At 43.2% G+C, this 63,706-nt stretch overlaps 5 protein-coding genes across 5 annotated transcripts; 3 read left to right on the top strand and 2 right to left on the bottom strand.

The window, feature by feature from the left end:
- Positions 1–3,119: 3,119 nt before the first annotated feature.
- LOC118210917 (odorant receptor 131-2-like) lies at positions 3,120–7,864 on the top strand. Its single transcript, XM_035387427.1, has 2 exons — positions 3,120–4,110; positions 5,284–7,864. The coding sequence occupies exon 2, from the start codon at positions 5,489–5,491 to the stop codon at positions 6,461–6,463; it is 975 nt and encodes a 324-aa protein (XP_035243318.1). The 5' UTR covers positions 3,120–4,110; positions 5,284–5,488; the 3' UTR covers positions 6,464–7,864.
- A 2,850-nt stretch (positions 7,865–10,714) lies between these two features.
- On the top strand, positions 10,715–12,858 carry LOC118211640 (odorant receptor 131-2-like). Its single transcript, XM_035388996.1, has one exon. It carries the CDS (start codon positions 10,760–10,762, stop codon positions 11,660–11,662), a length of 903 nt encoding a protein of 300 aa, XP_035244887.1. The 5' UTR covers positions 10,715–10,759; the 3' UTR covers positions 11,663–12,858.
- Positions 12,859–20,034: 7,176 nt separating this feature from the next.
- On the top strand, positions 20,035–26,952 carry si:dkey-43k4.5 (potassium voltage-gated channel subfamily S member 1). The gene is made up of 3 exons (XM_035388612.1): positions 20,035–20,262; positions 23,380–24,356; positions 26,437–26,952. Exons 2-3 carry the CDS (start codon positions 23,391–23,393, stop codon positions 26,950–26,952), a joined length of 1,482 nt encoding a protein of 493 aa, XP_035244503.1. The 5' UTR covers positions 20,035–20,262; positions 23,380–23,390.
- A 4,553-nt stretch (positions 26,953–31,505) lies between these two features.
- Positions 31,506–58,914, bottom strand: LOC118211420 (serine/threonine-protein kinase 4-like). The gene is made up of 11 exons (XM_035388614.1): positions 58,268–58,914; positions 56,214–56,294; positions 54,420–54,548; positions 53,858–53,972; positions 53,571–53,735; positions 52,950–53,117; positions 51,972–52,109; positions 51,694–51,822; positions 51,034–51,220; positions 43,359–43,507; positions 31,506–33,947 (listed from the first exon to the last, which is right to left on the bottom strand). The coding sequence occupies exons 1-11, from the start codon at positions 58,309–58,311 to the stop codon at positions 33,789–33,791; spliced, it is 1,464 nt and encodes a 487-aa protein (XP_035244505.1). The 5' UTR covers positions 58,312–58,914; the 3' UTR covers positions 31,506–33,788.
- An 862-nt stretch (positions 58,915–59,776) lies between these two features.
- LOC118211159 (heat shock 70 kDa protein) lies at positions 59,777–62,980 on the bottom strand. The gene is made up of 2 exons (XM_035388074.1): positions 62,712–62,980; positions 59,777–62,104 (listed from the first exon to the last, which is right to left on the bottom strand). The coding sequence occupies exon 2, from the start codon at positions 62,076–62,078 to the stop codon at positions 60,147–60,149; it is 1,932 nt and encodes a 643-aa protein (XP_035243965.1). The 5' UTR covers positions 62,079–62,104; positions 62,712–62,980; the 3' UTR covers positions 59,777–60,146.
- Positions 62,981–63,706: the final 726 nt, after the last annotated feature.

The following is a 63,706-nucleotide window of genomic DNA, read 5'->3' on the forward strand; positions in this document are numbered from 1 at the left end:
ACGTTTCACATTCACAACAGTTACACGCAGGCTACCTTTCAGTGCAACTCTGGTAATTCATCTTGCCCTGGCTCTACATTTTGGACAGTGTAGTGGTATGCGCCCTTTTGTAGGCTAATGTCTAATGTTGATAAAAACGGAAATGTCATCGCTTGCAGTGATTTGTTAACGTTGTTTTGTTAAGGGTGTTAGGCTATGTAAGGAATAAACACGACGGGCTGTCCCATTATTGGAAATTATACAATGGCTTGTCTTATTCTTTCGCTTTTTATATTGTTGTTACATCCCCTCCACTTTTCAATGTCCAATTTCACAATTTATGGCAATGTTGAATCACATTTCTAGTTACTGTTGCTAGCTTTATTTACAGTTGCAAACCATCCCGCAAATCGTTATCGTCCTAATAATCGTATCACATACACACAGTGTGCACAGAATGCTCAAAATTAAAACACACTTTCTGCGTTATCACCATGCAATGACTCTTGAACTATTGTGCAGGTAAGTTCAATTATTCAACCTCCTGATGTATTACAAAAGACAGCAGTCACTGGTTTATAGTAATTTTCACTGGTAGGCTACAATATGCCAGGATATGCGTTTACCCACAACACTTGTACAGACATTTTTCCATTGCTGCCGTCTTCGCCATCTAAATTTTAAGAGCAAGTTTTAGTGTGTACGTTTCTATGGGAATGGACAGAGTCCAGGTTCTAACACCACCTAGTTAAAATAATTTCCTTCAAAAAAGAACTTGAATCACGTGACATAGCAGCGATTGTCGTTTAGCTTTCCAGCTCTCCACAAAACACTCTAAAATTAATTTATCTATCCAAAGTATGCACCAAAATAACAACAAACGGTTGTGTGAATTGTCCCACACCAAAGCCTCACGGAAACATGAGACTAAATACTCGCCGGTGAGGAAGAAAATTAAGGAAACAGTGAACATAACTAGACAAGGCGACCTTTACTACGCCATTTCGCAAGCCAGCGGACAGGCCTTACAAGAACATCAACGCAACTTCGACACGGTGATCGCCATAGCCCTGAGAGAAACAATGGACAGTGTTCCCGCAGTTAAATGATTTTAAATTGCAGGTGAAACAGATAAATTACACGGTTTTTGTGTTAGCCAAGGACATGGAACAGCTCGGCAACTCCGCGTATGAAAATGCAAGCTAGGTTCGACTCTCTTCATTCCAGAGTCCGCGCTAACAAACAAGAAATTACAGGGCTCACCCAGGCGTTAGCGGAGCTGAGATGGACGACAGAAGCAGGCGCTCCAATTTGAGAATAGTAGGCCTCGCCGAGAACGAAGAGGGTGAAGACGCAACCGGTTTCCTCAGGAAGAACCTTCCAAAATGCATCCCCTCGTTAGCAAGCCAAGATAATCTGCATAGAGCGGGTCCATCGCAAGCACAGTGCAAGTGACAAAAAACACCGCTGTCCTCGCACTCTCATTTTGAAATTGCTGGATTACGTGGATCGACAAAAAAAATCCTGCGCCCCAAACGTTAACGGGGTGTGATGTTTTCAGCGCTAACTTATAATAAGGTTGTTTCGAATTGGAAATATTCGCACTGCAGGGGGAAATGTACTTTTGTTTACTTACTTTCTCGAGATACATCGGTAGCAGTGCGATAATGTTTATTTTAGCCATACTGGTTTAGCATTATTAGCTGCTAAATAAATTACTAACGTCAAAATAATAACGTTTCTGGATTACGTTAGTAATCATTATTCATTTCATCAGGGTAGAAAACAGTTGCTGCTATTTTTGACGTTTCTAAATCCATTGTTTTAGACCATAACTATATTAGGAACAGCAGGTGCTGTTGGCAACACTATTTAACACATGCAGTTTTACAGACACTATCACATTGCCTGGTTTATTTTGCCTCTTCTTTTGTGGGAAAATTGACATCAGTACAACAGTGCTTACTTGAGTTGTATGGAGGACAAAATAAAATAAATGTGGAATGATATATGTATAAATATATATATATATATATATATATATATATATATATATATATATATAGAAATTGGTCAATAAATAAATACTTAATTTTATCTTTAAATAAATAAATAAATTCACACCTCATGAATGTTGTTTTCACAGCACACACCTTTCACAGATTCACAGATTTCGATCCGCCTGAGGATGCAGCAGCTCCGATGACAGTACTCTATGCTCCGCCTCACTGCCAGCCTGCGACGGAGGAGCATCCACAAACTGGACCAGAGCAGGTGGCTGTGAGAACCCGTTAAACACGGGCGCCAGACACTGATGAAAAAGGGCTGGAGCACCAGCCATGTGGGGAAAAAAAGAAAGTTAGCTGATGGTCACCGAAAAGAAATGGAAACTTACAGCAGCCCAGGCACACAGACACTGACCAAAAACAGTCATTCTGCAGTGAATGAATGGTGTCGTGAATTACACTGGCACATGCCCACGTGAGGTCTCATCCCAAAATGGAACACATTCTGTATGGGCCACTTTGCTACACAAAGAAACAGTCTCCTCCAAATCCACTCTGCCCCTCCCACCAGTTACGTGGAACTGTTGTTGGATCATGTTTTTCATTTTTAGTTTTTTTTCAATGCTATACTTGCACCCTTTTGCCCATAAATTAAGTTGCATGTGTGCGTTTGTCCTTGCTGCAGCGTACGTCACCAGGTAGTTTTGCAGTTATTACTTGGATCGAGTCTCACTTGTCATCAGCTCTGGGAGTTGCAGTATCAGACATTGCGGGAAGACAAAGTTGAAGCAGAATTAGCTTGAATTGCTCAGTCACAGGTCTTTCATTAAGGCATGGCTCGTATGCTTCTACTGGGCATTCTGCAAATGCAATGAGATTCATGTGCACCTTGACGTCTAAGCTGCGCTACATCAGCTTATGGCCTGCTGTCACACAAGGAAAAGCCTCTTTTCTCTCTGCCAGCACTACCATAGCACTACCACCTTATCAATCTTATCATTACTAACCTTAACATGACGAATCTTATCATGACTGAAATTGTCATGACCAATCTTATCATTACTAACCTTATGACTAACCTTATCATGACCAATCTTATCATTACTAACCTTATCATGACCAATCTTATCATTACTAACCTTATGACTACCCTTATCATGACCAATCTTATCATTACTAACCTTATGACTACCCTTATCATGACCAATCTTATCATTACTAACCTTATCATGACCAATCTTATCATGACTGAAATTGTCATGACCAATCTTATAATGACCAACCTTATCATGATTAATTTTACCACGGCATTATGACATTATGCCTTTCCCACATAAGAAGAGTGGGTACCATGCAACACGTAAAGATGGGGTTCTCAATTTCTTTTTAGGAATACATCAGGAGATTGCTTTGCTGTGTTAAACCTCTTGTGAGTGGACAAAAATGTCTCTGTCATTACCAAAGCAAAATTCATGCACTTAAAAAAAAAAATCAAGGGAGAAAAAACAAATTAAAAATGCTTTACGTGTTCCATGACAAGATTTTGGAGGTCTGATGAGTTTCTTTTTACCCTCCATTTTCTTTTTTTTCTGGCAGCTTCATTGTCCAAAGTGTGAGTTTTTGGACTGTATTCTCACATAAACTCAATCTACTTTTCTAAATGTATGCAATCTGTAACATACTTGTTAGTAATCCAAAATATGTTTGCAGCTACTGACCTAACATTTATGAACACGTATGTACTGCTTATGATGAAGTTATGTTTCTTTGAGAAAGGATCCATTTGTTGATGGATGTGTTGATTTTTCAAAAATCTTTGTGTCAGACAAATGCGGGACATTGTCAAGTGACTGTTGGTGTATACCTGCTGTATCTACAATTCACCCCAAAACAATATGGCTAATTGGCTTTAACATGATAACAGATGGCCCATTAATGTCGTAAATGCCCAATACACTTATTTGGAAGGCCTTTAGTTGGCATATTACTCTGGGTCTCCAGGTGCTCATTATTCCATGATCTCTGACAGGAGACACAACATCTAAATAAATTACACACGGAGCCCAGTTCTATAAAAAGCAGGTGTTTGCTCAAGCTAGATGCTCACTGCAAACATTCTCACAAGGTACGTAACTCCTCTGTCTTCATTTGAACATCAATGCACTCACAGTCACTGATTTCTTAAGACTTGGAATGAGTAGTTAACTTTCAGATTTAGTGTATGTTTTTGATTGGACCAGACAGCTGAAAGATATTTTAAGTATTTTGATAAGTTGTTGATTTCCTGTCGGCTTTACAATGGCAGGTATAGGGTTAAGGGTTTTGTGGTCTAAAGCAAGAAAATATACTTAAAGTAATTCCAAAGCAGTTTGTACAGACATTTTATGTTTTCATACATATATACATATATATATAAACTTTATTATATAATTTATTGTGCCAACAATTATGTTTATTATAACTATTCTTGATTGCATCAGACTCAGTTATATTAATCATACTTTTTCAAGAATAAGTTGCACTAGGCATGTGCCAATATTAAAATATAGTATCTTGATAATTATTGAAATAAGATGAAATTTTTGAAACATACTTCAATGATGCAATAAAATACCAATTTTCACCTGTTTCTCAAATGTTTTCTTGTTGACAATGTTAACATTTTTGTAATGCAAATAACTAGTTTTAAGAAAATAACAATTCAGAGGTAAATATAGGCTTTTTTTCAACAAAGTAGCATGTAGGTTATTGAAGTAAATGTAAACATATAAACATTTTGGCCTTGTTTTAAACAACAAAATAGTAACTATACAGATTATTCAGTGGTCAATCTTTTACTTTATCGTAATAGGCTATTGTCCCATCCCTAATATGTGCAACCTGTGCAGGCATAACAAGTACAAGTGCTGCTTTGGAGTGACATGGCGTGTATTTCCTTGCATTAGACCACAAACCCCTGAATTCCCTATACCTGAGAAGTTATAATTGTAAAACTGGCAGAATGTCAGAATCATGTCAGATCTCTAAACATGTAAAGGAAAAAAGCAATTTGAATTGAATTTTATACTACAGATATCATTTGAATATGTAAATATACTTGAATTACAATTCACTTATCACTTTAGAGTATTGCTGCTATGTTATTTATCATGTTTTATTTCAGATTAACTGAATAATGTCATACTGAAACTCAAAGCCATGCCAAGGCCTTTTGAGGGACTGGTACTTGTTCTGTTTTTTATCTGTATGTCAACCTATGACTGCCTTCATTAAATATTATTTATCTTTCTCTCTTCAGGTTTTCCTCTATACATTGAGTCAGCTGGCATTCATTTTTGTCCAAATGAAACAAACACAAAGAATACATTAGATTTTGAAGAATGTTCTTTCCTTTTTATTGCTCATTTTCTTTATATTGTGTAATTTTATTTCACCCTTATTATTTTATAATATAGACACTTAGCTGGTGTTTTACTTTTAGTCGTAAGGTTATTTGTGAAGATATGAACTCAACACTGGACCCTTTGGCTGTGCATTTGTCCTCCCAAACAGCAGTCAGCTTCCCTAAAGACAGCTTCATTAATGCGCTGACCAAGAACATTGTGGCCATGCTGGTCTGGCTGGCACTGAGCATGCTCAACGGCAGCATGGTGAGAACCTTCACAAGGCACAGCTTCTTCTACGACGACCCGCGCTACATCATGTTCATCTTCATGGTGGTGAACGACGCTGTCCAGCTGACCCTGGTGACGGCGCTGTACGTGGTGAGCTACATCTTCTTCAAGATCCCCGCCTCGCTCTGCTGCCCCCTGGTGATGACGGCCGTGCTGACCACCCGCGCCACGCCGCTGATCTTGGCGGGCATGGCCGTGGAGCGCTACCTGGCCATCTGCTTCCCGCTGCACTACCAGCAGCTCTGCACCATCCCGCGCACCCTGCTGCTGGTGGCCGTCGTGCTCTTCCTCAGTGCCGCTGCGCCACTCACCGACCTCTTCATCACCCTCGCCAAGGAGCCCGTCGCCATCTTTCGCGGCGTCATCTTCTGCGACCAATACCAGCTCTTCAGGGACCGCGCCATCTACTACAAGAACTGCGGCTTCGACGCGGTCTACTTCTCCTTCGTCTTCCTCACGCTGCTCTTCACCTACTGCAAGATCATGCTGGCAGCGCGGGCAGCCTCCACGGACCTGGCGTCGGTGAGGAAGGCACGGAACACCATCCTGCTGCACGGCATCCAGCTGCTGCTCTGCCTGCTGGCCTTCGTGGTGCCGTCCATGCAGGCCCCACTCATCGCCCTCTTCCCCCAGTTCGGCGTGGAGATCCGCTACGTCAACTTCCTCCTGGTCTACATCATCCCGCGCTTCCTCAGCCCCATGATCTACGGCTTCCGGGACGAGAAGTTCCGCAAGCACTGGGCCAGGCAGATCGCCTGCCGGACCAACGTGGTGAGACCGGCCGTCAAGTTCACCCAAAGGTGAAGCAGGGCGTTCAGCTGAGGACGCTCGTCTGTGCAAAAGCATATTATCACTACTGCTCCAAAGCAGATGAGTTCTAATGAAATTTCGTGAGAAATAAACTATGCAAAAATGTCATGCCTTAATAAGAATGTTTGCCTAAAACGTTTAGAAATTTTAAATAAAGGACTCTTATCTTGATCATAGAAAAAAAAAAACCCAGAAAGCAGTGGTTTAAAAAAATAAGTTACAGTTTTCAATTTAGGAGAAAAGCTCACATAAATGTTTTGCAACCCAGGTCTAAGCTATGATGCTGTACAACTTATATTGTACTACCAAAACACAGTACATAACAAAAATGAAAACAAGTGTTAACTGACTATGTATATAATCAAATGCTTTTTGTGCAACGAGGCATTTTAAAATGTGATGTTTTATGGTTGTTTTCAAAATGTGACTGCAATCTATGTTTTATAACTAATTATAACTGCAACCTTTTGTGACCTTCTGAATTCAAAAGTATAGGTTGTCTTAGCGCATTTTAAAAAAGATCTTTAAAAATCACTAAGGTTGTTAATGATACTGAAACAGATGAAAAAGAGAGTTCATATCACAGCACTACATGCATCACTGCCTTGGCTGCAAGATAATTTTGAATTGATTCTAAGGTCATCTTACTTATCTTACTTAAAGATGCAGCACCAGCATATAACCAAAAAATATAACAGCCAAATGAGTCCTCTGATTGTCCTCTGATAATACTGGTTTCAAACCAGTATTAAATAAATATTGGAACAATATCTTAAATGGGACATATGATTGAAATCACACATTTTAATGTCTTGCATGGGTTGGTGAATCGGGCAAATCTGAACAACGGGATTTTTCTACATAGAAGTGAGAACTGAGTCAATCAGTCACCTTTTACCTGCTAATTTACTATCCCCACCCCTCTGCAGGTAGGGACCGTCCAGGCCCACTCTTACATGTAAACAATGGAGCAACACTGACATCATGCCTGCGTAGGCTGCATGCATGCATTTATATTACAGAATAAGTACACTGCAGGAGAGCCAGGTCTGGGAGAAGGAATTGGGGCAAACTGGGGCCTCGCCCACTGGTTAAGTGGGCACCTGCACATGGGCTGCACTAACCAATCAGGCAGAGGTTTATAAAGTGTGCTTCTTTTCTCAGTACGTGGCTGAGACCTTTCCCTGCCAGAAAGACCACAAGAACACAGGCAAATAAATAAATAAATAAAACTGCTGAGAAACAGTAGTTCGCTTTTGGTTTGTTTACTTTCTTATTATGTTTATTACTTTAACCAGGACCCCACGAGGGTGAACAGTGAAGTTTATTTTTTCGAACTGCCTTCTCGCATGCTGTGTCTGGATGAAAATAAATACTCCGGAGGAATCTGGGTTTACTGCGTCTCTCTGTGTCCATCAGTTCTGTCCCTACCAGGGGTGGGTCACAGTGTGCATTACGTTTGATTTGACTTTCAGTCCAAAGTACTTCTCAGGGTGCACACAACCGCCATTGCACACAAGGATAGAAATACCAGCAAAATTAAAAACAAAAATTATATTTATGTTTGTAATTGTGAATGAATGCTATAAAATTAATATCAAGTTTCTAGAAACATAACATTGCTGAACAATTTGCTTAGTAGTTCTTTGAAGAGAATTTTCTTGCTTTAAACCACAGACTCTGAAATGCCCAAATACCATCCATTATAAAGCCCATGGGTCATCAGGAACTTGACGCAAGTTTATAAAATATCCTTTACCACACACAAAACTATGAGCCAATCAAATACATACAAGAAAGCTGAAAGAATATCAATAAACTCCCTAAAGTGAATTATCCCTTTAAGGTCAACAAACCATAAAATCATAAGCAGGACTGACAAGACTTTTAGAACGTTTTCAGAAGAAATATTGTTCAGTGTGAACTGTCAGGTTTTTAAACAGTTACTAATGATAGCTATAGTATCAGATATTCCAAGTGTTATATTTTGAGTCCAGAGTTAATGATGAGACAGAACGGCTCAATTTGCTTTTATAGACAGTCATTTTGTAAACGTTCATCATTGTTTTGATGAGAACTGTGTAGCCCAGTAAAATTGCAAGAATGTTTTGCATCACATTAAACACAGATCCACTCTTCCTCCAAGGTTGACTACATTTCCCAGAGATACAAACTCCTACTTTTTTTTCCAGCAGCAGCTAAAGTTTTGAGCCTCTGCTACATGGCTACATCCAAATGTCAAAGATCTTGATTTTTTTTCTTCCCATTTTCATAACTGAATCATTTTTAAAAGTGGAACCCTAAGCCACGATTGACAGGAAATAATCACTAACCTATGTAAGCAGCAGTGTGAGAACAGTGATAGTTACGAATGATGTGTACTTTTGCAACATTTAAATGTATAATGTGTACAGAATCATTTTACCACAATCATTCATCTTAAGAGTTTTGCTGCTGTGGATGTTTTAGCTTCTGATCAGCAGAATCATACCCCTGCCAATCGTGCAGCCTAATTAAGTTTGAAGTGAATCTCAAATGGCCCCACATTTTTAGTCTTCTTATCTTCCCTTCAGTTGATCATAGCATTTCCCAATACAGCCATGTAGAAAAAACGAATAACATGACTACTCTATATAAACCAGACACACTGTCCCAACCTCTCACTACTGCGAGAAGTACTCTGAGGTAAGTTTCTCTGAATCTCAACTGTCATTCATCAGCGTGGCAAAAACTACCTGCTCAAAACATTTTTAAATTTGTAAAAATGTATGCTCTAATCTGCTTTTTTTAAACAGACTTTGAGGATATTCTAATAACGGTACAAGTGATATATAGTCATTAAAAAAATATATAATATAAGAAGTGTACAGCTACATCCCAATGAAATACAGTGAGCTCCGTAATGTTTGAGACAAGGATATATAGTTTTTCTTAATTTGGCTGTACTTCACAATTTTAGATTATAATCAAACAATTCATGTGTGGTTAAAGTGCAGACTCTCAGCTTTTATTAAAGGGCATTTTTATACATTTTGGTTTCGCCGTGTAGAAATTGCAGCATGTTTTATTCATAGTTCTCCCATTTCAGGACACCAAAATGTTTCGGACAGGTGCTCCTGATTAGTCAGGTGTGCTCAGTTGCTTCCTTGGTGCAGGTGTATGTATCTGGTTTTAATTCTAGCCTTTTGATTGCCTTTGTGAAAATGAGGCCCAGAGTTGTGCCAATGAAATTCAAAGAAGCCATTATAAGCACTGAGAAATAAGAAAAAACAGACATAGGCCAGACCTTCTGTTTATCGAAATCAACAGTTTGGAACATCATTATGAAGAAAGAAAGCACTGGTGAGCTACGTAGGCTGCTAGGCTAAGGAAGACCTTTGCAGTCGATGACCAAAACTTTTCACCATAATGAAGAAAAATACATTACAATAATACAATACTCCATCTGTGAGTGGAGGTGGTCACACAGGTACTGGCTCACTTGTCTTCACTGGTGATGTAACTGGTGATAGCAGAGGCAGAATGAATATGAATAAAAAGTGCTGCAGTTTCTGCATGGTGATAAAAAAAATACTTCTACATAAAAGCGGAAAATGTGAACTGCTTGATTGCATATCTAAAATTGTGGAGTAAAGAGTGAAATCAAGAAAAAAATGACTTTGTCCCAAAACGTTTTTCAGTGGACAGTTTTCATGGACAATATTTGGTGATTAATAATTGCATCTGTGATGTATTTATAATACATACCTTTTCAGTTCAAGATTATGTATAAAGTTTGAATTAGAATGTATCAGTTTACTATAATTATATTTTTGAAATACCTCACCCATTTTCATCAGCACGCATTTAAAAAAATCTTAGTAATGAAAATAAATGTTTAAATATATTTTTTAGGAAAATGCTAACCACATACATTTGATCATATATGAAAGAACAGTCTAAAACTCACTTCAACAAAGAAAATTCAACTGCATTTGGAAGATATTCAATGGAAACTATTTTTATTGCATAATGTATAAAGTTTCATTCTAGCACTAGGGTTTTAGTTTTATGACACCTTAAACTATCTCAGATAAAAAATATATATATAGTGTTATAAAAAGAACTGTAGGTGTCGGTTATGTGTATTGTTAGGCGTTGGTTTTTCCCCTAGTGTTAGTCCTTTCCATTCTTTCTATTTTATCTTTATTATGATGGTGACATGTTTGTTATCTGAATACTTTTTTCTTTTTTTTAAGTTCCAACATTTATTTGTTTTGCAAGTGAATCTTCACAGACAAACGTGCCGATATGAACTCAACGTGGGACCGTATGGACTCGTTTCAAGAGGCTTTCATCAAGAACTTCATTCTGGTTTTTCTGGGCATAGCCATCAACTACGTCAATGGGACATTTGTGGCCATCTTCTTCACTAACCAGATATTCTACACTGAATCGAGGTATATACTCTACATCAACATGGTAATTAATGACATGATCATGCTATCATTAACAGTCGCTATACATGTGGCGACCTATATTTCGCCATTATTCAAAATGCCAGTCTGTTGCGTCGTAATTATAATAGGCTCTACCACCCACAAGAACACCCCCCTGAACCTGGCTGGCATGGCGATCGAGCGCTATATCGCCGTCTGCAACCCGCTGCGCCACGCCGAGGTCTGCACCATACGCAGAACCTACATCGCCCTGGCCATCACCTGGGGTGTGGCAGCCGTGCCTGCGTTGTCAGACCTCGTAATTACACTTGTGACGCAACCGTTTAGTTTTTTTTCCAAAGCTCTTCTGTGTTATTCCTTTAATGTATACAATACGCGACACCATGTGGATAGTGTTACACCAGTGCTAGTTATTTACCTTTCCTTCGTGTGGCTAACTCTGGTCTATACTTACTTCAGAGTCCTGTTCGCAGCGAAAGCCGCCAGTACAGATCCCATTTCAGCCCGAAGGGCTCGGAATACGATCCTGCTCCACGGGGCGCAGCTGATGCTGTGCATGCTCTCGTACATCGCACCTTGGTGCGACATGTTTTTCCTGCAGTTATTTCCGAATCACAGAACGAAGATACTCTTCGCAACTTTTGTCATTTCGAATGTTTTGCCGAGGCTCTTAAGTCCGCTGATCTATGGAATTAGAGACCAGAAGTTGTTTAAGTGCATGAAAGGATATTATTGTGCGGCGGAGATACAATAATAAAATGCCATTGTAAAATATACTTTTCACAAATCTCTACACCAACTAGATAAAGGGAAAGCTATGTTATATACTAACAAGAGTATGCTCATTGTACACAGTCTTTGCGGAACTTAATACTCTCAGAAATTTGTTGTAGTGTTATACTGCCTACATACACATCTGCACATGTCACTTAACCAACATTGTGACAACTGAAATGGACTCCATCGAAAGAGGGTGCTTGAGAAGTTATATTAAGTGGATGTTTAAATTTAAATTCAAGAACATTTTATAAATGAGGCTTCAGATCTAGGATTCCAGGTTTCCTTTCTCCATATTAATCTAATATAAAAAATTTAGCACTGCATTCTTAAATTGGAGAGAAGTTTTATCTTGAAATGAAGATACACGCTGTGTTCTCGATTACTTAACACTAGAGGGCAGCATTCGCAAAGATAAAGGCACATAAACTGATCAACTTGTGAATGATTCGTTTAAAGAATGGTGAGTTCAAATCGGTAGATTGCATTCAAATTGAAATTGAGTCAAATAATTCAATATCCTCAAAATCGTGTGCTAAAAACAATAACAAATCAAAGATGAAAATTATAATGTCCTCAGTCTTTATTTCCTAACTAACTGAGTGAAAACATAACCATATTTATGTTCTGCATAGAAGGCTTACAGTGTTTAGTGAGACATAGCAATCTAAGATATCAGGTGGCAAAAAAATATTAATGCCCGGAAGCATGAATGTGTTTCTCACACAGAGAGCCTAGCCCACACGTCTGCATATGTCATGATGTCACAGGCTTTGCAGATGGAATGAGCTCAAGTAGGTAATCAAACAGATACCGAAGTTGTATACTGCCACAGGCTGCTCAGTAGAACTGGTTTGCTCCATTGCCATGCATGCATTTCACTTCTACATGGGTTTCATCCATGCCTGGTATCACTCTCAATACCAATCACCATTGCTACAGCATTTCTGGATTATCCCAATGGACCGGTGTCTCCTTCGGTGGCACAATGCTTTTGAGTCAAAATCAAACTGCTTTGTATCAATGCTTTCGTATATCTACGATAATTTCATCAAATTCCCAAAGAAAAGTGATTCAGAAGTGATACATGTTCAACCCCGTAACAACTATACAACACTGTTGTAGTCAGTCCAAAATGTAAATCTCCCATAGGTGTTCAACTGGGATCTAGTCACTGTGAAGGCCATAGCATATGATTCACATCATTTTTGTCCTCATCAAACCATTCAGTGATCCCTCATGCCCTGTGGATGGAGACATTGTCATCCTGGTAGAGACCACTCCCATCAGGATATAAATGTTTCAGCATAGGATGAAGGTGATCACTCAGAATAACTTTGTATTGATATGCAGTGACCCTTCCCTAAGGGGACGAGTGGACCCAAACCATGCCAGGGAGATGCCCTCCACAGCATAACAGAGCCATCAGACCCCCACATTATAGGACCCCTGCATTCTGTTCTCTTGGTGTAGGCCATTTAAATGAATGTGAACTTATTTTTACAAATGAATACATATTTGTGAATACAAATTTTCCTTTTGCAGAAATACCTCATACTTTATATATGGAAATCAAAAATAAGTTGACAATTTCCTGGGGTATTTATTTATTTATTTATTTATTTATTTTGCAATAAGACATACTCAAATGTAAAATTGGCTTGTGAAGTTTTAAATCTGCATCTACGTTTCAAGACACGTGTACATTCCGGGACGTAAGTTAGTGAGTTTCTATTTTTTGAATTTTGAGACTTTTCTCTCGCAGTTCGTGTGCTCCGATTCAGTCACAAATAGCTATCGATCCACTCAAAAATAGCTGGCTGTCAGTTAAATGTAATTTAAACAGGCCGTTTTGAACAAAACGTTCTGTTTTGAGTATACTGGAGCCTACACAGTCAAAGGTTTTCAGAAGACTACTCAGTGGATCTGCGTTACAATATACGTCTGTCTGCGTTACATTCAACGTCTGTACTTGGAATGTCGCGTAGAGATAGAAAGTAAAAATTTAAAACGTTATTATTATTATTTTTTTTGCCATGAGAAGCAATTTATGGTCTAGTCCTATCTCAGAGCCCTATTTGTGTCTCGCTATTTATTTCCCTGCACTTTTTGAAACTGGTTTGTTCATTAAAATCCCTGAATTCTTCCATTTCAGACTTTTTTCACTGTTATTGTTTTGCAGAAATCATCTGATGCTGAAAATTGTATTTTAATGTATTGTTTACATTTTGAAACAGGCGTGGTATTCATTAAAATATGTTTGAAAAAGTATTTTGGACTGAGTGGTCTTTTCCTTATTCTTTCACTTGTATTTTAAATACATAAATATTATAAGCAGTGTTTGTTTTCTTTTTGGTCTATGTTTTCTAAAAATGGTGCAAATGAAGTATTGTGTAGTTACTAGTTTGGCTGTATTGTTCCGAAACTTGCAAACTAGTCTTAGAAAAGAAACATGAAAAAATCGATTGATTGCATCAGGATCGATATCCTGAATTTTCATATATACTTGGGGTTACATTTTCTGAATAAAATACACTTTAATATTCATAAAAAGTACATTTCGTAGGGTTTTTCGAAATGCATATTTTCTAAAAATATATTCTTGATGTACCATTGCAGTTTTCTGTGTATCTGGTCATTGATTGACTGATGAAAATAAGAATGTTATTTTAAATATACATTCATAATTTATAATTAAAAATTATCATCACATCATACATGGGCAAAAAGACAAATAATTTTCTGATTATTGAAACCATATATATAGCGTGGACACCGCTGATTAGTTTGACATTGGCCTCAGTAAGTTATTGTACTTTTGTCCCAACAAGATTTTGAAAAAACTTTATTCTCCAAATTTTTACTTTATCATTAAAATGTCATTAAACTTTAATCTCAAAACTGCAACTTTGATCATACTTTGGATTTATTCATGAAATTTCAAGTTTATTCTTAAAATCCACTAAATCATATTTTTTATTCTCATGGTCCTATTCCTCTTCCATACAATATGCTCCAATGTAAAATATAGGCAGCACATACACAATTAAAGGTATTACAGCATCCAGTCATACCCCAAATTCTGCCAAATATCATCAACCACCACAAAAATTCCACAACACCAGATTTACAAGAATTTAATAATTGAACTAATCATTGCATATAAACATAGTTCGAAGACCACACAACAAAGACTTGCAAAAGATGCAGAGCAAATAAATTATGTATTTATTTATTCTTGTGATGTCTCTCAGAAAACCCAAGTTAAATAAGATTATTATTCTCCAGAGGTTAATACTTACCCTGGATGTAATAATACATTATTTATGCAAAAGAGGATCAAGATACTACTGTTTCTTTATTCAGATAATGCCTCTGTGAGGCATAATACAAAAAGGGATGGTTTCAGTTTAATCATCTAACCCAGTCCCCTGTCCTTTTACTCAAATGACACATCATAAATCATTGTCAGTGAAAAATGATTGTGTTTAAGTACTGAGTTTTCAGCATGTCAAGTTATGAACAAGCACAGTGTGAAAATGCATATAATAAGTGAGGGACAGTTTTTTCATTTTGGAATAAAGGAAGTGAAACAGAAAACAGAAGAAGTGAGAATGTCCCTGGTTCAGATGATGAGAATATGCATTAAAACATGCTGATGAGAGCTGGGCAATTCAGCCAATCTACGCTCATCATTTGGCAACAGTCCAGAGATTATTCCCTACTGTGTAACTGCTTCCAGACATTAGTGCAGGATTTGCCTTTAATCCCACCTAGAACCAATTTAGTTTCCCTCCTTTGTTATTTTTCCAAGAGCATCAATGTGTATATACAGACAGGTGACAAACTAAAGGAAATTCAAGACAAAGTGTCTTCGTAAGGTGTTGTGCCACCACAAGCCACCAGAACAGATTCAGTGTGCCTTGGGATAGATTTTACAAGTCTCTGGAACTCTACTGGGTGGATGGAACACTATTCTTCCAAAAGATATTCACTTATTTGGTGTTTTGATAATGGTGATGGAAACCACTGCCTAACATACTGGTCCAAAATCTCCAATAGGTGTTCAATTGGGTTGAGATCTAGTGCCTGCGAAGGCCATAGCATATGATATACATCAGTTTCATACTCATCAAACCATTCATTACATTACATTACAGGCATTTGGCAGACGCTCTTATCCAGAGCGACGTACAACAAAGTGTATAACCATAACCAGGAACAAGTGTGTCGAAAACCCTAGAGAGAAGTACCGTTCCAAGTGCAGGGAACAACCGCATTGTTCAACTTGGACCCTGTAGGTTAAACTGATTAACACTAACACAAACAAGAACAGCAACAAGGCAGTCTATGCAAAAATACAAGCAGTAGTTAAGACGAGTGCATTAACTAAGTCAACTACGAAACAGCTACCTAGTTACAACCCTAAGCTTACAGTCAATTTAGAGATTACAGGGAGGTAGGGAGGGATGGGGAGAGGTGCAGCCTGAAGAGGTGAGTCTTCAGTTGTTGCTTGAAGTGGGTCAGGGTCTCAGCTGTTCTGACCTCCACGGGCAGGTCATTCCACCATCGTGGGGCCAGAACAGACAGGAGACGTGATCGGGATCGGGAAACGCAGGTGCGAAGAGGGGGAGGTGCCAGGCGTCCTGAGGTAGTGGAACGGTGGGGTCTGGCTGGCATGTAGGGTTTGAAGATCTTGTGGAGGTATGCTGGGGCTAATCCCTTGACTGCCTGGTATGCTAAGACCAATGTTTTATTCAGTGACCCCTCGTGCCTTGTGGATGGGGGCATTGTCATCCTGGAAGAAACATGCCAGGAAAATGCCTCCCACAGCATAACAGAGCCACCGGACCCCCTCACTTTAGGGGTTGAATATTCAGGCCTGCACCATTCTCTAGGTGTACACCACACATGCACTCGCCCACTTGGTGAGAACATGGTGAAGGATGACTCATCTAGACACATCACTTTTTTCCACATCTCTGTAGACCAGTGGCTATGGTTTTTCCACCACTGAACTCTCAAATGTGCATTCATATTTGTAATGAGGGGTTTCTGCACAGCAACCCTACTACAATATTCCTCTCTATGTAGTTGTCGACAGACAGTTCTTGCTGACACAATCTGATCACATCCTGTGTTGACATTCTCAGTCACCTGAGGAAAAGTTGCTCTTCTGTTTTTCCTTACATATTTCACAAATGCATGAGCTTCACGTCATCAAATGTGTGCTTTCGCCCTCAATTTTGAACTCTATTTACTGATGTCTTTCCCATAGATCTAAATGCAGATGTCACTTTAGTCTCTGTTCCTATTGAAACACTAGCCAGCTGAGCAGTCTTTGTGACTGAAGCTCTTGCTATCCGTGCCCCAATAATGAACCCTCTTTCAAAGTCACTTAGATCTTTTCCTCTTGCCATCTTGATCCAAAATCGAGGTCAACTGGGCCTGCTCAGCATTTTTATACATGCCACAGAGCATGATAGGATGTTCATTGCTTAATTATATTATGCAGTACACCTGTATGAAAGCATCTGCATTCATTATATTTCTCAGCTTATTTATTTATGTTTTCCTTTAATTTGTCTCCCGTCTGTATGTCAAGAACCTCCGCTATATTTAAATGAAGTGAATCAGAATACAGAAAATATATTCAGATTTTTTTTAGGTTAGATATTCAGGTTGTGAAGTGACCTGACATACAATTCTTGGGCAGGGTCCTTTGCCACAACCCACTTCTTTAATGCTTAATTGTGAGTAGTAAAGCAGTTGATTTATTAATGTCTTTGGTGTTACTTGGCCTTCCTGGGCAAGTGTGGACTACAGGTACCAAGACTGCTCAACAGGTACATTCTTCCAGACTACTGAAACTTACACACTGCAGTTATGCAGTAAGTCTTATATACCAGTCCTCCTCTGACTTAGATTGTCTTGGAACACCGGCTTGATTATGCTGGATGCGGAGAACCCACGCCCTGACTTAGGCAGGGGAGGATTTGCTCCTTCTTTTCAATCTGGTTCTTCACAAGGTTTCCTCCTCTAGCTGCCCTATTCTTGTTGTAAACTGATAATTATTTGTACTGCAAGGTGCATTTGCAGTCTGTTGCTGTTGTCTCACCATATGAGGACCAAATAAGTGCCAATGCCAGAAAGGCAGGGCATCATGAGACTGAAAAATCTGATTAAATTGATCACAGACATGCCCGAAACACCGGGTGTGTCCAAATCAATTGTTTGATACATTGTTAGAAAGAACGCCCAAGTGAGCTCAGAAACAGCAAACGACTCAACTCAGAAGACCTCTATGGAGTGGATGATCAAAGAATACATTTTTTCTTTTTTTAAGAAGAAGAAAACACCTTTTTTGACTGCCCCCCCCCCCCCCCCCCCCCCCCCCCCCATCTGGGAGGTTGTGTTATAGCATGTATGGCTGAAACTATAACTGGCTCATTTGTCTGTAATGATGAAGAGACTGCTCACAGAAGCAGCGGGATGAATTCTGAAATGTACAGAAGCATCTTATCTGCCCAGACCCAAATGCCTCAAAATTGACTGGGCAGGACAATGAACCCGACCACACTGCTAAAACAACCAGGGAGGTTTTGAGGGACAAAATAACTTGCTTGACTGGCTAAGTCAATCATCTGTGTGGAATCCAGTTCACTTGCTGAAGACAAGACTGCAGGCCAAATGCCCCAGAAACAAACAAGAATTTGGCTGCAGTACAGGCCTGGCAGAGAATCACCAGGGAAGACACCCAGCATCTGGTAATGTCTATGGGCTGCAGACTTCAGGCAGTCATCAAATGAGAAGGATTTGCACCCTTGTACTAGACATAATGACTTCATTTCAGATTAGGATCATTTATATTAGCGTAAATTCCATCACATTAAAGCTAACAGTTCAAACTTCAGACTCAAATTCATAGTTCAGTTGTAAAGCGCTTTGGATAAAAGCACTATATAAATGCAGTCCATTTACCATTTACCATAGTTTTATTACAAATTCAATGTGCTGGAGTATAGCGCCAAAACAACAAAAATTGTGTCACTGTCCCAGCACTTTTGTATTGTGGTGCCAGGAAGGGCATTGGAGTGCTGTCCACTAGGGGGCAGCACCGGCCCTACAGACAGGTATGGTCGCCGCTGTGATTCGGTGTAATCACATCAGCTGTGGCCTACAACCTAATTATGGGCTCTATTAGTGGCCTGGCTCCCAGGCCTAGAGGAGAGGTGTTTGGGCGCTGGGAGTGGGTGCATGCCAGTTGTGTGTGGTTTTGGTTTCGTTTTCCTTTTTCTTTGAAGTTTTGGTTGGCTGATTGGCCATTCTTTTTGTTCTTCAGCATGTCTATTGTTTTGGTGTTTTTTGGACAAATAAAAGGCGGTAAGCCAAACTTTCTGTTGTTTTGTCCTGTCTGTCCACCACATGAGCAGTGGCCACCCCCAGCAGCCCTGCCACACAGTTTGTATAATATACCAAATAAATGTGCAAAGAAAAAAAAGAGAAGAAATAGTAATAAAGGTTCAGAATATGAAAATGCTTTAAATGTGATTTAAATGTCAGTTTCCAATTAGATAGTGCTGATAAAAGCGGAATGAAACACTTTTTTATTTATAGGTTAAGCCAAGCTTACCTCCCTGTCAGTGTACTATTTATAGATCTTATTTTTACATGTACTTTTAAGTTCTTATTATTTCAACTTCTGAGTTGATATCATTTCATGTTTTGACAGAAGCAAAACTGTATTTCTGAGACTTGGGGAAGAGGTGCAGGTTATTATTATCCAAATAACAAGGACAGGAATCATAAGCAGTGCAAAAACTAGGACCAGACAGATGCTTTACAATTTCCTTGAAAGTCATTTCTATAAAGGACATGCCTCTTACTTGAAAACATACAAAAATATGTAAATTATCCATCATACTACAGAGATAAGCACATATTTTAGTCTTGGGAGCATCTGCTTTTACACTAATACGTGTCACTTGACAGGCTATTTAAAAATCATCTTCAAAAAGTATATTTAGTAGAGGCTTATTAGTAAGATATGTCATAGTCCTACAAAACCAACTTTAAGGACTTTTATATTTCTAACACAGAATCTCAGTCCAAATAAACTGTGTGTGCTTTCTCGTCTGTAAAAATTAAATAAATTAAGCCCATTATAGGTTTGTCTGCATTTTTGGCTGTGATGGTCAAATAGTGTGAGAGAATGTAGAAGTATTTACAGGAACTAGGGTAATATTTACACGGTCCCTTGCAGAGAATCCAGTAAAATATCGATGAACCCTTAACGGTGAGAGCGGGTGACAAGAGTAAAGCTGAGCGCATATCAAAGGAGATGCTGCGCTCGCAGGGAAACGGATAAAGTACAGCAAAACACCGATGCACGTGCATTAAGTCTTATGGCTAGTTAAAATATTGAGCACTTCACAATATTTGACATAAAAACTGATAATCAGAAATAATGGAAATTACAGGATGAGTTTGCCAAAGTGTTTCCCAAGGGCTTGCCAATAGGAGAAGAAATGGGATAAAGAGATTTTTTGAGGAGCGACACAAGGAAAATATCAGCAGGTAGGATAATTCCCAGGTGGATCGGATATGACGATAAATTAATTGTATTTATTGTTCGTATCAACACAGAACTAATTATTGAATATGTGAACATTGTTAATTACGCTGGGATGTACGTGCTGGGATTTAAGAAAATCATCTGTGACTGGTAACAACTTCAACAAATTACGCGCGGATTACACAAGTAACTAGTTTTATTATGGTTTCTCTAGATATTGTAGCTTATTATGCTATTTCTCTTGAGCGCATAATCAGTAAAGAAAGTGATCTACGGGCAACAAATACACGTTTAAAATATAAATATAATTTACCACATTCAAGTCAATACCGATCACTGCTAGACTGAAAATGGCCATGTTGTGAATGTGAGCCGTATTTTTAGTTGAATATTTTCCAGTACAGCGGTTCTGAGTCCATTTCTTATAAATAATTGATAAACTTTATTTTCTGTCCTCCACGGCATACCCTATCCTAGTGGCTTCGCGCGCGTAGCTGCACTTGGTTACTTGGTCGAACGCTTCGACTGATTAAATTGTGAAGACAGGAAGGGCTTTTGGTAGCCTAATAATATCAACAGATATTAGAAGGTCGGTTGGGGCTTGGTGGTACTTCAAAAATCTTTTAAAACTGTATCATCGGAATGATGAAGATAATGCAGTTCAGATGCTTTTACTCTTGGTAATTCATCATACGGCTCCGTGCAATGTCTGAGCTGCCCAAACAGTGAGTCATAAATGACCCTGGAATGTAGGCCTACTAAAGGTTTTACGAAATGTGAGCGTTTAATGTAATTTCAAGTGTCTAGTCAAGTCTCCTTTTACTTTCATGGTCAAGAAAATCCCATTAGTATTTGGTAAAGGGACACTCAACCCATTTCACAAGTTTCTCGTGTATCAGTCTGTTTGAAAGCTAAAACTCACTGCAAACAGCTCATGTTAGAAGTGGCAGAACAATAGGGGCATTTCTCATTCTAAAATGCACCAAAGGTCTTTCTTGCATAAATATGCATGGTAAAGATGACAAATTGTTTTTTTCTATTTCTCTATTTTCTTTGCAAGATCAGGGAGTATCTCATTTAAAAGTATGGAGAAGAATGCAGTCACCATTGCTGCACATCTAGACAATGCGCAGTAAAATATTCAGTGTTAAATCTTAAAGGGTACTTTTAAATTTTATAGAGTACATGCAGAGCCTATTTGAATATAAACTCTGTTGGGGTGTTGGAAGCAACACGGGACGTTTTACTGTGTACAAAGCCACTGCATTCCTCCACATTACTCTACTTACAGTTGAGAACTTTCCGCGTTCATTGTCCCTGAAGCAAATGTAGCTTAGAAGTGGTGATTGAAGCACTTTAATTTATTCCAAAAGGAGGGAACACCTTCATACCTGTCATCTATTTTAAGGACCATCTGTTACCATAAATCAGTCTCCTATCGGTGTTTCATGTAGCAAACAAAGGATTAAAATGTCCCCCTGACTAGAGGTTTCTTCATTTGAAATATGGGGCTTTTTGAAAGGATTGAAACCATGATTCATAGAGAGAAAAGTTCTATATAAAACATTTTAAAACAAATGTTCTACAGAGCCATTATTTAGATGACATTATGTACTGTTTTTTGAAATATCTGGCAACAATCACAGCCGATAAGTATCATATCTGTCAGCCTGGTTGTCATTCTCACTGTAGCAAGGAAAGTGTACCGTCAGAGACACAATTTCCTCTGTAAACCAAGCATTTGTGGGTTTGTTTATGTTTAGATAGAATCCAATATGTGTAGGTTTTTCTGCTGATAACCTGTCAGTACAGGTGGCCCTCAAATGAATTTGCCTGCTCCAAATCAAATTGTAGATCGTAATAATCTCACCAAATAACATGTCAATATTATAATAATGACTGCTTCACTACCCAATGAGCAGGAAGCAAAGTAATTTGTATTATTTTAAGAGGAATATTCTCAGTTTTGTTTTGTGTGGTGTTTTAATATGAAACAGCGACGGATTCAAAATAAGGGATGGTCGTGGTATTCACTGAGAAAAGACCAATGACATATTACGTTGTTTTAACTGAGGATATTTCAGTTCTTTATTCTTTTTATGGAAATAGTACTTGAAAGAATGATGGAAATAGTACTTGTGACTTTGATAACATTAACAGAAACTGTATATTATAAGTCTACAGACACCTGTAATGCTATGAATTCACATCATATCTTGTCATTATGTTATGGTTATTTATTGAGGGTGGAGAATGCAAAGCAGAGTTATTGGCATAGTCTGAAGATTTTGGTTAGAATGATATTTAGTATATTCTATCAACTGAAATTTTATGGTAGTTTACAGAAGGGTAATTTGGAAATGCCTCTCTAACTGAATAATCTCCCTCTGTTCTTCGTTTAAAAATCACTGTACAGGAATCCTGATTTATTGCAACCCTTTCTGGTTCATGCTCACTGTTCTCTGTATTATACCAGCAAATAGTTTTATGGACATAAATTTGACATGAATGCTGGGAACACAGTATGCGCAGATGCAGTATACGTTTTTGTATATGCATCCAGAATAAAGTATGAGAAACAGTGTCATCTATTAAGCTTGAATTCTGCACTTATGGTATGTATGATATTAATTGTGCACCATTATGCTGTCCTAACGTCCTTGGTATTATTGCTTGCATAAACTGGGAAAAATAAGTCTATTGATACACTGAAGTCCTTTTTAATAGGCAAATATTTTTGTTCCAGTTATTTCTCAGAAATTGAGTCATTTGCTTTATTTATATGTAAAATATAACCAGAACTGCTTGCTTAGGTCTGAAGCAAGCCTACATTTCAAATGGTCTATAAATCCTCTGGAACTGGATCCTCAAAGAGACCGTTTTCTTTTTATCTTGGCAAACGGTAATACCAAACAGCATGTGTGAGTAGCACACCGCACTCACACCTGTACAGATCTCTACCATATCCAAACCTTTCACCAGATTCACTGGGTTGACATTCATGTTTCTTTAGATTACATTAATCTAAAGAAGCAAGTGCCAATTGCATGTTGAGTTGTGATATAGGTGTATTGAGTGAATGCTCTGAGCAGTAGGCCTGGCTGTTCTCTGTGTTGCAGTGAGCGGCAGCATGGTGAACGAGAACCTGCCTCGCTGGGTGTCGGACCCGGAGGACAAGCTGGTGCACATCAACGTGGGCGGCCTGAAGCAGAGCCTGTGCTCCAGCACGCTGCGCAAGTTCCCAGACACGCGCCTGGGCCGGCTGCTGGCCTGCCACTCCGAGGAGGACATCCTGCAGGTGTGCGACGACTACGACGTCCAGCAGGGGGAGTTCTACTTCGACCGCAACCCGGGGCTCTTCCCCTACGTGCTGCACTTCTACCAGACGGGCAAGCTGCACATCATGGAGGAGCTGTGCGTCTTCTCCTTCTGCCAGGAGATCGAGTACTGGGGCATCAACGAGTTCTTCCTGGACAGCTGCTGCAGCTACCGCTACCACGACCGCAAGCTGGAGAACCGGCACAAGAGCTGGGACGAGGACAGCGACGTGAGCAGCGTGGACACCTCGGTGGACGAGATCTCCGACCTCAACAAGGACATCCGGCAGTTCCAGGACATGCGCTGCGGGGGCCTGCGGAAGTGCCTGTGGCTGACCCTGGAGAACCCGGGCTACTCCATCCCCAGCAAGCTCTTCAGCCTGGTGTCCATCGGTGTGGTGCTCACCTCCATCGCCGCCATGTGCATCAACAGCATCCCCGAGTACCAGAAGTTCGACGAGAACGAGAAGCTGCTGGAGGACCCCACCATGCAGGCCCTGGAGCTCTTCTGCATCTGCTGGTTCACCTTCGAGGTGGTCACGCGGATGCTGCTGGCGCCCAACCGGCGCAAGTTCTTCCTGCACCCGCTGAACGTGATCGACATTGTGTCCGTGTTGCCCATCTACATCACCTTCTTCTTCGACCTGGTGGCGGGCAGCGAGTCGGAGCTGGGCAACCTGGGAAAGCTGGTGCAGGTGTTCCGCCTCATGAGAATCTTCCGAGTGCTGAAGCTGGCCAGGCACTCCACGGGCCTGAGGTCCCTGGGGGCCACGCTGCGGGTGAGCGGAGCGCATGCCTGCCACGCTACACTGCTGCATTACCAGCAGGATGTCTATACCTATAGCCATAGCACCAAACCACGCAGGGACCAAACACGCAGGGTAAATGGGCACACTCTGCCCCTCTGAATTTCCTTTGGAAATTGGGTTGTGTTCTTTTATAATTTCCTCACTGCTAGTCAAATTGAGACACAACTGTTTCAGTGAAAAGGAAAATTGTTTCAATGCTTTCAAATGAATCCTTGGGTTTTCCAATATTGTTACCAGCATATGACTTGTCCAATGTAAGTGCATTTAATTGCATCACTGATGACTTGGTCCTTCAGTTTGGTGCGTAACCAAACATTGCATTTTGAATCGATCTTTAATGGAGTACAATGTGTACCCTCTCTCATTGTTTGCCAGCAGAGGACACTGTTTTGCTCATGAATTCCCATCTGTTTTGAATGTCTCTGCAGTTGTTTTTGAGAGATCCAGCCCAAAAGGCATGTTCAGCTTAAATAAAAGTGTTGCAACATCTATAGCAAGATGTTAATGTGTAAAAATGCTAAAATGTAGTTCAGATGCGTATACAGTTACGGTGTGGTCCGTAAGTATTTGGACAGTGGCGCAAATTGGATTTGAAATGAAACAATGAATATAAGTGAAGAGGGACTGAAAATGCTGTCACTCAGCAAGCTTCTGTGAGTGTCTCCTCTTTGCCTGTATGTAGCATGGAATGTCTTCCCTGAAATTAAGGGACTATACATAAAAAGTGCTGTAATTCCTACATGGATCACCAGATTTGGATATACACACCCTCAAATTAAAGCTGACAGTATGCAATTTAACTGCATATTCTTGCTTTAATTTCAAATCCAATGTGCTAGAGTGCAGAGTCAAAATGACAAAAATTGTGTCACTGTTTGAATAATTTTACATTTACAGCGCAGCCAGTAAGTATTCAGATTGTGACACAATTTTTGTGGTTTTGGCTCTGTACTCCAGCACATTGGATTTGAAATGGAACAATGAATATAAAGGTTAAAAGTGCAGACTGTCAGATTTAATTTGAGGGTATCTACATCTATATCTGTGTTGGAATATGGCCCTTTTTATACATGGTCCCCCATTTTTTGGGAGATAATCCATGTTACACACAGACAAAGAAGGGACTCTCAGGAGCTTGCTGAGTGATGGTATTTGCTTTCCTTTTTACTGTTCACTATACGAAAGGGGCTTTGATTGCAGACTCCATTTACAAAGCCATTGTCTCTCACATCATACACACTCATGCAGGACATCTACACCCCAGTGGAATAAGAGAGGTGTGAGAAAAATCATTTTTATGCAGCATTGGTTGATAGGGCAACTGATGCTGCATCACAATAAAATCCCTCACTGATCCACAACATATATCACCCTGCGTCACCAGCTACTTCAGCTACAGTCTAGTCTGTGAAATGACTTCTTCTTGAAGGGTTTTTGGTTTAAACTTTCCCCTGGATTGGAAAGGGCTGTTTATAGCAGAATAAATATTTTAGGGCTCAGATGTTTCTTTCTCTATTTGTTATGCTGTGTAGGAAGAGATTTAGGGTAGCGTAGGATAAAGTTGGTTATGATAGAGGGGGTGGGCACTCAGAGTAGTTGGAGTTTGTACTGCCTTTTCTCCTTGTTCTTACTTTCCATCCTTGGGAAGCAGGTTAAATTGTGTCCCTAGTGTTCTCATGTGTCCATCATGATTGGTGTCCAGCTCTTGTTCAAACTGTTTTTAGTCGATCATTAGGTAGGACAGCCCAATCTACTGAAATTCTTTTCTGGGAGATATAGAGGTGTATTATAGGGAGGTGCCCAGAAGTCAATGGTACTGGCAGATTTTTCCAGAGGTTTCTGAACCATTTCCAGAAGATTTCATATTTTTTCTGAGATTGCAAGAGATGAGTTTTAAATATGGGAGACTCCCGGCATTTTCAGGAGAGTGGCGCTGTCAGGATTGCTGGCTTGGCCCCTGTTAATAAGCACAATTACAGAGGAGGCTAAATGTCTACCGTAACACAGTACCTGCACTTACCCTTGCTTCCTGTGCATTTCCCGTCTGCAGCACAGCTACCGGGAGGTGGGCATCCTCCTGCTGTACCTGGCGGTGGGCGTGTCGGTGTTCTCGGGCATCGCCTACACGGCCGAGTACGAGGAGGACGTGGGCCTGGACACCATCCCGGCCTGCTGGTGGTGGGGCACGGTCAGCATGACCACCGTGGGCTACGGCGACGTGGTGCCCGTCACCATCGCCGGCAAGCTGGCGGCCGGCGGCTGCATCCTGGGAGGGACGCTGGTGGTGGCCCTGCCCATAACCATCATCTTCAACAAGTTCTCCCACTTCTACCGCAAGCAGAAGGCCCTGGAGGCCTCCGTGCGCAACAACAACAAGAGGAGGTGGAGGAGGCCGGCCGAGGAGTCCGGCGGCAGCCTGGACGGGGACAGCCAGTGCCTGGAGGAGCTGGAGGAGGACGAGGAGGACGAGGGAGGAGGGGTAGTCAACTACAGCTACATGGACGTCCCGCCCTCCTGGGAGGGGGGCAGCGCCGTGGTGCGGAGGAAAGAGCCTCACCACTTCTGAGCGCTGGCAACGCCCAAAGATGTGCGACTACGCCGTGCTGCCCCCCAGTCACACGGCTTGCGTTTTAAATTGTGTCACCTGCATTACCTGTAGCATCAAGGGCAAGCATGGGCTCTACTCATTGACTGGACTTAATGTGCCTGTAGTGAATTAGAAAGTGTGCCGTCATCTCTGTCCTATGCCGTGACTCTGGTATGCTGTTTTTTTCCCCATGCATGACAAATTGCACCTCTTCCGTCACTGCCCTGGTGCACGTCATGCAGCTCATGAAATCTTAAAAGCCACTGCTGTGTGGGGGACTCTGGGATGTTTTTTCCACGCCACACCAACAACACAGTACTTTTCAGCAGCTTTTTAGTATGTCTTGTGACCTAATGACATCAATTGTACAGGAGATAAAAAATCTATGATATTGATGATGATAATGGTGACAGTAATGAGGCTAATTAAGTAATTCCACAATAACCCCATTTATCTATGGATTAAGCTGTTATAGAACATCCCCCACCAATCAAAAATCTTTATGGGGGGGGTAAAATGTACTGTAGGAGCTACTGAATAATGTAAATATTTGTAAATATGTGTGTGACATATCTCTTTCCTTCTTAAATTTTATCAAACAAGTGGAAATGTTTTATCTTTGTTATTTGGTCTAGTCTAGCAAAAAAGTAGATTCAAACAGCGCTGCTTTCCCTGCACTGTTAGAAAGCAGGACCTGGATTATCTCCCGTAGAAATGCGGTCGCTAAATATGGAATGGAAGAGATGGAAGCATAATTCCCCTCAAGCATTGATTTCACTGGACTGGGAGGTATGACTTACTGATGAAATTAAACCATAACTGCCTACAAACTTAGTTGAGTCACAGGGCTCTGATCTTATTAAGGCCGATGTTCCTTGTTTGAGTGAGTTATTAGCGTTATCTCACATCTGCTGAACCTGCATTTTCAAATGGAAAAAAATGTTCCCCTGAATATTTTTTGCATCTCCGAAGCTCCAGTTCTGTGGAGTTCTTTCCCCAATGGCCTCCAGACCATGGGAGGAAGAGCAGCAGTCCTGTTAAGTCCTGAACGGTGTAATATGGACACTTACACTAATGCTTTCAGACTTCCCTTGAAGCAGAGCCTCTGTGAGGCTTACTGCATGTCGGTGCACATTAGCAGTAATACTAGCTCCTTGGAACATTTAAGGATTTATACCTCCTACGGAAACTCAAAACCTCCCAGTAGAACACTGTGAGGACTTTTAAAAGTATCATGCACATGTGAGCTGGGTTGTGATATGTCAGTCTCCTTGTACCGGCCAAAGCCACCACTGCATTCTCTCCACCATTTTTTTTCTTCGGTTTGGGTGGGGGCAGGGGGTGCGGTCATCTTATGCAATGGCAGTTGTCTTCTGGGAAAGTAATCATCTTGGTTCCACTGTAATATAACAAGGCTCTAACTCAAAGCGGAGAGTGAATCTGTCAGTCCTTGCGGTTATCTCATTCTCCGGGTTAGTCCCAGTTATTGTATACCGCTTCAGTCCAAAAGACACCTTCCCCTTCTCTACAGGGGAAGCTGTAGCTTTCAGGAAACAGGAACTCACTACTTTGCTCTGGTCTTCTACTCATAACTCTGAGATATTTAATCACATTTCTCCCAGTGTCCTTCACAGCCAACCCAAAGACTTACTTAATTCTTCATGGGGGGGAGATGGGTCAAAATTCCTATCTATTTTGTGTTTTTTTTCTTCATAATCATGCTTAATTTTGGAAATGTCGCAATCCCCATAGACAATGCTTAATGCTGACTACAGCCTGCAGTAGAATGGTAGCCAAAGATGACATGAACATTTAAAAAGCCTAACAGATTTAAAAATACAACTTGATATACCTATTACCTAGGTTTTGTTAGGCATGATTTATGGTTCTTTTTTAGTCCCCCCCCCCCCCCCCCCATTTGTACATCTCTCCATGATCCTGGGCTTAAACTGACTGTTGCAGTAAATTTAAACATACAGTATATTGCAAAAGTATCAGCGTTCTTCCAATTATGTGCCCTTTTGTTGAGAGATGTGAACACCTTTTAAAAGTGAAAATGTTATTTCACCCTGCCAAACTAAAGGTGCCAAACTTGGTGGAAGCACCTTTGGCAGCAATTGGTTTGTGATTCTTTTTTGGATAAACTTCTACCAAATTTCCACTAGTAAGGTTTTTTTTTACCGGAATGTTTTGTCAATTCTTCTTGGCAGTTGGCTGTGCCAAGTTGGTAAGGAATTGTTGATGGACAGCAATTTTCAAGCCATGTCACAGATTTTCTTTCAGGGTCAAGTCAAGATATTGGCTGAACTTTGGGTTATTCTCCTGCAGGACCCATGATCCAAATTTGCTTTGTCTGACCACAAAACCTTAACCTTGTTTTACCTTCTCTTCACTGCATCACTTAAACGCCTTGATGCAAATTGCTCACGGGATCTGAAATGCTGTTTCCTGTAATAGTTCATGACACTGCAATTACACAACAGCTTTGTGGTGTGACCCAGATATTGTTGACTCATGAATTACATTAACCTGCCATTTCATCCATTAAGTTCTGCAGCAACCAGTAAGTGAAATTCTTCTTTGCTTAAAATACACTTCATGACTGAGGGGACACAGAGTGGTGTGTTCATTCTGAAAGCATGTGAAGCATTTATTTACATAGACAAGCCGTTAAACTCATTTTGACTGGTCAAGATAATTTTCTTTTCTCACAAGTGAACGCATTTAAGATGACCACTGGTAATGAAGGGGATGAATACTCCCATCAATGTTTTATTTTCAATTATTTTCTTCTTGTTTTAAGTAGGTTGTGTGGACCAGAATTATGAAATCCTAAGCACCATGACAACAAAAAAAATGTGAAAATTGTGCATGGGGCTGAGTACTTTAGCAAGGTCCTGTATTGAGAAATATGGCCAGTACAGTAGAGGGTAGGTAGAGCAGTTTTGTGCTGCATGGGGGGCCTTGGCACTGAGAAGCACCAATACTCTTTGTAATTAGTAAAGAGGCTTAACATATACAGACATACTTGGGCATGATGTATTTTATCCAATGAAAATTCAGTTGAAAAAAACTGTTTTCATCGCAGTGTACAGTAGTACCGGGTCTTCCTGATTAGATGAAACAATTATGAGTGTGAATATTTTAATGTTAACTCAATGTAAGGCATTGTACAGATTCCCATGCTATACTACCAATTCAAGCACTTTCCCAAGTTCTGTTTTCCCAAACATCTCAAAATGCTGCAGAATATTAATAAAGCAAAATAAAAATTCCTGAATATCCCTGAAAATGAATGCTTTCCTAGGATCAGGTATGTCAACCCCAAATCCACAAGAGAACGTGGATTCTGATGGTGTTACGTATACAACTCATGTCCAAGATGGCCAAGAAGGACCTGTAGAATTGCGCAAATCGAAGATCTTTAGAGTACCTGCATCAAAATGTCATAGTGTTCGTGAGCTTTCACACCCTGGATTTTATTTTTCTATATTTCAGGACTTTCAAAGACGTCTGAAGAGGGTGGGAGCTGTGAGGCGTGCTCAGCCGTGTGCACTTAATAATACTGTAGGCTCTCCGGCCTCAGTTTCCTCATATAGGGCAAGGCCACTTTGTCATATGACACCAAGGGCCACCTCAGAAGTCTGTAAGGCCAAAATAAAATTTGGCAAGAGTGCATCAAGGTCAAAAGCACACTAAAATCACACAAGGTAGGTATGATAGGTACTGGTAAGCGCTCCGACTGTCGATTGAAACCGAAACGGTTTACCATAAAACAGATGGCAGGTATCTGTAAGCTTTCAAATTGTGTGTGGATGGCTGTGTATGTCTTGACATGCAGTAGGCCTATTTATCCGTATATGTATAATATACATGTATCAACTATACATTTATTGTACTAAAGTACACTGTATACTGTACTATACAGTAGCTATCGTTTATCGATAGCTAAATTGATCACTGAAGAAGCGCTCATCCTTGAGTGGTTATCAACATTAGTAAATAAAGCCATATGCTGTTTGAAAAATGTCAGTTCACAACAGCGTAAGGATGTTCGAACAGATATAGCCAACTCAAGATGGGCTATGGAGACACAACTGGCTATGACGGCAGTTATTTTTAAAGGGCATTAAGCCTCAAAATACAAGGCATCCGCTGGTCTGTAATTCAAGCTTTCAATTATATTAGAAAGGTGGGGGGGTGGGGAGGGGGGGAGGGGACGGACAACTTTAACATCTGACCACGTTTTAACAATCAGCTGAGACAGAGAAAGTAGTAGCGTCATCACTTTTGGCGGTCTTAGCTTCTCCATCAGGCCGCTACTTTTAGGATGAAACTAACACCGTCACACAAGAGAAAAAGACTAAGGCACACAGGAGCTGCAGCAAACTCCCCATTAAAAATTCATCCACAGACTATTTTGGCCAGTAAAGGTCATAGAAATAGCAGCCAAGTGGGAAGCAAAGCTTATTTCATTTCACTAGACTGTTCGGTCATTTCAAAGTGCTTTACAGATGAGGCTAAAGACAGAATCAAGTTGACTCCGTTTTTTTTTTTTTTTTTGGGTCACAGTAGTCCTTGTAGGCCTCTCAAATAACAGAAAAGTCAAACAGATTTTCATCAATCAAGGCATTAAAACAATCAAGTAATATTTGGAACATTCAGAACTTCTATTAATAACTGATACTGATACCCATTTCTAAAAATATTAAAATGCATAATCCAAGCTGAGGCAATACATCTTAAAATGTTTCTTTAATAAACAAAGCATTAAAAAAAAAAAAAAAGCAAAATCGGACAACGTTAACTGACCTGCACACTTTCCATCATCACATAATAAAAGCATACACATTTCAACAGTGAGCCAAGGCAAGGACAGACTGACCAGGCATTTTGTCCTTCATTCACAACCACAAGAGCTGAAATGTTCTCCAAATGTGTTCCTTTTTTTAGACTACATTATATGACCACTGTACAAAAGGGCAAGGCGCTGGCAATGGAGTATTATCCAGAGAAATATATAGGCCGCAATGTGTACTAAATGAAATGTAAAGACCGTATTTACTAAACGAAATATAAAGACCGTAATGTTTTCTAAACGTACCTCAAATTAAACGTCTCAATACTGAACGTGAAAAACAGGCCTGTCTGTTAAACAGGACTTAATGGTAACCCGGCTCCACATTAATCAGTCTTCACATGCTTAACAGACAGCAGTTGAACGTCATTGAACTACAAAAAAATAAATATGGAGACATTTTTTTTTTTAATTCCCTTTCGAATCATCAGTAGCAGGTTACCTTAAGAAAGATCAACAGTTAATGTTCTTATCAGTCATGAATATTGTCATTTCTCTTTATTAACGATACGAGAAACAAAGAAAAACCTGAGCAAATCCTACCTGAGTTGCTAATTTACATACGCTCATTCCAGTTATGAAAAAATAGTGACATTTTATATGCAATAACAAAAAAACCAATAAACTTTTTATAAAAAATAGCACATCTGTTTTTGTTTGTTTGTTTGTTTGTTCCCCAAACCCCTGGAATGTCTGAAATCCCTGAAGCAGTTCAAAGCAAACTCGAGCCTGATAAAAACCTACAGCGTAAAAAAATAGGCTAAACGACAAAATCCAAATGGAAAATACAGCAGATCACACAAAAAGTGCAAGGCAGTTAAAAAAAGAAAAGAGAGAGACTCCTTTAAGCATTTCCCCGCTGAGGCCTGCTCTCAGTGTCCGATGTGCATTATCTCCCATCCCTTATCGAGTTAGCCCCCACCCCCCACCCGCCCCATCCATCAGCAAATCGGATCAGGTGAGCCTCCCATAGCTCCAGCCTCGCCCCGCCATGCAGCCCGGTGTCTGCTCGCTCAAACGGACACCCTGCTAACTACTGCTCAGGGCAGCCCGTAGCCACAGCGCGGACGACGGCTACATTCTGCTCAGGGCAGCCCATAGCCGCAGCGCGGACGACGGCTACATTCTGCTCAGGGCAGCCCATAGCCGCAGCACGGACAACGGCTACATTCTGCTCAGGTCAGCCCATAGCCGCAGCGCGGACGACGGCTACATTCTGCTCAGGGCAGCCCGTAGCCGCAGCGCGGACGGCGGCTACATTCCACAACCGCCCTTTTTTCCCTGTTTGCTTGTTCGCTCGTTCGACATCGCGGGACCCCCCAAATACAGCACAAGCCCTCACGCACGGTAAACGACTCGTGGGGGTGTTATAGTGCACCGGATTCCAAAGACTGCCAGCATGTACCAAAAACACATCGAAAGAGTAGAAAACTCTTTAACAAAAAATATACACCGACGCACTCAAAATCATTTCACTTAAATAGGAACAGTGCATTTGTGATTTCTACAGTGTGATTTTAGTTTCCCAGTTTGCAACACTGCCAGTGTAACCCAGGTTATGCAGTACCACAGTCTTGTTACTCGGTACATTAGCCCTGCTACTCAGTACCACAGTCTAATTACTCAGCACCAGCACTACAGACCTGTTAGCCTAGCGCCATAGCCCTGTTCCTCAGTACCCTATCTCTCTAGCACTCCAGTTAATGGGAGAAATGACCAAATACCAGGATGGTAAAACAAAAAATGACTGGAAAAAAGTCCCAGTATCTCCACCCTGGAAAAGACTTAATAAATTAATGAAAATAATGCCTGTTTGGCAGTTTTCACTCCCAGGCCTTTTGTCAAGTATGATAACACGATGAGAAAAGAATTGCATTTGAAAGTCCAGCTTTGTGACAGAGTGAGTTCCCGTATGAAGCGGTGTGGGAACCCGGCCACACCGAGCGGGCCCTGCTGCTCAGAAGTTCTGCTGCCGCCTCTTCTTGGCCTCGATGGCGTCCATGATGGGCTGGCGCTTGGCTTGGTAGCGCTGACGTATCTCTTCGATTTCCTGCTCCATCTGAGGGTCCAGTGAGGCCAGCTTCACCCGCAGCTCCTCCACGCTCCAGGTCCGCATCTGCAAATAAAGGAGGGGGTCCAGAGCCAGGTCAGCTTCTGCCTTTGTGACATCGCATAGGCCACCTTCTGCCTTTGTGACATCACACAGATCGCCTTTTGATTCTGTGACGTTGCATCAACCACCTTCTGCCTCTGTAACATCGCATAGGCAGCTTTCTGCCTCTGTGACATCACACAGAGGACCTTCTACCTTCTGTAACATTGCACAACCACCTTATAGGCTGATCCACAGTCCATACCTACTGGCCAAGGGTCAGATGAAAGGTAAATGGACTGCATTTATATAGCGCTTTTATCCAAAGCGCTTTACAATTGATGCCTCTCATTCGCCAGAGCAGTTGGGGGTTAGGTGTCTTGCTCAAGGACACTTCGACACACCCAGGGCGGGGTTTGAACCGGCAACCCTCCGACTGCCAGACAATCGGTCTTACCTCCTGAGCTATGTCGCCCCTGTATCAAGTCTTTGAAAACTGGTTTACATGCTGCAAAAACCTCAGCTAAACATCCACATATTCACAAATATTAAATGCTGCGTAAACTGTACTACTGTTGATCTTGTCAGGTCTTTCTTGCAAAAGAGATTTTAATCTCCAATAGATTTTAATCTCAAATAGATCAACCTAGATAAATAAAGGTGAAATTAACTATTTAGGGGCCAATAAATATCCACATATGTGACGATATTACGTATTTGTTCATATACATTTTAGTAAGCATCCACACATCTCCACTATTAATAAATGTCTAGGTACCTAAAACATCAATAACTATTCAAAAGCCCAAAAATAGAGACTCCCATTTGCAGCCACTGTGAAAGCGGTAAGGTTTTCAAAAATAAGCCCGCCGCCGATAGATCTCCCCTCGGGTCCTCTGCAGCCACATTAGGGGCATGATACGGCCATTTACCACCGCGATCAATGAGACAGGAATAACAGCGGCGTCTGTGTCCCGCGCGAAGGGCGCGGCCCTGACATACGGGGCGTGGCTGGGGTCCAGCGGGCGGGCAGGGGGGCCGAGCGGGCAGCCAGCGGGACCCGGGTCAGAGACCCACCTATCGATGCATGAATGCTGCATGACCACTCTTTACACGATTCAGACTGCACTCGCACACTACCGCAGTTTACTATGGATGACTGGCAGCTAAAGGTGGTGGAGGAGGGGAAATATTGAAAAGGGGATTTAGATGAGGTAGAAAAAGAAAAAGAGTAGGATAAATATAGAGGTGGAGAGACGGGTTTCATTCAGTGGTGCAACTTTAGAAAGGCTTGGATACTCCTGAGTCTTTCAGAACCACTGTCTGATGTCACAGATGACAGCATTCCAGAGCATTCCAAAAACATGATTTAGCTGAGCATAGCTCAACAATGTCTTGCAACAAGTACTTTTGCATTTGCTACACAGAGTAGCTTTCTAAATTAATTTTGATTTAACAATGGTCTTGCAACCGAGCCTGCCTTTGCTGTTCACAAACAACATATCCATTTCATTATCATCATTATAAATCATTCTTGAAAGCAAATGTTAAACAAAATCATCTAAATTTCATAAAACAATTAAAAGCCCATTTTTACTCCCACGATATACAGTGCAGCCAGAAACCCCATTATGAGAGCACCGATGTATTATTTTTAATCTCAAACAGTTCCTGGAAAATAAGGTTTCTCCAGTCATCCAGTCGCTATACCACCATGCACTGCACTCCTGAAAAGCTGAAGCTAAGCAGATGTGAGCTTTGTTAGCATGTGGAGAGACATCCAGGAAAAACTGTTGCAAGCTGGAACAAGTGTTTCAGGCACTCTTGCCTCCAAAACAAACAAACAAACCCCAATACTCTATTATTATTATTATTTTATTATAAGAATAACAATAAATAAAACTTAATTCTGATTCTCAAACCTCTTTGTTCAATGAAAGGTCTCCCAAACCACAATTATGATAATGTAAATGGCATGCCCTGCATAAGGACCCAAGGGAAACCTTTAAACCATGATGTGATAAGCATTTAATTAGTAAACTATAATAATATAATAAACTATTAAACTGCGGGTCATCTCTTGGCTGCGAGCCAGTACAAAGCCACCAGCATGGCAGACCAGTGGAAGAAGAGAAGGCAGTTGTCACCTTTCCCTGACCCAATCACAAGCAACGGATGCCAAGAAAGTCCGGCCATCGATACAAACGCAGTTTAAGCCCTCTTCATCCAGCCCGCGCAGATGAATGGGTCATTACCTCTGCAGTCAGACCTTTGCTCTTCATTAGAGATGCAGGCACCAGGAGTATTCCCTACCAGCCCCCCCCCCCTGCCCCCTGCCCCCCGCACACATCTGATGCAGGCAACCGCGGACAGTACAGTTATACAGTGAGACACAGTAAGGAGAGATGAGTTTAGAGAGTGAGACGGTAAGGAGAGATGAGTTTAGAGAGTGAGACAGTAAGGAGAGTAGATTTAGAGAGTGAGACGGTAAGGAGAGTAGATTTAGAGAGTGAGACGGTAAGGAGAGTAGATTTAGAGAGTGAGACGGTAAAGAGAGTAGATTTACAGAATGAGACAGTAAGGAGAGCAGAGTTAGAGAGCGAGTAAGGAGAGTTACATGCCAAGGGCTTCAAGGGAGTAAGGAGAGTGAGACAGTATGTAAAATAAAGAGAGTAAGCCAGGAGTAAGAGGAGTGTGCCTCCCAGGAACCAACACCGCCGCCGCCCCCCCCCCCGCCCCCCCCCCGGCACAAGAGCTGCACCTTGTGAACAGAGACCTCTTTACTCGCAAAGTGACCGAACATCCACTAATCTCAGAGGCAGCACTGTCCGCTCACCTTATATTTAAAGGTAAAAGATTTGGTGGCCTTAAGAGGGGGGTATTAAAGCTAATGGAAGACGTGCATTACTTACAGAAGAACACAAGAATATACGATGACAAGGAGAGAGCACTCAGCCCACCCAGGCCAGCCATTTGCCCACAGTCCAGAGTGTATCCAGAACGCCGCGGCTCCTATGAATGATTAAGTGCCCTTATCGCCGCGCTGCGCTGCCGCGCCTAAGAGCGATTACGTGCGGCGGGACGCGGCGCAGTCCGTGCGGCGGCCGACTCCGGAACTGCGCGCGCTATACGGGAGCCGCCCCGCGTGGGTAGGGGCTTCGTCCCCCACCCCGGCACCTTCTCAGCTCAGATCCCTTCTCTATCCGTTACCCTCTCTACTGTCTACCTGTCTCAGTAAAACAAAAAATCCAGAATAAAAATCCGTTTATTAAGAATGATAAGCAATGATAAGGTAATGTAACTGTTACACTACGCTGCTGTTCCTACGAATGATTAACCCATTTAATTCCGCCAGTGGCAATGGTGACCACATGCACAACTAGAAAGAACGCACTCGGTAGGGCACTGACCCGCACAAAGGCACAACAATCTCCCCTCGCATGACCGTGCGCAGTAAATCTCACAGCAATCCGGACATTACTTTTCCAGATGTGTCGATCACAACTTGAAAGTGAGGGTGACAATAGAGGAAAGGGGTCATGGGGTCACCAAAATCGATAGGTCTCTTCCTCTTGGGATCGTGAATGTGCGCAGTAAATTCCACGGCAATCTGGCCATTACGGATATGTCTGTCACAGACAGATGAACATCATTACGTACCTTCCTGCCAAAGAAAATAAACTTCCAAATACCCCTTCTTAATTCCACCTATCTATTCTGCACAAAGAGAATACAAACTCAGTATAGACTGGGAAAGATTTAGGCCCTAACCACAACACTGCACTACACTGCTGATACTAGTGCTTTACCACTACACTACACTACACTGCAGCTACACATTCACAGAGATAAATGGATTCAGAAACAAACCACGCCGCCATGCATAGGCCCTAGGGCCTAGTCAATTACATAATTATTATAATATTTCTCCACCCGTGGGAAATGTAAGACAAACATTACCTTATATCTAAAACATTATCTTGCTACTAAAGCCTAAATCTTGGGGAGGTCCAAGCAATGAAACTCAACATTTTCCCCGGCATATTAAAATTAATATATTGCGCGATGTGAGGAAATTGGTATAGAAAAAAAAGAATTTCAGTCTCCCTCAAAGCAGAACGCTCATAGGACACACGTAGGGCAAATAAGCATTTATTTATTCATTTAACGGCAGTGTGCTGTGAATGAATAATGAATCGGCTTCCTTCGGGGAGCCATGCTCTTCGGCAGGCGATAGCACACGCCGCCAGAGTCCGCAGGTTATTAAAACCTATGCATCAAACAACGCTGGCCCTCAATGAACGAGCGCGTGCACAGAACCGCGAATCGCACAGGAGCCACGTCTTCTCTGCCCGCTGGGGGCACCGTTATGGTAAATCAGATAATAATGGCGCGTTCGGCGGCGCGTGGTTGTGGACCAGGGTCTCGGATCAAACCTGACCCGCGCCAGTGCCAACTGGGGTCGGCTGCCCCCATAGGGGTGCTGCCCAGGGATTTGGGAGGGACGCAGTTGGTGGGCGCAGCACTGTTCCTTGCTCAGGCAACTCCTGCTGGTCGTCTGGGAGCTTGTGGCCCAGTCTCTGTGCGCACGCGTATGAATGGGCCTCCTTAGCCTCCGCTCTGCGCATGCACAGCTTGTGGCTGCGGTGTGAAAAGAAGCAGCTGGCTGGCAGGCATGTGTTTTCAGAGGAGAACCGTGGATTGTTTTCACTCTCCTGAGCCAGCAGCGAATTGGACATTCAAAATTCGGGGGGGGGGATTGAAGATGCCAAATGTATAATCATTTTTTAAAATGAATTTTGTGCTCATTATATTACAATGTTTCTGGGTGCTTAAAATATCAGCCCAGTTGTGATGCACAAAAGCAAGAAGGGTTACATGTGCTCGCTATGACACGGTTGTACTTTGTAACACGCTCAGTAAGTGCACAGGCAAACCCAGGAATGTACTCTGGTGCACACCAGAGGAAAGAGCAAAAGCCACAGCCAAGGAAGGACTCATGGCCGTTTGAGAGAACATGAAGATTCTCCTCGGAAACACCAGTAAAAAACCAGCAATGTCAACCCTCCTCCCGCTCATCACTCCTGGAACACTCAGCTTCTCAGATGGGCAATTCAACGCAGCCATATATTATTATTGCTCCTATTGCTTTGGGAAACAATAGTCTAATAAATGGATCCTTTTTTTGTGTGCATTGAAAGCACCAGTCTGTTCTCACCATAGGTTGTAAAAAAGAATAAAAAAAGCTTGATTGCTATAGCATCTGTCATACATTAAAATGCAGCTCGAAGTGCTTTCCAAAGATAATAGGAAAACATGATAAAACACAGTAAGCACAGAATGACAAAACATATAAAACAAAGTTAAAAACATTAAGAGTAAAAAATAAAAAGAAATAAAAAATTTAAAAGCTAGTTGAAGGCAAGATTTGAAGGCAAAAATGAGCCTTGAGTGGTTTCTTTAAACTGTGTATAGCAGTTGCCCGGTGGATAGCAATTTGCAGTGCACTCAAATCCTTTGGAGCATAAAAACAGAATGTTTCTTGACCAGATTTCTTGTGTTTCATTCTTGGAACATTAAGCAAACAGCTGATGATCAAAGTGTTGGGCTTGGAACATATGCCGTTAAACCATTAAGAGCATTATAGGCGAGTGGAAGTACTTCAGAATCAATCCTGAAAGACACCAGGAGCCAGTGCAAGGAGGCCAGAACAGGGGAGTGATGCGTTCAGATGTCCTTGTTCTTTTACATTCTGGCAGCAGCATTTAGGACAAGTTGCAATCTATCAGTCAACCTTTTTTTGGCAGTTCCGTGAGGTGTGCATTAACAATAACCTAAAAACAAATCTGTGTGTCAGCTTCTTAGCATCTTGCCGGGTGAGGAATGGTCTGACACACGCTGTACTTCTCAAACGGAAAAAGGCCGTCTCGGTTACACGGTCGATGTGAGGCTCGAATCTCAATTCAGAGCTGTCATCGTAAATAAGAACAAGTTCTTAATTGACCTGCCGGGTAAAATAAAGGTTAAATGAATATGATAAAAATAGAGTCCAATGTGACGCCAGGTTTCCACACCTCGGATTTCACTTGACCCCATAATAGGGTCAGTCTTCAGAAAGATGCGAATCAGATTAGACCCAGGCCCACTACTATTTTTCTGGTAACAGTGTTTCTTAATGGACTCCCCGTCGGAGACGACGCTCGGAATAGGAAATGCTGCTAATGAAAGGCGGAGTCGTAAAGGGGCTTTTCTGCTTTCTGCTGGGGATTAGCAGGCGGGCCGCAGTCTTCAAGGCCGCGGCTGAGCGCTCGCGGGCTCCCGCTGGAGGGAGGATGCGTTCGGCTGCTGAAGGCGCAGGCATCTGGGAGTGCTTCGGCTCGCTGCTTTGACGCGGGGAGGGGGGGGGTAACGGCTCGGAACTTCACGGACCGCAGGCCTCTCGCGCCACGTCTCGCAAACGTTTCCGCCTCCTCGACTCGAACCCTTCGACGATCGAGTGAGAACGGCACAGGGATTTTCATTAAAAGCGGTCGGCAGTGCCGGTGCCAACTGCGACCACAAGCTCCACTGCAGTGAACGCGTTGCCCAGAGCACGAGAGGGTTCTGCCGGTTAGGGGTCCGCGTTTAATTGCTGCCTAGCGACCCCGGCTGGTCAATCGAGCCCCTGTGGGCTGCAGGTAAAAGCCGCATGTGAAAGGCCGTCCTCTGACTCCACTCTGTACAAGCTTACGTGCAGTCTGAGGAGTGAAAAGAAGGAGTGCGTGACACGTGTCAGAGGAGAACCGCAGATGTCTACACCCTCCCAAATGTCTTCACTCTCGTCTCTCTGCAGTGGGCCTGTGCATGAACATGGCTGTGGCTGCACATAACTGAACATTCAAAGGGTGGGAACTGCATATGTACAGCCCCAAGTTTTTTGCCTTTTTTTTTTTTTTTTAAAAAGCAGTCAGCAGCCAATAGAACTTGAGACAAGGTCTGCAATTTAGTCAAGGGGCCGCAACTTGTGCCTCGTTAACTTCTCAGGCTTGGTCAGGTGGCTCTGCTCCTCAAAATAAATCTGCCACTTTCATGTCGTACCAAGCGTGTCAAGAAACACAAGTGTTCTTTCAAAGTCTGACAGCTTTGAGGAATCCACGTAATTTTTGGAAATGAGGCCGTTACACAAATACCACGACATTAAAGAGAAAACAAAATGCAAAAGAAGTAATGAGGTGTGAAATGCGCCTAAAGTACGCACTTGTCTTTCAAAGGCTAGCGAGTGCAGTCAGCCTTCATATCCTATTAAGGAACATGGTTCCACTTTCTATCTTCACGTTTCTTTACAATTTTTCTTTTCCAAGAGGATGGTGCAGAGCCACAATTAAGGCCACGTGGGCTTTAGCCCATTTAATAAAAGAGGACTTAAAAGGTTCTTCAGTCAAGACAGCCCAAAATGCAGGAAGAAGGGTCCTTACCCGGGTAAATTCACACAAACTAACATGAAATGAGAAGAGCTGGAGCACTCAGAACCCAGAAAACAGCACCTTTAATAAAACAGGGTGACTAACATTTCAAGGTCTCATTTTATGGACTATTTTCAAAGATGATGAAGACACACTTGAATCTACTATTTGCACAAATATATAATACCCCCATAACATACTATTTATTATGTCATATTTTCGTTTATTTTAGGAGATAACCTTGAGATTTGAAGTAAGAAAATGTGATCCAGTTTTTTCAAGTTTATTTAGCTTGTTGTATTAAATTCAATAAATCATTCCAAATTTCAGGGAAACACTCTATTCAATCCTCTCTTTGCAACTTAATAAAATTCTTTAAAAATCAGTCTCACAGCCTCGTAAAAGAATCTGGACCGAGTCAAATGTGGACTGTAGCTTCATAGGGTCTCACTGCAGCTCCCAGATATGGAAAGGTTTGGGGTCCATGTTTCATCACCATCTAGCGACCACCACTGGCCAATCAGATGCCTGTGGGCTGCATGTTACAGCCGCATACGAAAGGTCTTCCTTTGACTCCACACTATGTGAGCCTACCAGCAGTCTGCAGCGTGAAAAGAAGCAGGCTGGTGACACCACGTGTTCTGGAGGAGAACCACAGATGTCTACACTCTCTCCAGAATCAGTAGTGGGGTTGGCACATGAACCATGGCTGCGGTTGCAGATTGTTGGCCATTCCAAACAGCGTGAGACGTAGATACGCTCAAATTTATTTAAAAAATGAAAGAAAATAAAGAATATGATAGTTATTATACCATCAAATCTTTCTGTTACTTTTCAAAGTCACAGAAATGGATGAATCGAGCTCCTGAAAACTCTTAAATTAGGCCCCCCTCCCCACTTTATGAGCCACCAGTCCCCCTGGGGAAACACTACAGGGCTGAGCAGCAACGGCTGACCGCCCGATGCACTTCAGACATGTCGTGTAAGGGGAACTCGAGCAAAAACGACAAACTGCTAAAGCAGAAACAAACAGAACTGAACAGCGGTTCTCTCGGGCGTCAAAGCGCGTAGGTCAGCCGGTCGCCGAGCCGCGATTCGCCCCTCTCCTACCCTTCCGAAAACACACACCACACACCACCTCAATCTGCCACTCGTGTGAAATGGCGGCTTCCTCGCCCTGACAGTCCCACCCGCGTCTGCATTTCCACAGCGCTGCTTCTGCCTAGTCACGCGGTATACGCGCTGGCCAATGGAAACCGCCAGAGGTCACGTCAACGTCCAATCAAGATTGCGTCTTCAGTCTGTTGTGCTCAAGTCAGAGTTCAACAGTCACTAAAACTAACTTCTCCTTTGTGAAGGAGAAGTTACTTGAAAGTCAAATTTAAGGACAAATGCTGATTCAATGCAGGCTTTAAGTCTTTTACCCAAAAAATGCAAAACGTTATTATTACAGGCAGAAACAACGGTAGTGGTAGCACTTTGAAAATGACTATAATCATTATTAATGACTATAATCAGTAATCCATTAGTAAGAAGACAGTTTTATGTAAATATTTATGGAGTTCTTCAAACAGACGGCTTAAGCCCCACTGCATTCATCTCAGTAAAAGCAGTCCGGAGCAGATTTTACTTAAAGCCTGTTTTAAAAATCAATCTGCATTATGAGCGCATTTCTTTCAAAGTTGGTTCATTAAAAATACTGAGAACGGCACAGTGGCTATGAACCGATTAATCAAACGCTGGCCTGGGTGTCCAGCAATATCGCACGGGAACCATAGAGATCTGAATCAAACGCAGGCCTGGGTGTCCAGCAATACCGCACGGGAACCATAGAGATCCGCATCAAACGCAGGCCTGGGTGTCCAGCAATACCGCACGGGAACCATAGAGATCCGCATCAAACGCTGGCCTGGGTGTCCAGCAATGCCGCACGGGAACCATAGAGATCCGCGGGTAGATTCGCGCGCGTGATGCGTAACGTGAGGTCACTCACCGTGTCCATGTCGCTCTCCGTCGGCAGCTTGCGGGTGTCCACGATGTGGTCGGCGTCGCCCGCCCCGCTGTTGTGGTTGGCCTCCTTCTCCTTCTGCTCAAAGTACTCCAGGAAGGAGGGCTTGGCCGGCTGCATGGTCTCCTCCCTCCCTGCGGGCACAGGGACAGAAAGACGATGACGAAGGGCACGGCTGTGGGGCGAGCCGTAATAAAACCGAGCGATGCCGGGCTGGCTAGGAGGACGCCACCAGCGACCTCCCGTTTCCTGCGTGGATCTGCTCCCCGTGACGACCCCGGCTGGGGTCGTTCTGGGAGTTTAATGTTACAGGTCACACTGAAACGGCAGAGCATGCCATGCTAGTTTTTGAGCGGTGCTGAGCAAAGAACTCCAGCGGGGCAGTCAGTCAGAGCAGGGTAACACTGTCCTGGAGTTTTACAGAAAGTTGATGCATAATTAAAATTGGCTGCATTAAGTGGCTTACTGTCCTCAGTTCTGCTTTGGAACAAAAACACCATTTATTTCCCCGAGGACCGTTTACACAGAAAATGGCTCCGAGCAGCTTCGCTCACAGCCACCGCGGCTATGGGAAACGCCACGGGGGCACTTTTAAGTTTGTGACAATTAAAGAAAAGTCCATTAGAGAGCGCTGCGCTCAAAATCCATCATTCGCTTCCGCTGCGCAAACAGCCCCCGGGCGGCGAAGCCGAAACGTGGGCGTTTCAGGTAAACCCGCCGTGCCTTACAGACCCGCCTCCCTCCTGAATAATTAACACGCTACAGCGAAAATAGAAAGGCTCTGCTTCTGCTTTTAACCGCGCTCCTCGTGCTAGCCGCGTACGCGCGCTCCCGCCGAGAGCCCGAGAGTCTCTCCCGGAGTCCCCGTCGAGGTCTTCTGCTCGTGATTAATTCACGAGACGCTGAGTCACTCAACTGTTTCTCCCTATTGTCCCACTCGGCCCTTTCCCCCCCCTTTTCGAAACGGCGGGTTTTGGGAGAGTCGCGGCACGCCGGAGCGGCGGTCCGCGCGCGGGGGACAAACGGCTGACCGCGGCGGGGCTTCCCTTCCGCTGAGGGGGGCGAGCGAAATCGTCCCGGGGGCCGCGCAGACGGGGCTAATAAAACCGCCTCCGCCTGATTAGCAGGGAGGCCCTGGCTGTTGCTGCGGCCGCCCGACGCACACGATCACACTCCCGCTGTGCCCCCCGAGGGCCCAGTGGCGCCGGTGTCCAGGGATGACTTATCCCATAAAACTGTTTGCCCTCTCTCTCTCTCTCTCTCTGCCTCTCTCTCTGTCTCTCTGCCTCTCTCCCTCTCTCTGCCTCTCTCTCTCTCTCTCTCTCTCTCTGCCTCTCTCCCTCTCTCTCTCTCTCTGCCTCTCTCTCTCTCTCTCTGCCTATCTCTCTGTCTCTCTGCCTCTCTCTCTCTCTCTGCCTCTCTCTCTCTCTCTCTGCCTCTGTCTCTCTCTGCCTCTCTGTCTCTCTCTCTCTGCCTCTCTCTCTCTCTCTCTGCCTCTGTCTCTCTCTCTCTGCCTCTCTGTCTCTCTCTCTCTGCCTCTCTCTCTCTCTCTCTGCCTCTGTCTCTCTCTCTCTGCCTCTCTGTCTCTCTCTCTCTGCCTCTGTCTCTCTCTCTCTGCCTCTCTGTCTCTCTCTCTCTGCCTCTGTCTCTCTCTCTCTGCCTCTCTCTCTCTCTCTCTGCCTCTGTCTCTCTCTCTCTGCCTCTCTGTCTCTCTCTCTCTGCCTCTCTCTCTCTCTCTCTGCCTCTGTCTCTCTCTCTCTCTCTCTCTCTGCCTCTCTGTCTCTCTCTCTCTCTCTCTGCCTCTGTCTCTCTCTCTCTCTCTCTCTCTCTCTCTCTGTCTCTCTGGAGAGCCCCTGTATCAGATCTCCAGCAGATCTTCTCTCCCGGCGCGTCGGACTGTGACCGCTGGCCCGGCCACGCCCGTGCCCGTGCCCTCGACACAACCGCGGCTCCCATTTCCGTCTGTGAGCTCAGGCGACGCCCTGGCGGCTCCACCCTCTCACAGGGGCCCGCGTTTCTCGCCAGACGGGGGGGCTGCTTTCCGCTCGCGTCGGCCCCGCGCTTTTCAGAACGGCGGGTTTTTTTAAAAAGCGGTGACATGTGACCGCCCGCGAGGTCCAGACGGCGATTCGGGCGGGGCAAGGAGGTCTGGAAGGACACGCCTCCAATAACCATTCGTCCCGTCCAGCAGCGAACCTCTCTGGCCTGTAGATACCGCAGAGCCGCTACATCCAGCAATGCGAGGCCTTAACGCAGCGCCTATGAATAAATCACCAGATCTGCAGTTAAAGGCAACCCCTCCCTGGGACCGCGCTTCCCCAGACAGCTGCTGCACTGAGCCGGCAGGCTCCGTCAGAACAGCCCATCTGGAGAGCACCAACGGCAACGCAGAGCCTGGGGAACGGCGCAGCTGAAAAGTGCCTTGTTCGCGGTTTCAGTTCCACTGAAACAAAGACAGAACGCAACGCCGTTAACCGCAATCTCAGAGCGTGCGGTCAAAACGGCCAATGAGAAAGAAGAGAGCAGCCCAAGGTCTGAGTGCTGTCCTGGAACCCGGTATCTGCACTGTGGAATGTGCAGTTTGAGCACTGTTCTAGACCCCAGTATCTGCACTGTGGAATGTGCAGTTTGAGCACTGTTCTAGACCCCAGTATCTGCACTGTGGAATGTGTAGTTTGAGCACTGTTCTAGACCCCAGTATCTGCACTGTGGGATGTGTAGTTTGAGCACTGTTCTAGACCCCAGTATCTGCACTGTGGGATGTGCAGTTTGAGCACTGTTCTAGACCCCAGTATCTGCACTGTGGGATATGCAGTTTGAGATCTGTTCTGGAACCCGGTATCTGCACTGTAAGATCTGGAGTTTGAGATCTGTTCTAGACCTCGATATCCGCACAGTGGGATGTGGAGTCTGAACCGGAACACTGAGCTCTTCTGGCACGCAGCGCTTCATTCACTTGTGCACTTCCACATCTGTCAGTGCAGATTACCGTCTCCGTCGTCACCTCGCCCCAAAGCGGACTCCACTGCGGCAGGAAAAAGCTGGGGTTTTTAACTCCCACTCATTTTCTTTTCTCTCGCAGACTTGAGTGCACATTCACAGTCAAACACAGAGCGCTGCTCGGAATGAGGGCTTAGGGGCTGGGGTGCTCTAAATACACTAAATGCTGAAATAATTTGTATTCACAGGTGAACTGTACAGACTAATATACATTTGCTCTAAAGAGCAAAGTAGGATGTTTAAGTCAAGAGTTTAATGTGGAGTTCAATCATTTGGAGAAGCCCACATGGACAAGACAGAAGCTTCAATTTAATTAAAAAGAACATTTCATTTTTAACTGGCAGTTACAACTGATAGTACTGCAATATGATTTATCAGACCCATAAATACATCAGTCTTTACTCCACTAAAAGGACAGTCAAGCACATTGTGTGCCTTTCGCTAACAACCACACTAAAAAGTAATGGAAAGTGGTAGCCCAACTGGGAAAACAAGACACAAAACGTTAGCTCAACTACATTCACCAAAAAAGACAACTCATTAGGAAAGCAACTTAAAAACTTAATTACAAACATGATTGCATTCCTGCCATTCCGTATATTTGTTTCCAATTCCTCATATTACTGTAAAACCATTTCTCTGATCTGTGAATCACATGCCTCATATGTAGGAGCCACTAAAGCGCACAAGTTAAGTTCTATAAAATATCACGGTTCTACACATATTCCATTACCATCATCAGTGCAATCAAATCTATCATTTGTTTTTTTTTTTGCACTAAACTCATAATGATTGGTCTCTTTACATTGAATGAATCATAACAAATAGCACTTTCAACGTGATACCAACTGAAGCAGCGATGCAGGGGTGCAGGGGATTTCACCCAAACTACAGCCCGCAGAACTCGGTCACTAAAAATGACAGGGTCTGTGTATGACAACACATGGGGCGCCAGACAAAGAGTTCATCGTGAATACAAGAAAAGTTAAAGAAACAGGAGTTCACAATAAATCGCTTGCATACATTTCAAACCTAGAACACACACAATGCAATTAGCAGCTAATTTGTCTCTAATGTCATTAGCTCGGTACCTGCCAGTGATAAGAAATAGCCATTTAATTCCCCCCAGTGCCATTAGTGAAAATCAATGACTTATTCTGAGCAGCAGTCTCACACACATGATACTTATCTCGAGGTATCGGATCAAGATTGAAACTGGAATTTAATTTATGAAGCAGGGGCGTTACTTTCCATGGTCTCTACTGTTAATGTCTTTTTCACTGCTCTTTAAATGAATCTATACAAATTGGATACTTGGCCATTAGCCTCTGGAAAATGTGTGCAACCACGCAGGCTACCTAATAAGGGAAACTGAACAGTTCAGTTCATCAGACGGGTTTATGCCCGACTAAGCTGCAACCAGAGACACCAGAAATAACTAATTCCAAGGACAGTCCATGGACAGCATCCTCAAAGGACAATTCCTGCCTCCCTAATTGGCTTTCACTATGGACAAAGGGTAATGTTTTAAGCGACGGTGTAGACAGGGGTTCAGGGACATTCACAGTAATTATTACAGTACCAGACTTGCATAATTAGGTGGTAAACTGAAGTCACAAGTTGTCACAAAAACAGCTATCATATGACGATTTCATGAAAAATATCTGACTATGAATGCATGCAACACATTTAACCTCTGTCAAATATATAAAGTTAAGATTACGGCCTTAGAGAGTGAAACAATGTAATTGGGTAGGGCAAACTTGTCCAAGGTTCATATAATATTATATATGTTCATATGTTTATATCATCTTGGCACTCAGCTGTCCTGACATCACTGTTATCTAGGCACACTAAACTAGCTAAAAAAAGTTGTTCAGAAACATAACTTTTTTGAGGGCATGTATTACGTAAATATTTTAAAAGACGCACAAATTTTAGGACAGATAATAACCACCCAACATTGCAACCCTTATGAGTCAACTGGTCTTTTCCCTGGCAGGTTCTCACTTACAAAGCCCATACTGGCAAGCTGCTGGTCCATCTCTGCAGACTTTTTAACATGTCCACATCAAAGAACAACCTTTGGTCTAATGATCAATTACTTTTTACTGTACCTGGGCCCAATTCAGAGTTAATCCTTTGTAGGCTCTTTGAAGTAAAAAGTACACCATTTACTCCACATAGTTGCCCTTTTTGGAAATGGAATTTTATGCTGTCCAATGATGTCCCAGAGTCCAAAGAACTACAAATATGAGCAAATGTATTTTTTCTGGCCATGTACCTCATTTTTTCTCATAGGATCGGATACCTTCAAATACCTAAATGTTTACATGCAAAGATAAAAATATATTCATGTGGTCTCAATCGGACTTGATGCCAGTCCACAATTTTCACCATTCCAAGAACAATTCCGAGACCAAGAGAAATTACTCCAGAGTCCCAAACCAGATCCGAGGCCATAAAGAAGTGGCCCTCAAGATCGGCCTCAAGTTCCTGGCGCTGGCAGCACTAAACCCCCGTTGCCCAGCAACACCCTGAGCTGTGCCAGCTCAGCAGTGTTTGATGAGGTGCTCATCTCCGGGTTCATCTTGAGGTAGTGGGAAGGGTATGACACAGCAGTTTCTCCCCCGCCCCATCTCGCTCGGCACGGCTCAGGTGGGAGTTTCATTGGTAGTTTTGAACCTCGCTCCATTATTCTGCTCTTAGAAGTGCTGCGTAGCGCCACTTACCGCATGGACAATGCTTAAAAACATCTTTAACAACTCCCAGAAGCTTGTCAACTTTGGGGAAATTGCTTGGCCGAATGCCACGCACCATTGCCACAAATGTGGGCATTGCAGGTTAAATGGATTGCATTTGGCATCAAGCCTTTGAGGGTTTCCTGGTATGCTTTCAACTTGCATTATCCACGATTAATGCAGTCACAGTGCTGAAATTCACCTCAAAGACCAACAGGAATTTCTTCAGGTCATCCACAACGGAACAGTAATTTACAGCAGCAAGGTACACCACAAATCATATGTGATTTATTTCCCTGGCTGAACGAAAAGTGCGAAACACCACTGCCTGTGCCATCTGTTGACTCATCGGTGACCACAGACGAGCTCGGCAGCTGACTTGGCCAGTTCCTTCCAATTTTCGTTATGTGCGTTATTGGCCTGTGGCATGTAGCTGTTGAAGCTGTTTTGCAGAGGGGACTGCCCCACCATCGATTGCATGCTTATTGAGAAATGCACGTAATTCGGGGTTACCCACTTTTCAGGGATGACAACTATCCACCGCTCTCAAAGCTCTCTTGTGCCCAGCTATCAGACGACCCCCCCCCCCCCACCCCACCCCACCCAACCCCCCCACCCCACCCCTTGTTCTTTTCTCTACAACAACACCATGGTCGATTTTTTTAAATAGCAAATGTCGATCTGTTGTCGTTTTGTGAGCGTGCATGGATAAACTGCAAACTGTGCAGAATGCATCAAAGCAGTCTGTGCTCCAACTGGATACCAGTCACTTACTGTCTTTTTTCGGTTCGACACTTCATCAATGTTTACTTTCCTTCCTCTCCATGTGTTAGGAAAGCTAACTGCTTTCACGAGGGTCTCAATTAACCACTGACTGTGTGAGTCAGGGGATTGTGCAAATCCACTGTCTATGCACTCTCTCCAGGATAAGATGTTTTAATGTCTGTTGGGCTTAATGTTCTTCCCTTTTCTTATGCCATTGCTTCCTCTACATATTTTTATCTGCGGTGAGACAGAGCTGCTTATCCTGGACTCAAGAGAGCTCATTTTTACCACAGGCATCCTTACCCCTGCTTCTCAGGGCTTTACACTGTAGTTAAGACAGGGTTCTTTATACAGCCCTTCTGTATTTTATGGGTTTTTGTTCACTTACTTCACGCCTATCCAATGCCTTCCATTTATTGGTTCCCTGTATTTTCCTTTACGGTCCACAGTGCGGTTCCCTTAACAGCTACTGTGCGCCTGCTTCCTAAATCACATATAGGAATTCTGTTTAAATTAACTTTAAATGGCACACTATTCAACTGCATGTTTTCTTTTTGACATTTCACTGTAAAAATAAGGTTGTATATAAAATGCATTTTTCTTTCAAAATATATTTTGTTTGCGGACTATATTAAAACCTAAAAGAGACACCAATGTTTCATTTTACAATCAGTGGGCCTAGTCAACAAATTATCTTATAGAATCATCAACTCCATCTGGACTAATAGAGGACAATGGAAAAGGACTCAGAGAGACCTGTATGCCTGTTCACCTTTTTGCACAATTGACAAACTAGCTTACAATTAGAACTACAAGTCTGAGGACACCTTGTGGACACAGATAAAACTGCAACACAAAACCATGGAATGAGTGGTAATGCAAGGTTTTTCAACCTTGGTTCCCCCAAATATTATGCTTAACGTGAATCAATAATAACATGCCGCATGTGGACCAAACCATTTGCTGAAATACATAATGTGACCATGGTACTCATTCATTGCTACTGGGGGGGGAAGTGTAGTAGAACATCTACAGGGCTGCACCTGCGATTGAGCTCTGCCAGTGCATCAATGGGATGGGAACCGCTGCTCTTAAAGTCATAGTGGGGTGCAGCAGCCAACCCTGATGTAATACGGTCGTTCCGTCTTGCTTACGTTTCATGGTGCCGGCATCGTCTTCATCGTCCGAGTTGATCACCATGGTCCCCAGCTGTGACACCATGGTCCCGTCGTGTTCGATCAGGGTGCGGGCCGGCTCCCCCAAGGACCCTGCTGCCCGTATGGTCCCGGAGTCAGAAGGCCCCGCTCTAACCATCGTCCCCTGGTCCACCTCATCGTCCTCCTGGGGACACAAAGCAACAGCACTCACTTTCTCACACACGTCCAAAGGCCACAGACGTCAAAAACCTGCTTATGTGCTCCCCCGTACACTTGACTATTAAAAGAGTGAGGCAGGCAGGATGGTATAGTGTCAGATGACATCTGACACAGCTGCCACAGGGCTCTATGACATCATACAACGGTAACAGGGCTCCATGACATCAGACACAGATATAACAGGGCTCTAAGACAGGGAGCGGCAACCCTGGTCATAGGGAACCCATAAGATCGGCTGGTAGTTCTTTTCAGCTAAAAATCAGCAACTAGTTTTGACCAACGAAACCAGGTTGAGGTGGGTTAACTGCGTAATCAACTGCTGCCTGCAGCCTCCTGCTCTACGACATCAGAAATGGTTGTGACAGGGCTCTCGGACACCACACAGTTTTACTGGAGCCCTATGACAACAGACAGAGAAAGAACTAGAATGCACCGCACCGAGTTCTCCTCATCCTCCTGGTCCTGCTCTCTCAGCTGGGCTTCCAGTTTCTTCAGCTTGATCTCCATGGCATCCGTGATCAGCGCTTTCAGGATGCTGTTGGACTTGGCATTTTTGATGAAGGGGTGCTGGAGGCAACCACAAAACAGAACAAGACTACAGTCTGAGCAAAGACATTCACCTCATCCAGGTTTCGACACGTGCGTGTGGGTGTCAGCGGAGCTGCGGGACAGCGCGTGTAACAGCGGGGGGCGAGCGCTGGAGGGAAGACGGGTACCTGCAGCAGCTGCGTGGCCGTGGCGCGGTTCTCAGGGTTCTTCACCAGGCACTGGGACACAAAATCTCGGAACGGCTGAGACCACTGTTCCGGGTTTCGGAACGTGGGCGGAGGGTTGGTGGGGATCATGAATATGGCCTGTGACGGTTGGGAAAAAAAAAAACAAAAACAATGATTGATTAAATTCCATCAAAACAGAAGGATCGTGTGACAACAACCGACTATCAGGGTTTTGATTTCATCAGTCACCTACAGCCCATATAGTAGCAAGTATAGTAGCATAATTCCTACGAAGGCGAACTTTGGGAAAGCAGTGAGTGACTAGGGGAACCATAATGCTCTTGTCCCTGGTTTGGCTTCATATCCTAATTAAGGCTGATGCATCAATTCATCTTTTTCCATTAGATTTTTCTGTACATAAACTCAGGATTCAGTCAAAGGGTTGAGTGCAAAAATACCAATCCAGGATTCTTTTAAAGATGCACGTACTTTTTTTGGGCACTGCATGGCATTTCTATCATTTCTACAGACAAGATGACATATCACACACCTAAACACCACAGCCAATTGAAATGGCAACACTGGGGGTGTCTCGTGGCGTAGCCTGTAGAGTACTGACCACATGCTCATTACGAGCCGTGACGTCTGCAGTTCGAATCCCGACCACGCGACCTTTTTTGCACATCTCACCCTCTCTCTTCCCCTGTTCTTCCTGTCTCTCTACACTGTTCTGTCCAATAAAGCTGAAAAGCCCCCCCCAAAACAATATTCATGAAATGGCAACACCAAGCACGTAAGCCCAAAGATTGTAGGTCAACTGTGGATCTGTGGTCGCTGGCAAGTGAACAGCTGTTCGTCAACTCCAAGACTGTGGTAAAATACTGGATCTAATCCAGTGGAATTCCTTCAACCTTGGGAACATTCTCAAAGCTGTGGTGTGTCGTGCTATCCGGGCCAGACCATCGCCTGGTGACTCACCCTCATGGGATGGATGTCTGCGTATGGGGGTTTGCCCTCCGCCATCTCGATGGCAGTGATGCCCAGGGACCAGATGTCCGCCACGCAGTTGTACCCGATCTCCTGGATCACCTCCGGGGCCATCCAGAAGGGCGTTCCTATGACGGTGTTTCGCTTCGCCATCGTGTCCTTCAAAGAGGGCGGGACAGAGGACACTTTAAAATGAGGCCCTCTTTACACTCCATCCAAAGTGGGTGACGCACCAGATCTCTCCATGTCTGATTACAGAGGCAGTCTGTTTACACTTGATTTAGGAATGTGCTGCATGTCCGCATGTTTCATGCGTTCACGGTACTGATCGTTACGCTCACCGTTCCATCCAACCAGACAACCAGCAGCACAATCATTTTTCTGTGCACCTTGCTTATGCACCTGACAAACAATTCACCTGAACTAATAAATCATTTATCATGCTACTAAAAGACCACTTGTGCTTTTTAATAAAATAGTGATATGAAACTTTTTTGAATAATTGAATGGGGGATATGGGATCCAGATTCTGGGGCAAGATCCAGATTCTGGGGCAGTGGGAGAAGGAATCTAGGAAGGCTTTTTGGGGTGCAGAGACTGGGGTCCCCGTACCGTCAGCTGTCCCGCCACTCCAAAGTCGGCCAGCTTGACCTGACCCTCGGTGTTCAGGAGGATGTTCCCGGCCTTGATGTCCCTGTGGATCTTCCTCATGAAATGGAGGTACTCCAGCCCCTTCAGAGTTGACTGCACCACCATGGCGATCTCCTCCTCTGTTAACTGCGTGGGGAACGGGAACAGGTGAGACAGGGACACGGGTCTAACGGGAGGCATCGGTTTTTTGGGAGAAGGATTCTCGCGGTCCTCGACTAACCCGCGCGGGCGGTGCCCCTTGACCTCACCGTTTTGTTCCGCAGGCGGATGATGTCCGAGATGGAGCCGGCACCGCAGTACTCCATCACGATCCACAAATCGCTGTCCTTGAAATAACTTCCGTAGTACCTTACCACGTGCGGACTGCGAACACCGTGGAAACATTAAGGTTACTGCACATACCCAGGCAAGGTAAAGACCTGGGAGCCATAATATGATTGGAGGAAATACAAGTATGCTTCAAATCCATAAACAAAGAAGCTGTGATGAGGTAGAGTACGTGGTGTACATTTCACAGAAGGCTTCTCCATGTTGGCTTTTTTTTTTCGGTTGAATAAATAGTGGCGAAGTAAAATCTGTTCTGTCATTTGTCACACAGCTGTGGTAGTAACAGTGAGAATTGTGGGACAGCACTGGGAACAACAGAGAGAGAAGTGGGGAAAAACAGAAGCAGCTGTGGAATGACATGATAAACAGCGAGAATAACAGGGATAGTGATGGGAGCAACAGGGATAACCCTGGGACATAACAGGGATAACCATGGGACATAACAGGGATAACCATGGGACATAACAGGGACATGTGGCTCACCTGTTGCACTGCTGCATGATGGAGATCTCTTTGATGATTTCCTGTAGGTCCGATTCCACAGGAACTTGTTTAATAGCCACAATCTCTCCTGTCTCCTTAAAGTTAGCCTTAAAAACACTGCCATAAGACCTGGAGAAGACAGGATGACAAGCCTCAGAATGCAAGGCTCAACTTTCAAATGTCAAGCATCCTAGTTCAGTATAGTGCCCAGCACAAATATTCCATCTAACGTTTTATTTCATAACGAACCATGGTTCCAGAAATTAAGTCTTAACCCCTTAGAATACAGCCTTAATAAAAATCACATTCACCACTGCAAAGACAGGGACTGGGTTTTGTGAAGATCAAATCATCGTCTATGATGTTTAAGAAGAATGAAGGAATCCATTTTAGACCCAAAAGTGTCTGCGACTGCTCCACATTCATAGTGAAGATAAATGCCTGTGGTGTTTATGTTTAGCACAACTGTGAATGTAAAGACACATCATTTCAATTGTCCTTCTCTTTTCAGAGAAAATGGGAGGGAAAGCTTCCATGAACATGACTATGTGTGAAGCAGCACCGTCAACGTGTGGCCTACTCAGGCCGACACCGACTGTAATGCTGACAGGGAGGGTCACTTTCAGACACACTGAAGTAGACTGAACAGGAAGTTGAGAAACAGGAAATGGAAAGCGTAAGGCCTGGGGCACTACAATCCTTCCCCAGAGCAAGGACAGAAACACACAGCCGGAAAATGCACATGTTCAAAACCCACACATCCCACAAAAGTACCTGACAATATAGGTCACCAGATCTTCTGTCAATGAAATGCACTTTCTCTGGGCAAAACTTTACATAACAAAGCTCAATTTGACATGGTCAATTTGTTATGGTGTTATGATTAAGTGTCATACTAATATATATATCTGTCTTTCAGCATGATACACATTTTTCTTATTTAAAGAGCTGATCCATTATTTGCGCTTTTCTTGTTGCTAAGCACACGCTGAACTACAGTCTAAATACAACACCACAGACTAAATACAACAAGAAAAAGGCTTCATTACGGCAAACACCATAACCTTAGCCTTACCACTCACTGATCTTTTTACATTTGTGTGAGAACAGGTTGGTTAGCAAAGCACCTGGTTGCAGGCACTTAGCCAACATCCATTATCCATTTAGACCCAGTGGCCATCTCATAAAACGCTCAGTAGCCATCTCCGGTTGCCCTGTGGCTGCTGGTGCACTTGCCAGTGAACAGGGCCTTCTGCTGAGGTACAATCAGGCTGATTTCAAAGCAGAAAGTCCATTTCCAATGGCCAAATCTCCAATTCCATCATCGAGCCTCAATAAGAGGTGATGTGAAATAGACATGAGGACAGTTCTACCACCCATGATAACAATTATTAATGTATATTCCAGCAGTGTATCGGTTATGATTCTGTACCCTTCGATGGCATAGCTATCCTTTAATATCCACCTCTGCAGCAAGGAGATGGTCAACGCTCCATAATTTAAATTATTTAACCATTTTTAACCAGGGAAGATTGATGAAAAAGTTCTCATTCACCATAACAGCATGGCCAAGAGGCCGAAAGACAGTAATATAATAAGTACTGCAAGACAAAAGAAAGATTACAAACTACATGGCTACAAGCAGGTAATGATATGAGAATATGAGAGAGGATATCAGGATAATCCGGATACATAGCTATCCTTAGCATAGGGATATCAGGATAATCTGTTTCTGGTGACCCACAGCTGTGACCGAGTCACCAGGCTGAGTCACGATGGATTTCCTGTACTCACCCTTCACCCAGCTTCTCCAGCACATCGAACACCTCCTCGGGTTGCTTGGTCAAACTGTCCTCACTCAGCTTCTTCAGCTGTCTATGAGGAGAGAGACGTGATGACACATACTGTAGATTTTTCAAAGACTGCTAACAGGGCTACATTCACAAACATTAACGATTTGCTCCCGTCAGGAATACAGCAAGGCTAATTTGATTGTGCTGCAATGTAGCAATAATAATACACCTGAATTTATTTTAAAATTATTTTTAACCATATTTTTTCCCCTTTAACTGCCAGTCAGGCTAGTCCCATTGCCACAACATCCTACAGTCGGCGCCAGCCAGCTCAGGATTCAATAACATCATCACTACCCTTGAACCCAGTGCCCTAGCAGGATGAGCCACCCAGCAGCCTCTCCAGTAAGCTTTAGCACTGGATTTGCTCCTGTTCGTTCTACACGCACTACAGCATCGCTTGCACGTCTAGGAACTGGGGAGATGCAAGCACACCGCAATCCCTTGTACCATACTCATTTGTTCTTCCCCGGACTACTGTGATCAAGACAAACTGCAGAAACATCTAACAGCCAGCCTCTTAAGAAGCTTGTCCTATTTCAGTTTTGACTACTAGAACTATTATTCATAGAGGTCCAGAAAATAGAGAACTGCTGCTTAACAGTGTCATTGTTCTTACCGATCACATGCAAAGATTATTATGATATGAAGAAATATACATAAATAGGATAACTGTAGTCTTGGGTTTCTCACCACAAATCTTAGAAATGGCCAGTAAAAACAGAGAGGAAAAACTACCACCAATGTTGTAAGAATTTTTTGTGAGGCCATTCAAAGGAAGTTAGTTAATAGTGACAGGCCTTTTTTGTTCATGCTGGAAGCGCCCGATAATATTATCAACAGGGGCCTTATTGGTTCAGAACAGCAGGGAAATACAGTTTAGAGACAGATAAACAACAGCATTGTGTGTGTGCGCGTGTGTTGGGGGGGGGGGGGGGGGGGAGCCCTTGCCATGGACACTATCCCAGGAATTCTTGCACAGCTGTCACTGATATAAAGGTCGCCATGGAGACCTGCTAAAATTGCTTGATGGATCAACATCTTTTTCTCTGCAGTGGCCAAACGCAAGTCTGTCATCAAACTAGGATTACTAAAAATCAAATCAGTTGTGCTGGTCAGATTTACTGCTCTACGTCCTAAGCCTAGAAGCAAAAGCATGATGGCTCATATAAGTAGTCCTGAGTTAGTAATTAGTACATCATTACTGCTAGTTATCACATCCTGTGAAATTTGATAGTTGGGCAAAATCTTCAATTCACCGAAGACTAAACTTCAAACTATTTCGGATAGAACAGTGGAAGGTTTAAAATCAATACCGTTTCTGAACCTCTCTGCACACATTCCATAACAAGCAGAGGCAAGTACGATCGAACTCTGTTCTCCGCGCCACAAAACAGCAAGATATTCCCTACAACCAGCGTACCATCTCTGTTTATTTTTGACAAGATAGTGTATAGATGGTGTAACTATATGCATCCCAAAAGTTAACCATGTTATTGGATAACAATGTACCGATATCTTTCTATGGCTAACTTGGCTAGGTATAACTATCATGCCCAGTAAGTTATCTAGCTAATTAGAACACAGGCTATCCAATAATGCTTGGACTGAAGGGCACGAAGTTCCTCTGTGTTACTATGCGCAAACCCAGCGTTAGCAAGCTGTCAAAACAAAAATAGCTGACTTAGCAAAAGTGGTAACGCAGAAACTGAGCGAGTGAAATAACGTTACCACGCCAATAACGAGTAATAATGGTCCAAAGACTGTAATGATAGCTAGTTCCCCATTCGATGGCTAGCTTCGAGCTGGCGTTAGCTAACGCGAGTCTACGCAAGTTTCAAAAACTGACCGCATAAAACAGCAAGCAAAGTTCTATAGTCTAGTCTATCAATAATCAATTTAGTAAGATCGCGTAATATTTAAACTTAGCTATCTACTTAAATATGTGACAAACCGTGTGCTAGTCTAGTGTGCATACGTTGTGGCGGCTGTTACCTGCGTGGGTTATTCCTCAGCTGTACTTTGTCCTTGTTCTCCATTGCGTTGTCCTTTCTTCTTTTATGTGTAGTAGTTACCTAGCTATACACTGTCCAGCAAAACTAGCTAGAAGGCTGGCACTAGCTAGCTAGCCAGGACTCTTAACTGATGGCTAACGTTGCGTTAGCTTTACCTGCACTACACTACTGCCGAATGATAGCGGGTTAATTTGTCTTGCTTAGTTCAGAACTGATGTACGTTACTAAACGTTTTAAATTACACTTATCACAGGTTACACAAATTGTTAGCTAGCAAGCTGTTTAATTTTTGATAGTTTTGTCCTGACCAGACTCACAGCACTAAGTTCACCTGGTTAGCATAAACTATCAAGATAGCTGGTTATTGTAAATTGCTTCTTGGCTCCATTTTCCGTGGAAGTTAATACAGCCGGCTGACGTATTGTTAACATTAACGTTAGCTATCTTGTGAGCTGGCTATAGGTGGCATCTCTCAACCCCCCTACTCTCACTCAGTCGTCCAGCCAGGTTTTCTTGACTCTCTTTCGCTAATATTTCGCAGTTTTATTGTTTTTCTTCATTGATCTTCCGCATCACTGACAGTGGAGACAGGAAGCATGTCGGACTACTATTGGGCGGAAGGGGTGCGGAACACGCCGAACAAAGACGGTATTGGCATGAAGTGTCAGGTAGAGAGCGCTGTCTGCCGATTGTTTTCGTGGTATGGGTCACGCTTAAATTCGTTTCGAAATGAAAGGTAATGAACGTAAGGCGAGAGCTATAACTATTTATTTATTTATTTATTTATTTATTTATTTATTTATGTTAACAAAACAATCAGATTAAAGAATCCCAATGTATTTCCTTAATCTTAATTACAGTAATTCAGTTGTCTAATTAAACTAAGCAATGCATTACGGTATGTGCTTCTTATATTTTGACTGTGCCCTTCAGTAATACCTTGCCACAGCCAACATAAGAGACAATCCCATACAATGAAACAGCTTACAGTGTGTTCGTTTTGTTTCAGTAGGCAGGCTATTATTATTTGTCCATCCATCATCTATAACCGCTTACCCTGAGCAGGGATTCGGGGGTGCTGGAGCCTATCCAAGTGTGCATTGGGCGAGAGGCAGGAATGCACCCTGGTCAGATCACCAGTCTTATCACAGGACGCACACACACCATTCACTCACACACTCATACCTATGGGAAATTTAGAGTGTCCAGTTAGCCTGCCTGCATGTCTTTGGACTGTGGGAGGAAACCTATTTTTATACAGTTTATGGAGGAAATTCCTGCAGCCAGTAAAATATGATGGATAAGGCTAATAGTGCACATTCTATTGAGGTAGAAAATCTCAAATGATTCAGAATTCAGTATGCATGGAGAATAAAATATTTGGGGGGCCCAGAGATAGAGACACATCTGCTGAGGAAAAGAAACGGTTATACCAGCAATGAAAAAAAACATACAACTCTGCAAAAAAAAGTAGCAAACAAGCAAAACATACCTTTAAATGTTTTATTGTCATCAACCTAAGTCCAGCTCAAGAAAATGATAATAAAATAAAGCACATTTCCACAAAAGTTTGTTTTCACAATTTAAAAATTATGATTTAAAGTGCACGTTTCATGAATTCTTCACTTAATGAGAGCTTTTCAATGAATGCGACATGAAAGAAACCTTTAAACGATAATTTAAAACATTCCCAATAAAAACAATAATTTCATTTATCTAAATAATCGCAAAAAAGCCACAATTAAACCATTTCAAGACATAATATAAAAACTTTTCAGATGGAAATACCCTCAAACAGGTTTTCATCAGAAAATAAGTCCATTGTGCAGCAAACTGTTTTGTTGAGTAGTTCAGCACTTTTAATCCACCTCCTCAATGGTGGGTCCTTGAAAGCTGGACCCTTCACTGGACCGTGCCTGGTCTGCACAGCTTCCAGTTGGCATTCCTCCCTGGTACAGCTTGGTGATGATGGGATTACACACTTTCTCCAGCTCTTTCCGTTGATGTTCATATTCCTCCTTCTCGGCCAACTGATTGTCCTCCAGCCAGGCGATAACCTGGTTGCACTTCTCAATAACCTTTTTCTTGTCATCCTCACTAATCTTGCCTTTAAGGTTGTCATCCTCCACGCTAGTTTTCATGTTGAAGGCGTAGGATTCTAGAGAGTTCTTGGCTGCGATCTTTTCCCTCTGGAGGTCGTCCTCGGCCTTGTACTTGTCGGCCTCCTGCACCATCCTCTCAATTTCCTCTTTGCTCAGCCGACCCTTGTCATTGGTGATGGTGATCTTGTTCTCTTTACCAGTGCTTTTGTCCACTGCCGACACGTTCAGAATGCCGTTTGCGTCGATGTCAAAGGTCACTTCGATCTGCGGGACCCCGCGTGGAGCCGGAGGGATGCCCGTAAGCTCAAACTTGCCCAGCAGGTTGTTGTCTTTGGTCATGGCCCTCTCTCCCTCGAACACTTGGATCAACACACCGGGCTGATTGTCGGAGAAGGTCGAAAAGGTCTGGGTCTGCTTGGTCGGGATGGTCGTGTTGCGCTTGATGAGAGCGGTCATGACTCCTCCTGCTGTCTCAATGCCCAGGGACAGCGGAGCCACATCCAGCAACAGCAGGTCTTGAACATTCTCAGAACTGTCACCCATGAGGATGGCAGCCTGGACAGCCGCCCCGTAGGCCACTGCTTCGTCTGGGTTGATGCTCTTGTTCAGCTCCCTGCCGTTGAAGAAATCTTGCAGGAGCTTCTGGATCTTAGGAATTCGGGTAGAGCCTCCGACCAGAACAATGTCCTGGATCTGTGACTTGTCCATTTTGGCATCCCTCAGGGCTTTCTCAACAGGCTCCAGAGTGCCCCTGAAGAGATCGGCGTTCATCTCTTCAAAGCGTGCCCGGGTGAGGGACGTGTAGAAGTCGATGCCTTCGTAGAGAGAGTCGATCTCGATGCTGGCCTGGGAGCTGGAGGACAAGGTTCTCTTGGCCCTCTCGCATGCTGTGCGCAGCCTCCTCACCGCCCTCTTGTTCTGACTGATGTCTTTCTTGTACTTTCTCTTGAATTCCTCCACAAAGTGGTTGACCATGCGGTTGTCAAAGTCTTCCCCGCCCAGATGCGTGTCACCGGCGGTGGCCTTCACCTCAAAGATCCCATCCTCAATAGTCAGGATGGACACGTCGAAGGTGCCTCCGCCCAGGTCAAAGATCAGGACGTTGCGCTCCCCTCTCTTGCCTTTATCCAGGCCGTAGGCGATGGCGGCTGCCGTGGGCTCGTTGATGATCCTCAGAACGTTGAGCCCGGCGATCACGCCGGCGTCTTTGGTGGCCTGGCGCTGAGAGTCGTTGAAGTACGCGGGGACAGTGATGACCGCATTTGACACCTTCTGCCCCAGGTAGGCCTCAGCAATCTCCTTCATTTTAACCAGCACCATGGAGGAGATTTCTTCAGGGTTGAATGCTTTACTCTCTCCTTTGTATTCCACTTCAACTTTGGGCTTTCCTCCATTGCTGACTACCTTGAAGGGCCAGTGCTTCATATCAGATTGCACGACGGGATCGTCGAACCTTCTGCCGATCAAGCGCTTGGCATCGAAGACGGTGTTATTGGGGTTCATGGCCACCTGGTTCTTGGCAGCATCTCCGATCAGCCTCTCGGTGTCTGTGAAGGCTACGTAGCTGGGGGTGGTTCTGTTGCCCTGGTCGTTGGCAATGATTTCCACCTTTCCGTGCTGAAACGCACCCACACAGGAGTAGGTGGTTCCCAGATCAATCCCGATTGACACTCCTTTTGCAGAAGACATTTTTCTTGATTGTTGATACACGTGTCCTAGAATAAAACAAAGCAAATCAGAAATATCAGTCTCTGCAGTTTCCACATTGCATGTTATAATCTGCTCAGTTCTGTTTTGGGTTTTAATTCCTCTCATAAACAACAGAAGACAAGGACAATACATTCATACTTCACAGAGACTGTTTTAATTGAAAATGTCGACAATCTGATTTCACAGCAAATTTCAAGTCGATGGCAATATAAAAATTTACCAAAATAAAGTTTAATAGTTATTCTTGCAAGTCACGGTGGAGACGTCTTCAAAACACGTTATTTAAACACGCTATTTGCTATCATGTCACAACTCGAAAATAAATCCCATCAATATTACAGAATAGCACAATCATGCGAGTAAAGTGCATTTGTGCGGAAATGTAAAACCGTGAAGTAGATTATGTTTTTGTAAAACTTAACAGACCAAAATCATAGCAGATAGAAGCAGAATATCAGCAAGGACGAAGTAGTTGAAACAACTCGCTTTCCATCCACGAAAAGATGGTATTGTATCGATAGTTTACATACCCATTTGGAGACAGGTAATTGCCTATAAAACGTTCAATTAATTTAGCTACCTGGCTGTATTAAACTGCTGTTAGGTACTTACAGAGAGAAGAAAGCTCGCTATCCGTTGGTGTCTCACGTATTTACTTCTTGAACTTCTGTCGCCTTTTCTCTGGTGTGCTCTTCGTCAGCTTGAACAGAGCAGCTGAACCCCACTCTTTTTATACAATTTGCCATTCTTCGAGAATTGTCGGACTCCATCGTCCAATGACTGTACATGTTCCCCGTGATGTGATGCGAATCTTCAGGAGAGTTCGAGAAGATACGAGACCCGTCCCGACAGCACGAGAGGCAAGCAGAAAATTCTGAGTGGTGGGAGGGGCCACGCACTGTTCCTCTTACGTCATGCCGACGGCAAAGATTGTAGAGTTTTAGAGATGCTTCACTCCCGTGTTGTCACTAGAATTCTTATTCGCACCGATTGCACGCACGGTACAATCATTTCAAACCGCAAACTGGCGAGTCTACCAAACTTATCATATTTAAACATACTTCAATAACATGCTTACGCCTTGTATGCCAGTGATATCAAATTGTTCAAATCACGGGAGGGGCCACGCACTGCACAATGTTTCTCTTACGTCATGTCGACGGCAAAGATTGTAGAGTTTTAGATATGCTTGACTCCCGCGTTGCAACATTGCAAGAATTCTTCTTATTCGCACCGATTACACGGTAGCATCATTTTAATCAGCAAATTGGCAAGTCTACCAAACTCATATATCACTTATCAAATAACATATTTACGCCTTGTATGCCAGTGATATCAAACTGTTTAAATCACTTATATGTCCCACTGGCCTTCCAGCATGAGGCACTACAGCCACAGGACCGTTCACTGTCAGCAGGACAGTCAGGCACAGGACAGGACACAGCACTGCAGCCCCTTCTCAGTTGAAGGCAGAGAGCATCGTGCTCAGTGATGAGCAACAGAAAAACGTATACATTTATCACCAAAAATTCCCATTGTGTAGAATCTGCTTCATGACACAGCAGTCATAAACATTTTAACAATCCATGCTATATTATCAGAAAGTA

The sequence above is a fragment of the Anguilla anguilla genome, chromosome 13 (assembly GCF_013347855.1).
Source record: "Anguilla anguilla isolate fAngAng1 chromosome 13, fAngAng1.pri, whole genome shotgun sequence".
NCBI classification, from domain to species: Eukaryota; Metazoa; Chordata; class Actinopteri; order Anguilliformes; family Anguillidae; genus Anguilla; species Anguilla anguilla.

Coding starts and splice junctions, on each gene's coding strand:
- LOC118211420 (XM_035388614.1), bottom strand. CDS start 58,311: ATGGAGAACAAGGACAAAGTACAGCTGAGGAATAACCCACGCAG. Junction 56,295..58,267: donor CTGAGGAATAACCCACGCAG/GTAACAGCCGCC, acceptor CTCTCCTCATAG/ACAGCTGAAGAAGCTGAGTG. Junction 53,973..54,419: donor ATCATGCAGCAGTGCAACAG/GTGAGCCACATG, acceptor CGGTGTTCGCAG/TCCGCACGTGGTAAGGTACT.
- LOC118211640 (XM_035388996.1), top strand. CDS start 10,760: ATGAACTCAACGTGGGACCGTATGGACTCGTTTCAAGAGGCTTTCATC.
- LOC118211159 (XM_035388074.1), bottom strand. CDS start 62,078: ATGTCTTCTGCAAAAGGAGTGTCAATCGGGATTGATCTGGGAACCACC.
- LOC118210917 (XM_035387427.1), top strand. CDS start 5,489: ATGAACTCAACACTGGACCCTTTGGCTGTGCATTTGTCCTCCCAAACA.
- si:dkey-43k4.5 (XM_035388612.1), top strand. CDS start 23,391: ATGGTGAACGAGAACCTGCCTCGCTGGGTGTCGGACCCGGAGGACAAG. Junction 24,357..26,436: donor CCCTGGGGGCCACGCTGCGG/GTGAGCGGAGCG, acceptor TCCCGTCTGCAG/CACAGCTACCGGGAGGTGGG.